The 72,089-nt window shown below is 40.6% G+C and overlaps 4 protein-coding genes across 8 annotated transcripts in view; 1 reads left to right on the top strand and 3 right to left on the bottom strand.

Annotated features, from left to right (window-relative positions):
- Positions 1-17,700: 17,700 nt before the first annotated feature.
- abce1 (ATP-binding cassette, sub-family E (OABP), member 1) lies at positions 17,701-30,218 on the bottom strand. The gene is made up of 19 exons (XM_061960778.1): positions 30,055-30,218; positions 28,283-28,424; positions 28,129-28,214; positions 27,953-28,050; positions 27,762-27,879; positions 27,554-27,691; positions 27,405-27,474; positions 27,230-27,326; positions 27,052-27,141; positions 22,761-22,882; positions 19,427-19,551; positions 19,240-19,336; positions 19,108-19,167; positions 18,981-19,039; positions 18,770-18,880; positions 18,518-18,660; positions 18,324-18,446; positions 18,142-18,253; positions 17,701-17,962 (listed from the first exon to the last, which is right to left on the bottom strand). The coding sequence occupies exons 2-19, from the start codon at positions 28,383-28,385 to the stop codon at positions 17,915-17,917; spliced, it is 1,800 nt and encodes a 599-aa protein (XP_061816762.1). The 5' UTR covers positions 28,386-28,424; positions 30,055-30,218; the 3' UTR covers positions 17,701-17,914.
- anapc10 (anaphase promoting complex subunit 10) lies at positions 30,182-31,760 on the top strand. 2 transcript variants are annotated; one of them, XM_061960785.2, is made up of 6 exons: positions 30,182-30,344; positions 30,629-30,843; positions 30,912-31,002; positions 31,075-31,195; positions 31,275-31,328; positions 31,399-31,760. In XM_061960785.2, the coding sequence occupies exons 2-6, from the start codon at positions 30,729-30,731 to the stop codon at positions 31,573-31,575; spliced, it is 558 nt and encodes a 185-aa protein (XP_061816769.1). In that variant the 5' UTR covers positions 30,182-30,344; positions 30,629-30,728; the 3' UTR covers positions 31,576-31,760. The 2 variants fall into 2 exon arrangements, with proteins under 2 accessions (XP_061816769.1, XP_061816768.1); XM_061960784.1 differs by having other exon boundaries at positions 30,184-30,344; positions 31,396-31,760.
- A 1,037-nt stretch (positions 31,761-32,797) lies between these two features.
- Positions 32,798-53,255, bottom strand: LOC133606639 (F-box/WD repeat-containing protein 7-like). Of its 4 annotated transcripts, XM_061960781.1 has the most exons (13): positions 53,162-53,255; positions 52,853-52,967; positions 38,644-38,726; positions 38,436-38,571; positions 38,022-38,156; positions 37,814-37,937; positions 37,603-37,727; positions 37,040-37,156; positions 36,625-36,806; positions 34,316-34,608; positions 34,103-34,246; positions 33,876-34,025; positions 32,798-33,804 (listed from the first exon to the last, which is right to left on the bottom strand). In XM_061960781.1, the coding sequence occupies exons 2-13, from the start codon at positions 52,862-52,864 to the stop codon at positions 33,623-33,625; spliced, it is 1,683 nt and encodes a 560-aa protein (XP_061816765.1). In that variant the 5' UTR covers positions 52,865-52,967; positions 53,162-53,255; the 3' UTR covers positions 32,798-33,622. The 4 variants fall into 4 exon arrangements, with proteins under 4 accessions (XP_061816765.1, XP_061816766.1, XP_061816763.1 ...); XM_061960782.1 differs by lacking the exons at positions 52,853-52,967; positions 53,162-53,255 and adding an exon at positions 46,906-46,950 and having other exon boundaries at positions 32,799-33,804; XM_061960779.2 differs by lacking the exons at positions 52,853-52,967; positions 53,162-53,255 and adding an exon at positions 41,493-41,786 and having other exon boundaries at positions 32,799-33,804.
- A 16,333-nt stretch (positions 53,256-69,588) lies between these two features.
- Positions 69,589-72,089, bottom strand: part of LOC133606641 (uncharacterized) — a 43,287-nt gene continuing 40,786 nt past the window's right edge. The window contains exon 14 of the mRNA XM_061960786.1: positions 69,589-72,089. This exon is cut by the window's right edge and continues 78 nt beyond it. Within this exon, the coding sequence (XP_061816770.1) occupies positions 70,449-72,089 (1,641 nt within the window). The 3' untranslated portion in view covers positions 69,589-70,448.

Here is a 72,089-nt window from a genome sequence, read left to right as displayed (position 1 = left end):
CTGTGCAACATTGACATTGAGTCGTGTGAAGTGTCAGAACATTGTAAGAAGAGGCTGGCTCATCTTGTTTTGCAGTATGAAGATGTCTTTTCACGCCACCAACTGGACTGTGGGGAGGCAAAGGATTTTGTGCATCGCATTCATCTGTCTGACAGCAGGCCATTCAGGCTCCCATACAGGAGAGTGCCTCCTAGCCAGTATCAGAAGTTGCGTCAAGTACTGAGTGAGATGGAACAAAGAGAAATCATCAGAAAGTCAACCAGCGAGTACGCATCACCACTGGTGCTGGTGTGGGAAAAAAATGGAGACCTCTGCATTTGCACAGACTTTCGCTGGTTGAATAAGAGGACCCTGAAGGATGCTCATCCCCTTCCCCACCAAGCGGATTGTTTGGCCGCTCTGGGAGGCAACTGTCTTTTCAGTACCATGGATTTGACTTCAGGTTTTTATAACATGCCACTACATGAAGATGATAGAAAGTATTCTGCCTTTACTACTCCCATGGGTCTATATGAATACAATCGTCTTCCCCAGGGTCTCTGCAACAGTCCTGGTAGTTTCATGCGCATGATGACCAGTATTTTTGGGGACCAAAATTATCTAAGTCTGTTGTGCTATTTGGATGAATTGTTGGTGTTTGCACCTGATGAGGACATTGCTTTGCAGCACCTAGAAATGGTTTTTGACAGGCTGCGTAGTCATAACTTAAATCAAATCAAATAAACTTTATTTATAAAGCACATTTAAAATTTACCACAGGGGTAGCCAAAGTGCTGTACAATGAACAGGTTAAAAGATAAAACGAGTACCGAGCAAACACAACACAACACAAACAGAACACGATAAAAAATAAACAATTAAAATAGAATAAATAAAAACATAAAAACAGGTTCACAGCAGGTGTATTATGGGGCGCCATTGCAGGATGGATATCACTCAGTGTTAAAAGCCATGGAATAAAAGTATGTTTTTAAGAGAGATTTAAAAACAGGAAGAGAGGAGGCTTGTCTAACACTCAGGGGTAGGTCGTTCCAGAGCTTGGGAGCAGCAACGGCGAAAGCTCTGTCACCTCTAAGCTTCAGCCTTGTGTCAGGGACCGTCAACAGCAGCTGATCGGCTGATCTTAAGGATCGGGTGGGGCAGTAAGCTGTAGAGAGGAGACCTGCATAGGTTAAAGTTGGCACCTAAGAAGTGCTTTCTCCTCAAAAAGTCTGTCAAGTTTCTAGGCCACATAATAGATGAGGAAGGTGTTTCAACAGACCCGAGCAAAGTTGAGAGTATTGTAAACATGACAAGTGCTGACTTAATGGAACTCGATGGTGTGACCCCATCCCAGAAGCGGATAAGATCATTCTTGGGGATGGTAAATTACTATCAACATTTTGTGCCAGGATATTCTGCCATTGCGAAGCCACTCTTTAACCTGCTAAAGGGTGTGAAAATGAAGGCATTGAAACATAAAACCAAAATGTCATGCAGGAAGCTGCACTCTTCTAACTGGACAGTGGAACAGGAACGAGCGTTTGAGAAACTGAAATCCTCGTTGATTCACAGTGTGGTCCTAGCCCACCCTGACTTCACACGCCCCTTCCTGTTGTCAACTGATGCATCCCTGGATGGCATAGGCGCTGTGTTGTCACAGATTCAAGAGGGTGAAGCGCGTGCCAGACCGATAGCTTTCGCCAGTAAGTCATTGTCTCAGTCCCAGAAAAATTATCCAGCTCATCGTTTAGAGTTTCTAGCTTTGAAATGGTCGGTCTGTGACAAGTTCAGTCACTGGTTGAAGGGCCACAAATTCACAGTTTGGACAGACAATAACCCGTTGACTCACATACTAACAAAGCCGAAGCTAGACTGCTGTGAGCAACGGTGGGTTGCTAAATTGGCGAGTTACGACTTTGGTATTAAATATGTACCAGGCCACCAGAACAACGTTGCTGACGCCTTCAGTCGTGTGCCGTTTGTTAAAGAGAGTGTTGGCTGCAGGCTACTTGCTGAACCCTATGCAGGTCTCCTCTCTACAGCTGTAGATATGTCGAATGTGTTGGTTCAGGACGCCTTCAGGTCATCTAGTGGTCATGTGAAACCCTCCCCACCAAGCGAAATTGGCCGGTCCCCATGCGGTCCGTTTGCCATGCAGACTCAGTGTATCGCGTCAGAGGATACAGGGGCGGCATGGCGTAGTGGGTAGAGCAACCGTGCCAGAAACCTGAGGGTTGCAGGTTCGCTCCCCGCCTCTTACCATCCAAAAATCGCTGCCGTTGTGTCCTTGGGCGGGACACTTCACCCTTTGCCCCCGGTGCCACTCACACCGGTGAATTGAATGATGAATGATAGGTGGTGGTCGGAGGGGCCGTTGGCGCAAAGTGCAGCCACGCTTCCGTCAGTCTACCCCAGGGCAGCTGTGGCTATGAAAGTAGCTTACCACCACCAGGTGTGAATAAATGATGGGTTCTACATGTAAAGCGACTTTGGGTACTTAGAAAAGCGCTATATAAATCCCAGGTATTATTATTATTAGAGGATGTGTCTGCTATATTGCAGTCTCACATTGAGTGGGATGCTGGCTCAAGGGCCCGTGCTGTGGATGTCTTGCAGTTCTTGCCGCAGATGATTCCGCCTGGCCTAGACACCTTACCTGCTTACACTGAAAAAGAGCTTGGTGATAAACAGTTGGAGGACAGGACCCTTTCTCGTGTATTGGTCTATGTTGAGAGGCGCAGGAGACCTTCTAGGAGAGAGAGGTTTAATGAGTCTGTCCCTGTTATAAGATATTTGAAACAATGGGATAGGTTTACTGTGATTAATGGCGTGTTGTATAGAATTTCAAAAGACCTGAAAACTAGGGGAAAGCGCTTTCAATATGTTGTCCCTGATGCACTTAAGCCTGAGGTTCTGCAAGGTGTTCATGACGGTGCTGGACACCAGGGTCAGTTCAGGAACCTCAGCTTAACAAGACAGAGGTTTTTCTGGCTGTCCCTAGATAGAGATGTGAGAGATTATGTACGTCACTGTCAGCGATGCATTGTCAGCAAGACAGCTGAACCTGAAGGAAGGGCTCCTCTAGAGAGCATAACGTCGACCAGACCAATGGAGCTAGTTTGTATAGATTTCTGGTCAGCCGAAGACTTCAGAAATAGATCTATTGACGTTTTGGTGGTTACTGACCACTTTACCCGAATGGCTCAGGCATTTCCATGCAAAAACCAGACAGCTAGGCAGGTGGCAAGGGTTCTCTGGGACCGGTACTTTTGTGTTTTTGGGTTCCCAGAAAGAATCCATAGCGACCAAGGTACTAACTTTGAGAGTCACCTGATAAGTGAGCTCCTCAAGGTCTCAGGTGTCAGGAAGTCTCACACGACCCCCTACCATCCGATGGGTAATGGGAGCGTGGAACGGTTTAACCGGACATTGGGTGGTATGATACGCGCGTTATCTCCTGAAGAAAAAGCTGACTGGCCTAGGCGACTGCAGACGCTGACATTCATGTATAACTGTGCGGTTCATGAGACAACAGGCTTCCCTCCTTTTTACCTGATGTTTGGTCGTGTCCCTCGCCTTCCTGTTGATGTTCTGTTCCGCTCTGTCCTCCATGACTCAGTTGTGACAGGTTATGATAAGTATGTGGCATCTCTCACTGACGATTTGAAAGAAGCGATGGTGATAGCTCAAGACCATGCAAAAAAAGAACAGGGCAGACACACTCAACTATACAACAGGAGAGTGAAGGGGTCCACCATTGAGATTGGCGACAGGGTACTTCTGGCCAACAAAAAGGAGAGGGGTAAAAAGAAGCTTGCCGACCGATGGGAGTCAAAAATCTACACTGTGGTGGATGTGAACTCAGAGACGCACACATACAGGATTTGTGACACTGTCTGGACAAGAGAGGGTAGTTCACAGGAACCTGCTGATGCTGGCCAATTTCCTCCCTGTGATTGAAGCAAGTGAAATGTTCAGCGTCGCTTCATCTATTCCTGAGTCTCTCTGTGAGACTGAGTCATGCCTTGATGCTGGAAATGATGCTACCTCACCTGTGGATGAAGACAATGCGACGTTATCTAATCCAGAACCTGTGGACTCAAGAATGAGAACCGTGGAGTGGGTCACACAGTTGTCTGATTCACCTTTATCGGGGATGCACATCACTGACTTGACTATTGTGACCCCTGACCTCCACGCGGCTTCAGTCTCACCTGATAGCGATGTGTCTGATCAGTTTGTGCCTGGTGACTCTAGGTTTTCAAAGGTTGCAGGTATTGCCCCTCATGTGAGCCACCCAGACTGTACTACTGGCAAGGTGACACAGACAGATGCTTGCCTCACATCTGATCGAACCTTACCCACTTGCTCTGTCCTCTCTGACGCACACAATCACGTCAGGTCAAGATTTGGTCGTCTGGTTAAGCCTGTGAACAGACTGATACAGACCATGTCTAGGCAAGATGTGACACAGGAGGAGTTGAATGTTAGAGCTACGTGTCGACCCATATTCCAGACATTTACTGACTAAGACTTAACTCAGGTAGCCTTTACTGGCATTTTTGTGCTTCGGTGGGGGGGGGGGTTCAAAACAAACTATTTGCTGGAAATATTACAACATAAAAATGACAATACATAAAACAATACAATAACAAAACGTGAGGGAATTTTGGTGGAATGCATACAATATACCTTATATACCTGCTACAATAGCATGCTAACAGTTAGCATGGACTAAGTACCGAGTTATGACTCTGAGGTGTACAGCTACAAAATTAATGCTAATGTAAGCACGTTGACATGCATGTGTCAAGTGCCAAGTTATATGAATCTGAAGCATATGGCTATATAGTCCTTAACCAATAAGTTAGCACGTTAACAGTTAGCATTTGTTACGTACCAAGGTTATATGACTAAGTCTGTGAAATTCGCTAAAAAGTGTTAAATTAACTAGAGAATTAGCATGCTAGCAGTTGACTAATTAACAAAGAGCATTATGACTTTGGAACCGTTAGAATCGGTTGAGAAATGTGGGAATTGTTGAACTTGGGGGAAAGAAAATCACATTTCAGTGGGAATTTCCTGGAAATTTGGGAATATCGGAAAAACCAACATTTTTATTCAAGTTAAAACACTTACTAAGAATGAGCTTAATAGGTTGTTAGAATTTTTTGAATCGGTTGAGAACTGTGGAAGTAGTAATTTTTAATACAGAATAGGGATTACAGAAAACCAGAGTTTTTTCTGGTTGGAAAAAAAACAACTTAGTCTTAATGTCCTGATTATGAGGAAGGTTTTGACGTTTGAATTTGGTAGAACATTTGGGAGGAGTGGTACTTAAAAGTGGGGATTTTTGACTTAGACCTCGACTTACACAAACTTTAATGATCCACAAGGAAAATTGATTTTGTGAAAGCTAGGAATTTTTTAAAGCTGGAATTGTTGGTTTGAATGTCTCATGATGAGTGGAATGTGTGGATGGTGGAATGGTTTGAGTCTGTTAAGAGATGTTGGAATTATGTTTGAAAAAAGTCCCGGAAAACCTTGAATTCTGGTAAATTTTGAAAAATTAAAGGGACACCTGTGTGTCGTGAATGGGCTGAACATTTTGAAGTTGGAATTGGATGATTCAGGTGCAAAATGTGGAAGTTAAAGGAGGATAAAAAACAGTTGGTGAAAAAATATAACTAAATTATAAACTGTTTACAACATATGAATGCCCCAAGGCAATAAAATTACTATAGAGCAAAAATTTAAGAAAAAGCTGAATTAGTCGCCCCTCGTTTATCGCGGTAAATTGGGTCGGGACACGACACAGAAATTCAGCAAAGTATGACTATTGAATATTTTCATGACCTTCTTAAAAATGTGTTTTAGCGTAATTACAGCCCTCTAAATATGAAATAACAACCATATCAGAACCAGATTTATTGGCCATGTATGTTTAACACACAAGGAATTTGACTTGGTAGACTGTGCTCTTTGTTCAATGCAAGAAATCAAGAAAAATGCAACGTTGAGAGAGCACAGTACCTAGCCAGCCATCTGCGGCATCATCTAGGGATAAGAAACCACAGGGAAACATTAAAGACAACATAGGGCATAAAAAGACATTCAAGGAGAACAGAGCTGATGCAGCCAGCTGCCACTTCATAGGTGCTATTTCTACATACAGCTATAAAGTAAAACACAATAAAAAAACAAAAACATCCTGCGTTGTCATTTAATTCCTCAAAGATGTGTTATTTATGTCGAAGATGAAGTACGTTTTGAATCAGAAGAGTTCATCTCTACCTGGTCCGGACTTGTTGATAGCTGATAGCAGTCTATTAGCCTGTAGTGCTGTGCCCAATGTCCATTGCTACATCCTGCCATCATCAGTTGTCATTGCTTGCCAATGTGGAGAGGTGTTATTGATGAGGCAGGAGTTGAAGATGAAGTCCATCAAAAAGTTATTCTGCTAAAATTTGGTCAATTCGAGATTGTCACGGTGAAAATACACTGACGCCAAGATTAGCCGCTTGTTGTTAGCAGTGTTCATTTTTTTCTTTTTCTTTTTCAAAATGTGTTTATTGGATTTTTTACATATACAGTCCAGAAATGCACATTTTAAACACGTCAGATGTTCTTTTTCCGACCCAAACAAGTAACCCACAAAAAATAAAAATAATAAGCTGGGGGGGAACAAAAACATCCATCAGTCAAGTAAATACAGGCAAATATTGACATGAAGCCACAGACAATTGCAATCCTGAATGTCCCCAACATGGTGCAGTAATACACAAAAGCAGACAAAGGGCTCATCAATTATCTACCTTTCAATTACTTTTCAAACAGGGTTAAATTTGAGATCAGTCTTTCCCCATACTTCCTGAAACTTCACAGAACAACTGTTCAATGTCAGCCTAATTTTCTCCAGTTTGAAAAAATAGAGAACGTCTTTCTAATAGCGGGTGTGCAAGGAGGCGCTGTTGCCTTCCAATTTAACACAATGAGTCTTCTTGCAGACGTCACTCTTAACCCGGAAACAGAAGTCACGCTTGGTGAACATCTTTACCGATCACCACAATATAATACAGTAATAAAAAATAATAAGACAAATACTGCAATGTAATACATAAATACAACTTCATTTAACACTTAATTTAGGCCAGAAGCAAGTAGCAAATGCTTGATCACACCTCCCCCGTCCCCCACCCCAAAGTTTTATTTAAAAAGATCCCCAATTTGATGAAGACGCGATATTTATGTAGGAAGAGATGACTGTTATGTCAAAAAGATTTCAGTATTTTTCCGGTTAACGCGCCTTATTTTTTTTTAATGCTGTTCAACCTATTTAAATGCCTGTAACTGCTTTGGACTGACTTTTGTGTAATTAATGAAGAAAAAGTTGAAATTAAAATGGCACCCTGTATTCTTCCACTTTTGGTTGTTTGTGATGGAAAAAGTCTGGACATGCCTGATTTAGGAAGTAAAAGACAAATAAGGCAAATTAGGTTGCATTGGGTAAGCAGCAAATGTATTATTTTTCTGTTAAAAACATGTCCTCATCCTGCCAGCAAAGATGAATGACCTCATGTTTTGACAAGGGGCTGACTCCTGTCCCCTGCTGGTCCCCACTCACACTGCATTTTATGTACCATCGCCTCATTAGACAAACACTGCATAACAGTAATGTTCTTGTTGCCTTCTGTTTTCTTTAAGGTATAACAGCAGTACACCTGCAGCTTTAAGGGTGGCAAGCAATGGAGCCTCAGTTGCGTCCATTAGCTCCGCCTCCAGTCCAAGTGATGGCTACCGAGGAGAGAAAAAAGACAAATGAGAAGACAGGCGCAGGAAGACAGAGAAGAAGTGAGACAAGAACAAAACATGTAACAGAAGGAACAAATGATAGTATGAACCCTTTAAAACAGGGATTCTCTAAATAATAAACTGGCCACAAATATCAGTTTAGTGCCACTTGAGGGCAAAAAAAAAAATCTGATTTAGTGTGCAGTGTAAACAGGGCCTTAAAGTCTGTGAGCCATAGGGTTTAGGGTCCAAACATTTTAAAAATGTTTTACAATAAGTTAAAGACGTTATGGCACATTGTTAAAAAGTGCATAACTATGAATAGGAACCACTAACATTAGAGTTAATAATATTTAAAGGGGTCATATTAGGATTTTTTTCTCTGTTTAAAACACTTCCTTGTGTTTTAAATAATGTAATGGTGGTTCTTTGGTCAAAATGTTGCATAGATTTTGTTTTAAAGACCATCTTCAAGCCACTTTCTAACCATCTCTTCAGAATGCGCCGTTTTGTGGGCGGTCTTCTTTTAATGTGCCTCCATTTCGACTCTCTTCTCCTTGTCAGCCATGTTGTAATTTTTTAGCGCTTCTATATCGAGTCTACTGACGGGTATAAGTTAGAACTATGCGCTACTTTGTATTAGAAATGGCAACAGCGGAGGATGCATGTGCATGTACGAGCCAGTCTGCCCCACAACAAAAGGATAGAGGGAAAAAAGGAACTTACTGACTACAACTGGATAAAGATGGCGGACTCTTGCAAAGCTCTTTGGGTAAATCTCTACCATATATGGAAATATCCGCTGATGTTACAAAGGCAAAATACATCACTGAAGTCCTAAATTCCAAACAGATCGTTTGGAGCAAATTTGGAAAAAGGCAATATTTGTTTTATAAATATCCCCGCCATGTCACCATTGTTTGATATCAAATTTTCATGAGTGATGGGGATCCCAAATACACAACAGCAGGTAAGAAGTATTGTTTTTGCATAATAGGGTGCCTTTAATTACTGTGACACAGCAGGTAAATTGCTTACTTTGCTAAGGACACAGTAAGGGCCCTATTCTCCCATGTGCTGAGGTGAAAAAGGTGGGCAAATGTTCTGGCTGCACAACATTGTCCCCCGCAACTGAAACATTATATTGCACTTGAAGTTTGGCTGCAGTGTACAACACACATAGTAACATGATCAAATAAACTTACAGAAAACTACCAAATCTTTTTTGGTCGCTTTAATTGAGACACTTGGAAACATCCATTGAGATGAGAATAAAAGGAACATAATGCAAGTATTAACCATTAAAAATCCAAATACACATGGTTTACCTGCTGTGTCTAAGTAAGTGGAGGGAGGGTAAGTGAGGCGACCGCTTATCGGCAGTGTTCGATCATCATGGTACAAAGAGACGTTTAATACATATGATTTTATCTCAAATCAGGATCATTAAAATGTGACTATTAAATGGAAAACAAATATATAATATAGCGTCTATCAAAAGATTTGATTGATTCTTTGACAGCTCTGTGCTAAAATGTTCTCTTTTTCATGGATTTTAATGACATTCACAAGTGTTAGTCAAACTCCATGTTTCACAAATTTCAAACAGCCCCCCCCAAAAAAAGTCATCAGGGCAGTGTCCGTCTCATTACTAATGAGCTTGGCTTTAGTCTAGATTTAAGCACTTTTGCCTAACTTAAAAGGGAACTGCACTTTTTTTCTCCCTTCATTTTCCTATCGTTCACAAACATTATGGAAGACATGACGACGGATGTGATATATTTTTTAATGCATTCTAACTCGTAAATAATCGTTAAAAAAAAAGTCTAATAAAACCTAATAAAAAAAAAAATACAAAAAGCGCCAACAATACTCATTTACATTTTGTGACTTGTATATTAACCAAGTATTAGTGATGTTGTTGTTATTCGCGCTAATGCAGACTAACTATTTATAGCGGGGCTGTGATCACGAGCTTGTGTGCCAATGTTGACATAATCGACTGATTAGCTGTTTCCTTGTTTACTTGCTCGTCAAACTTTATTCTAGATCATAAATCTTGCCTCTCACCTGGATAGTACAAGAACAAAGATGTATTGCGACGAGTTGGTACACTTTGACAGCCAATTTAGAACGACACAAAAAGACACTTGCTTCCACCCTCTTCTTCGTGAGAATTACGAGTCATTCATCTACCGTATTTTTCGGAGTATAAGTCGCACCGGAGTATAAGTTGCACCTGCCGAAAATGCATAATTAAGAAGGGGAAAAAACATATATAAGTTGCACTGGAGTATAAGTCGCATTTTTTGGGGAAATTTATTTGATAAAACCCAACACCAATAATAGACATTTGAAAGGCAATTTAAAATAAATAAAGAATAGTGAACAACAGGCTGAATAAGTGTACGTTATATGAGGCATAAATAACCAACTGAGAACGTGCCTGGTATGTTAACGCAACATATTATGGTAAGAGTCATTCAAATAACTATAACATATAGAACATGCTATACGTTTACAATCTGTCACTCCTAATCACTAAATCCCATGAAATCTTATACGTCTAGTCTCTTACGTGAATGAGCTAAATAATATTATTTGATATTTTACGGTAATGTGTTAATAATTTCACACATAAGTCGCTCCTGAGTATAAGTCGCACCCCCGGCCAAACTATGAAAAAAACTGCGACTTATAGTCCGAAAAATACGGTAAATGCAAATATGGCGTGGCGCAGTGGAAGAGTGGCCGTGCGCGACCCGAGGGTCCCTGGTTCAATCCCCACCTAGTACCAACCTCGTCATGTCTGTTGTGTCCTGAGCAAGACACTTCACCCTTGCTCCTGATGGGTGCTGGTAGCGCCTTGCATGGCAGCTCCCTCCATCAGTGTGTGAATGTGTGTGTGAATGGGTAAATGTGGAAGTAGTGTCAAAGCGCTTTGAGTACCTTGAAGGTAGAAAAGCGCTATACAAGTACAACCCATTTATTTATTTATTTATATCAACATCCTGGCAGCAGGCATCCTAATGACAGCAGACATTGTACAGTAAGTGATGTCTGTTGGCTCTCATAAAGTCTGCGGTAAGTAATAATCAGTGATGAAGAAAAAATAAAAAGCTAACGTGATGGGTTTTTGAAATTAATGCATTGCGTATTCATAAATATGAAATATTATAAATGTGCCTGTTACTACATTACTTATATACTTACGTCATGTATATAAAACCTTAATGGAGGTGTTTGGATGTTTTTGTTGAGGGCTTTATAGGCAGAGTAGAGTGGCTCCAATGTGAGCAGACTTTTGATCGCATTTATTTCATATTTAGAATGCACTAAAACAAATTCATCCATCATGTCTTTCATAATGATTGTGAACGATAGGCAAAATTCCCCCCAAAAAGTGCAGTTCCCACACAGGCGTACCTGAGCTGAAGCCAAGGGGCCCCCACCCAATCAGAGGCCCCCAGTTTTGACGGCAGAATGCAATGATTGGTGGTCATTTCTGCTAGCTTATCTCGGCTGCGTTGATTTTTCCTACTACTCCGAGTGGGGCGCGAACCCAGGTCGGCGGTGTGAGAGGCCAGCGTGCTGACTACTCAAGTTAAAAGCACAGGCAATCTCTCTGATCGCTAGAATTATTCCTGAAGTAATTTTTTTAAATGGCTGTTATTTTTGTATTGTTGCTGCTCTGTTGAGTAAAATAGTTAATTTGTTTTTCAAACTGTGTTCTTGTGGGAGGTGGTGTTGAGGTTTGGGGAGGGTGCCCCCAAAAGCTCCTCAACCCGCGGGCCTCCCACACCTTAAATTAAATCGGCCCTGCGTACGTGGGCAGGATGGGAGAATAGGGATAAGAAAAATGTGCATAATAACTTCAAGCGTGTAAAAAAAACAAAAAAACAGCCAAGTACAAACAGCACAGTGGGGCTCAAAGTGCACAACTCCTGCTGCTGATCTAAATAAATCACTAGACAAATATTTAAGTCCATCCACTTTATTGGATGGACTTTAATGACATATGAGCACAGTTATATGAAGTTTGGTTTTATTAAGAACAATGAAGGAAGTTCAGAATAAGTCCTGTGTCTTCAGGTAACTGCTAATGAATCTGTGAAACTAAGACCTACTGTAGTGTACAGACTATAAGCCACACCCACTACATTTTATTAGAAACAAATATTTTGTCATGTATTAGCCACACTGGACTATAAGCCGCAGATATGTACCGGTACGTTGTGAAATTAGATATTCACACAGAAACATTTTGTAAATGTTTGTTTACATACTTTTAATTGTTTCCAAACGGTGCCTGTAACATGGCAGTAAAACGGCTGATCAAACAAAACATAAAAGTAATTGATATTGTTATTCATCATAAAATGTTCTCCTTTTTTCATAAGGTTCAAGATGTTTATCTGGATTCTTCTTCCTTGTACTTTGTAAACACTTTGAGTTTGAACGGTTTCTTAAAGTGGATCATTTTAGGACATTGATGGTTTCTTTGCTTATTCCATTCCATAATTTAACCATTAGCAAAAAAAAAAGCCATAGATTAGCTGCACCTTTGTATAAGCCGCAGGGTTCAAAGCTTGAAGGGGAAAAAGTAGTTAAAGTTAAAGTACCAATGATAGTCACACACACACTAGGTGTGGTGAAATTTATCCTCTGCATTTGACCCATCCCCTTGTTCACCCCCTGGGAGGTGAGGGGAGCAGTGAGCAGCAGCAGTGCCGCGCCCGGGAATAATTGTTTTGGTGATTTAACCCCCAATTCCAACCCTTGATGCTGAGTGCCAAGCAGGGAGGTAATGGGTCCCATTTTTATAGTCTTTGGTATGACTCGGCCGGGGTTTGAACTCACAACCTACCGATCTCAGGGCGGACACTCTAACCACTAGGCCACTGAGTAGGTTTTAGTGTTTTATAGTCCGGAAAACATGGTCATTAATTTTAATAAAATGCAGTTAGCCATAAAGTTATGTTAAGTAGAACCTACTAATCTTTTAAGAATGCTTTGAAAAAATATCGTTAATATTTGTTTATTACAAGCTTTTAGATTATTTTCTTGAATTTATTTTCTAGTATACCGGTAAATGGCAAAAAAAGAGTTCTCTGCGTGAGAATTATACAAATTATACTTTTTGGAAATGTTCTCTCCTGTAAGATGTCCATGGTCCCAAAAGGTTTGAGAGCCCCTGCCTTCCAGGACTTGACTTTTCACCCTTCGGCATTAAACACAAATAGTGTTTTTATGGGAAACATGATAATAATCCTTGGCCAGGCTTCAACGTGGTGGCTAAATATTATCTTTGGCATCGGGACCAATCGTCGTGATTCCAAAAATCTTCAAAATTCCACCGGTCCAAAAACGACCTCACTTTGCAGACATGTCACATGTTGTATACCATAACAAGCTGCCAGGTCATGTGACGGTGTCAGGTCATGTGACGGCGCTTTTGTTTGGGCAGACAAGGCGGGTGTCAGCGAGACAAACGTATGCGGTGTTTATTTGAAGTAGTCACTGGATGGAGGAAACACAGGCCTCCTTGTGCGGCCCAATGAGGGGAAACAGGCAGCATAATATTTAGACAAGGCCTCGCTATATCGGCCCTCCTCTTCTCAACATTTGACACGTTATGACTCATTAATGCGCTTCAAGCCTGAAGGCGTCGCCACTCAACACACTCTTCTTGCTTGGCTGCTGTGACAGACGTGCAAAGTATGTTCTCAACTGGCTTTCCTAATTAAAAACAGCGCCTAAACATCTGACATGGTCGACATTTTCCTACTGTACTGTAGAAAATATGTCGAATCTGGGAATAAAATGCTCATAAAAATGTACACTGCAAATTATTTGCCACTTGCCAAGATTTAACATTTTATTTCTTGAATGTTCCCTAGTTTTAAGAGCTATAGACTTATTTTTAACCATTGTCTAAGAATAGTTGTAGCCTGAATAAATATTTTTTCTATTCAAGTTTTAAAATGTTAAAATTGAGAAAATAACTATTCAAATAAGATATTTTGGTTTTTCCTTTGGCTACAGTCTGGCACATTAACAGTTTATGTCTATTAATGTGCATTGTCTCATGTACTATATAACAAAGTAGTTGTAATATACATCTATTAACAAACTTATTGGTGTGTTTAGTGGGACAGGCCAAAGTTAAGTCGGAGAAAATGTGGTTTAGTGAGACCGGTTCTCAAGCTGAGTGGTTAAAGCAGCTACCTCCCAATCAAAAGGGTACAGGGTTCAAATTCCAGTCAGGTCCATTGGTAACTATGACAGCTCCAGCGGCAAAAGTAAACGTTTTATATCATAGTTTACTGAGACAGGTTCGCAATTAAATATGTCTTTGGGGCCCGAAATCTGGCCCTAAGAACACCAAGAATAGCTGAATGGTTAAACAGCTAGTTCCCAAATCAAAGGGTCCTGGGTTCAACCCCAGTCAGGGTTGATGGGTTTGCCAAGCCAAAGTATGCAGGAGTGGCTACGCTGGACAATGTGGGGGTGTTTCACCTCCCCCACACAGAGTAAAGCTAAGTGGTAGCTGTTAATTAACTTATAGTTAAAAAGGTAAGTATGGGTAATAATAACAAATAGTCTATAGTCCAAAAGTCAAGGGTAACCTCAGAGGTTAGCTCCTCCTGTGTGCCGAGGCTAAAGTTGGTAAGTGTACCATCAGTAATTCCTCGGCTGGGATGGGTGGGATTAGGAACATAAATAATTAATCATTGTGGGCATTGACCAATCAGCTCCAATAGGTTGATTGGCAACACTAAATTGGCCCTAGTGTGTGAATGTGAGTGTGAATGTTGTCTATGTGTTGGCCCTGTTATGAGGTGGCGACTTGTCCAGGGTTTACCCCGCCTTCCGCCCAAATGCAGCTGAGATAGGCTCCAGCACCCCCCGCAACCGCAAAAGGGACAAGCGGTAGAAGATGGATGGATACATTTAAAAAATGTCCACAGAGGTCACTGCTTGTCAGAAAGTAAAAGTTGAAATACACTAGGTGAACATTATTGTTTTAAACTTATCACACACAATGTTTACTTTGTCACTTTAAACACACCCAATCCTAAATTATTATTTATATACCGGTAATTGCTCGAACCAGTGGATAATACCGTAAAATTCTTTGCACTTAAAAATAAATGTTAGTATAGTAATAAATATGATTAGAACATTATGTTTGTGTTCAATTGCAGTAAGTGTGTTCATCAACATTCCTGCCAACTAATTGTACACACTATGGCATGTTTACCAAGCTTTTTGGAGATATACCACCATAATAACATCATGTTTTCCTACAAATCAAACTTTTTCTGGTGGCATTTTTGTGTACTCACGTGCAAGTGCTGCTCCCAATTCCATTTGTCGGAGGGACATTTTTCCATTTGCTCTCTTTCATGATATTTTCTTGGCCACATCGTCAACAAATGTGTGACAGCCTACAGGATGTTCCAGGTAATCTACTTGATGTGATGTCCCCCTATGGAAGACATGGCACAAATCTGGGGAGGATGAAACAGGCCCTAACCAATCATTTGGATTGTCAATCTGAGAGTCCCAGCCACAACTGGTCCACATTCTTTGGGGGTGTGACTTTTATACAGATCTGGCGCAGTATGAACTACTATCTGGGGAGGGTCACGGCCAGCAGATTTGTGTTCATGATTACTAGATTAATCAAACAAATTGATAATTACTTGATTGCAAGTTTCGATCCTGCAACCAACAGCTGGAAAAACGTTTTTTCAGTGATAATTTTGTTAAACAAATATTACCGGTAAGTGACAATTTGGATTATCCTAACTTTTTTGCAGATAGTAAATTATTTCCCAATATCGCCAACAATATTTCAGATATTGTAGTTTGTAACGCTAGAGAATAGTAAAGAGTATAGAGATTTTTAGTCAAGAATGTTTTTGCTTTAAATTGTATTGAAGTGTTTCTTACCACTTTGTGTATTTAATGTGAGCTCATGACTCCTAAATGTTTTCATTCACCCTGTCAAAGCACATTATTTTAGTTTTGCTTAGGGTCAAAGTCTGTTTTTAAGCAAACTATGTTTTTCATTTAGACTGCAATTGTTTTCATTAGCGGTTGTCATCCTCAAATAACACTGACAAGGTCTTACACGACTTTATCAATGTCATTTATTCACTAAATAGAAGTACAGTATTTGGCAAAATACATATTTCAATTAGATTACTTGACCCATTCTTTCAGGTTAAAATCCATTCTTCTGTCAGCATCAATCCATGTTTCTGAACTTGGAATTACTTAGAAAGGTGTGTTGAATAGTTGTAAATATTACTTGATGTTGTTGAAGTTAGCATATGCCTACATGTTTAGGCTGTTGAATGGATAATTGATTATTTAATGAGTTTTAATGTTTTGTTCCTCTGTGTAGTAAAAGCAGTTGTTGCTAATACATAATGTCAACCTTTCATTTTGTCAGATGTTAGTCATGTTTGTTCCCTTCAGCTGCCATTTTGTGTTTGTGTATCCAAGTCACCAATACATTGTGTGCTTCATTGCACCATCTGATCCAGTGCTGTCGTACAGAGAGAAAGGTGACGACAATTCTAAGGGCTCACACTGCCACACACACAATGAATGGTGTGGTGGGGCCCACACCTTATTCTTTCAGGGCCCCAGAATTCCTAGCAACTGCCCTGAATTTATGTATTCTACACTTCATCGCTTCTATCATAAGTTGCTTCATTTCATTGCCTAACCTTGTAGTGTTTTTTTCTTCCGTTTCTTCTTCTCTCTTGGTTAGTTGTCTCCGAGCAGTTTTGTACTGTATAGCTGGCTAAACATGAATGTTTATGTGTCTGAAAAGTGCCACATGATTACAATCTATGTAGCTGATATTGTAGAGTAGAGATGTCCGATAATGGCTTTTTTACCGACATTGTCCATCTCTTAATTACTGATACTGATATATACATTACACATTATTATGCCTAATTTTGTTGTGATGCCCCGCTGGATGCATTAAATAATGTAACAAGGTTTTCCAAAATAAATCAGCTCTAGTTATGGAAATAAATGCCAACATGGCACTGCCATATTTATTATTGAAGTCACAAAGTGCATTATTTTTTTTAACATGCCTCAAAACAGCAGCTTGGAATTTGGGACATGCTCTCCTTGAGAGAGACTATGAGGAGGTTGAGGTGGGCGGGGTTGGGGGGTGTATATTGTAGCGTCCCGGAAGAGTTAGTGCTGCAAGGGATTCTGGGTATTTGTTCTGTTGTGTTTATGTTGTGTTGCGGTGCGAATGTTCTCTCGAAATGTGTTTGTCATTCTTGTTTGGTGTGGGTTCACAGTGTGGCGCATATTTGTAACAGTGTTAAAGTTGTTTATACGGCCACCCTCAGTGTGACCTGTATGGCTATTGACCAAGTATGCTTTGCATTCACCTGTGTGTGTGAAAAGCCGTAGATATTATGTGACTGGGCCAGTACGCAAAGGAAGTGCCTTTAAGGTTTATTGGCGCTCTGAACTTCTCCCTACGTCCGTGTACACAGCAGCGTTTTAAAAAGTCATAAATTTTACTTTTTGAAACCGATACCGATAATTATGAAACCGATACCGATAATTTCCGATATTACATTTTAAAGCATTTATCGGTTGATGTTATCGGACATCCCTATTGTAGAGTGAATCCAAACAATACAATGTAGCTCATGGAGGTTGTCATGTAATGTTTTTTTTCCTCTATCCAACTTGACACATTCCTTCAGGACACAACTTTCCAATGTACTGGCATTTGGTGTTTACATTTCATAAGTAGCAAATGTTTCCTTTCTGTAATATATTCATATGTTGTCACAATCCAGTATATGCATGTGCTTGCCTATTTACATTTACCTGGCACTGTTAGCCTTCTATATGTAATACTCACACTAGTCCTTGTTTGGCAACAGTTTATTTAATGTTGTTGGTTGTTTGAGCACCATAACTTGGATATGACACAGTGACTATGTGTGCCAACTGTGCATATTTTACAACAGCGCTGGATGGTGAATGTTGCCAGGACGCATGTCACATGATGGTACTTGGATTAGTTTTTGTTAACTCTCTAGCCAATCTTCTTCTGGAAGTCACGCTTGACCACACAATCTCCTCAGTCATCCAGGAAGAAATAGTTCCCACTTTTCTTTTGTTCCGTATCCTGAAGCATATAAAGCAGCACTTTGTTATGCTATTTTTACAAATACAATACTGAGCAACCGTGGTTGCCACAACAGTTATGCAACATTAAGTAAATATTGTTACATAATTCATTTGTTGATTGTTGACAGGTCATGTGATCAATGTGTTCTACTTTTTACCTTTGCTTTAAAAACATACCTTGATGGAATTAAGCTTGTTGATGCGCGGCCGGAAGTTGTTGGGATCTCGTCTGAACGTGATCTCCAGCAGTGACAGGAAGCGGTTCATACCGGCGAGAAGGCCCTGCGGACTGAGAGAGATGCTAAAGTCACAAAGCCATCGCCACCACCGTGGCGTGCTCATGCAGCGACACCGCTTACGTGTTGGCCGCCGTCTCCTTGGAGGGAATCCCATCGAAGACAATGACACGGTCCGCCAGGTAGGTGGCCATGATGAAGTCGTGCTCCACCACAAAGGCCGTTTTCTTGGCGTGGAGGATGTATCTGCAACAAACATCCAAAATGATCATACATGAAGATAAAAAAACACAGGACAACAGAGCATAGACACTGACCTCTTAATGACCCGGGCAGCCATTAACCTCTGCTCAGAGTCCAGGTAAGCGGATGGCTCGTCGATCAGGTAGACGTCGGCCGGTTTGCCCAAACACAATGTGAGCGCCACTCTTTGCAGCTCACCACCAGACAGGTTCTGAACCTGCACGCACACGCGACACCAACTATTCATTAAGGCCAATAGATAACATTTGTTTCCTATGTTGTGTAACCTGATTGTGCATCATCGGCTATTCTTCTCAGTGTCTTACGTCCTGGTCGATAATGCTCTCTATCTGCATGGGCTTCATGACGTCTGTGATGAACTGCGGGTGTGTGTAGGCGTCTCTTATCTTATCGTGCAGAAGAGCTCGCACGCTGCCCTGAAGACAACCACAACAAAATGTATTCAGTAGCAAAACTGCTAATCAGCTTTCATGACATCACCTGCTAGATTCATGAAGAACAAGTTTGTGGACTGACCTTAAACTTTGGACTGATGGTCTGAGGCTTGTAGCTGACGTTGAGGATTGGCACGTCACCTTTCAAAAACATGTTAGACTTCACATTCACACTTTCTTCAAATTTTGGTCAAACACAATTGTCTCACCTCCTCCATCTGGTTTAAGTCCCCCAGCCAACATTCTGATGAAGGTGGTCTTCCCTGTGCCTGCACACGCACAAACACACATTAAGAACACAAACACGCTGCACATTAATTAGTGTTATTGCTGTTTTGTACCGTTCTCTCCCAACATGACCATGATCTCAGAGTCTGTGAACTCTCCTTCCTTGATCTCCAGCGTGAAATCCCCCAGGGTCTTCGCCATGTTTGGATACTGACCACATGTCACACATATTGTTAGCATTATGAAGACGAGGAAGGATTTAGAGGACAGGCCGCACTCACCTGGTAGTGCCGCACTCACCTGGTAGTGCCGCAGCCGCTTCACTTCTTCTTCGTTGGCTGTCTCGGCCACTTTGAAAACCAGTGATGTCTCGCGGAAACGCAGGTTTTCTGTGGGAACGTAACCGTCCAGGAAGATGTTGATGCCTAAAAGGGACAAACACCACACAGCTCTCCTTTCAATTAAAGATTACCTATTGCGCTAAAGTGACCTTTTAATGATGTTCTAACAGCAGTATGTATTCCTTAAGACTGTTTATGAGCACCACATGTGAAACTACCATCATCTCCCTCACTTGTCTGCTCCAATTTTGAGAGAAGAGGCAATCAAACGCTTGCTTTTGCGCGTCTGGATATCGCAAGATTAAAATAAAAACAAATAATTTAAAGAAAAGCTGTCTTACAGGCAGAACTTTGTTTTTGTTTTTTTTATATAAATAATCAGAACCATATCGGTTTGGCTGTGCGCGAGGGTAGAGCCAGCAAACACTGCTAGCCCCGTGTGTTTCTTGAATTCCTTCATTTGAGTTTCACAACCAACACGCAGTGGCTGTGCAAGTAGAAGTAGGCTAAGTGTCCAACATGGGCACAAAGATGCAACAGAAAAGCAACCCGTACACACTGGATTGTTTCTCCCCGAGCTGCAAGACGTCACTGCAACAGCCCAGAGATCAAATCTGTTGTACACATGACAGCTGCGATATAACAGATACATTAGACCCCACCAAGCTCCTAAAATATATTTAATTATATTTATTTTAACATTAATATATTTTCATTTTATTCTTTTTGTAGAAACAAGTTCAACCATTAAAAGCTTATGCATGCAAAGTTAGAAAAGACCTCAAAGTGCACCCGCAATGTTCTCTGAATGTAAAAAAAAATGCTTCCTTGTCCAGTAATATGTACCTTGTCATTGTAGTTTTCTTAAAGGCAGGGGCGCTGTCATGAATTCTGAGACCAATGACACCGCCAATGTCCCCCAATCAACCAGTGAGGAGCCCTTACACGGCGGCCCTGCATGTTAAAATCCTGTCTCATTATGAGATATATTGTCATAATCCTACCGTGTGAAAATTTAAGACAACACTGTATAAAGACATGCACCTGGGGATAGGTTGATTGTCAACACTAAATGGTCCCTAGTGTTAAAGTTAAAGTGCCAATGATTGTCACACACACACATTAGGTGTGGCAAAATTATTCTCTGCATTTGACACATCACCCTTGATCACCCTCTAAGAGGTGAGGGGAGCAGTGAGCAGCAGCGGTGGCCAGGGAGGTGTGTGAATGTTGTCTATCTGTGTTGGCCCTGTGATGAGGTGGCGACTTGTCCAGGGTGTACCCCGCCTTCCACCAGAATGCAGCTGAGATAGGCTCCAGCACCCCCGTGACCCCAAACGGGACAAGCGGTAGAAAATGGATGGATGAATGTATAAAAAGCCAATTAAAGTACACAATAGCACTTCTTGGAGACACACACTCTGTCAGATGACAGGCGTGGACAAAAAACACAGCTCCTTATCATTAAAGCTCCAGACAAACTGTTGCATTCCCAGTAGGGCGAACTAACAGCACTTTTGAACGGTCTAAATTACAGCATCATGGCTACATTTCAGACAACTAGGGATGTATATGGAGTACCGGTATTTCACGGAAATTTGCTAAGATGCTGTGATAGAGAAGAAAAGGGGAAATAGTTACTTGATAAACAGTCGCCTCCATTGACTGTTGTTCACAGGCAGCCCTGCCTCCTCCTCGGGCCATCTCTGTGCCTGCATCGTTGACAAGCGGCCACCTTCAACTACCAAACTTACTTCAAAATACAGAGCTGAACAGTTTCTAAATAACTTATTTGTGTCAGGTTTTGTTTCTTTCGCAAATTTGATTACTACGTGTCGTGCAAAAGCTGTGTTAAAAACACCAACTGCCATTGATAGGAGGTTGTGTACGTGATCACTGACCTTCATTTGTAAGTTAATAACTTGACAGCTTCTAATACTATAGTTGGACCAACAGTGTTGAAATAATAACTGATGCATCTTTGTGTGTGCTTGCTTTTACTTGAAAACATGTAAACTCAAATGTATTGGTATATTATTATGTTAGTGTGCTTTTTCTTGTTTAGTTTACTTTATTTACTTAAAATGTAAATAAAATGTTGAACTACTCCCTAGTTTTTGTTATTTTAGTACATATGATTTAAAACTGGCAGGTCAAAAACAATATCAAAATGTTTGATATTAATCAAGATTTTTTCGCCATACCACCCAGCTCTAGGATCTGATCATCAGTTTTGGAATTATCAAAAATAAGGGAGCAATAATAATAATAAAGTCAATAAAAATGTTTTTTTTTCTCCACATCTTTAAACCATTTACGTATAGTACCAATAACTACCGCTGTCGATGAGGAATATCAATATCGGTATCGATAAAATCCCAACAATATACATACCTACAGACGACACATCTCTAACACAATATTGTGACACAATTGGTGAAAAATACTGTAATATCCGAATTTCTCCTTAATGTGACTGAAAATGGCGCACTGCCACAGCATTTTCATTGCCGCTAAGTCATGCACCAAAACTTGGCCACCGAAAAAAAACTTTGATCACCGAAAACAGTGCTGCCAAAACGGGATATAAGCAAGACGCACGCTATTCTTTCAGCATGCCTGCAATAGGGACATAACTTTATTGTATAACAGATATACCCGCGCACAGCGATTTACAAAATGTGCAAATATTACGCGGACAGTGGCAGCTTTTAAGGAGAGAAAGTCCAACTGAAGCAAAGCAAGTGTGACTTCATCCTCATTGCAGCTTTCTCTTTGTCGAAGACATCAAGAGACACAAGTAGAGTTCTAAACACAAGTACATTTTATAACACCAGAAAAAGATTCTAGATTTGTTGCAAGTCGTTTTTAATAGTCATTAAAAGACTCTAGACACTTGAAAAATTCTCAAAGTACATCGTACAATAAGCAGCAACAATTGAAAATATTGTAAATGATATAAAAATATATGTTCATACCAATAAATATTATCATACTTGTTTTAAATTTTTGTACACATTTGAGCTTTTTAAAGAAAATCACATAGCAGATTATGCGATGACGCCATGGTGACCACGCCCCCACAGGTATCTTGGCAGTTTGGGGGAAACCCTGTAAAATGCACTATAATATGGACCCTTTTACAGTACATAAATATTTGTACAAGACAGATTATGACAATTTACACCATAACATTTAAAAAATAACCAATAGGCAGACTACCTACCAAAGTTCGGTATCAACTCAGTGTGTGTCTGTGTGTACGCATGCATGTGTAGGCGTCTGCATGTTACCTTCTCGCACGCTGAAGGGCATGGTGACAACTCCATAGGCACTCGGGACACCATACAGGCAGCAGATGAAGTCAGACAAGTAATCCAATACGCTCAAGTCGTGTTCCACCACAATAACATATCTTAAAACACACACACAGAACAAATGGATAAAGTAACACTAATGTGATCCTACTTTAAAGGGGAACTGCACTTTTTGGGGAATTGTGCCTATTATTCACAATCCTTTTGCAAGTCAAGATCACATATGTTTCTCCATTAAGGTTTTATATAGATGGTGTTAGTATATATGTATTGTGACAGGCACATTTATAATAACATTTAATATTTACATATTTTGATCATTGTAAGCATACACAGTGCAATAATTTCAGAAACGCATCACAACGTTCGCTTTTTTCTTTCCACTACATCAGTGATTACTGCTCATTGCGGACTTTGAGAGCCAACAAACATTTTTGGAATTTTGCCTATAAATAATACTTAAGAGAGACAAGAACACGTTTTTTTTAATGCATTCTAACTCGGAAATAATTGGAAATAAAACTCAGCTTACAATGAAGCCTATGGGAGCCATGAAGTCATACATCATCATGTTTATTCAGACCATAAAACCCATTAAATTAAACATCCAATAAGCGGCAACAATACTGCGTTTACATTTTGTGACCTGAATATCAACTATGTATTAGCGATATTGTTAATATAAGCACTGTTAAAGACCTATTATACTGCTGTATTGACATCACGAGCTGGTGAGCTACTTTCTCATGAAAGTTAATTCTAGATTATAAATCATGCCTCTCATCTTGATAGTTAAATGAAGTAAACAAACTGAGAAGTTGGTAAACTTTAATAGCCAACAGAGACCCAGAGATGGCGAAAAAGATGCTTTGTTCCACCCACTTTTTTTCTTTGCGAATCATTCTTCATCTTAACAGGAATACATCAACATCCTATTAGTCAGCATACTGACTGACGTACACTAAGTGATGTTTTATTATGCTTGATGGTTATCATGAAGTGTGCCATGATTAGTAGTAGTTGTTAATTGTTGAAAAGAAAAGCGAACATTGTGATGCATTTGTGAAATGAATGCGCCGCCGTATGCTTAAAATAATAAAAAAGGTTACATGTGCCTTAGAATACGAAGGTCCTGAGTTCAATCCCGGGCTCGGGATCTTTGTGTGTGGAGTTTGCATGTTCTAAGTACCCTCCGGGTACTCCGGCTTCCTCCTACCTCCAAAGACATGCACCTCGGGATAGGTTGATTGGCAACACTAAATTGGCCCTAGTGTGTGAATTAAGGCTGCAGCTAACGATTATTTTTCTATCGGTTAATCTATAGATTATTTTTTTCGATTAATCTATAGATTATTTTTCCTTTTACCGATTATTTTTTTTATTTAAAATGAAGATGAAAAAATAAATGTAGGCCAGTTTTTTTCAAAAGGCATGGCTTTTATTTACAAAAAAAAAAAAGTATGGCCACTCAGTCAACATTGACAACAACATGACAAAATATTCTGTAACAATGTAAACATTTAACAAAATTAAAAGTAGCTTATTTGCTTTTAATGTGCAAATATAAAAGTAAACATCCAGTGCAAATCTTAATATTCTGCAATAGTATAAGCATTTCAAAAGTAAAAGTATTGCTTATTTTGCTTTAAAATGTGCAAAAATAAAGATAAACATCCAATTCAAAAAAGTGCAAAACGGAAATATTCTGTAACAACAGTGTAAACATTTCAACAAAAGTAAAAGTATTGCTTATTTGCTAAAATGTGCAAAAATAAAGATAAACATCCAATACAAAAAAGTGCAAAACGAAATATTCTGTAACAACAGTGTAAACATTTCAACAAAAGTAAAACTTTTGCTTATTTTGCTTAATAACACAACAATGATAGTATGATTAAAGTGAAAGTTAATTGTTCGTTTGTACATAGTATACGTAATTGTTAATGTTGTAAAAGGTATTTGCACAACTAATTAACGTTAGCGTTAAAGAGGAGCGCGTCTTTGTAAACACTGAACAGGCACGCCAAACGCTCCTCTCAGAGCGAAACGGTGCTTTAGTTTATGAATTTACAACGCAGATACAAATGACACATTCATGTTTTTGTGTAATGATGACAACGTATACTCACGCGGACGATTGACTAGTTGATGGTGATGGCAAGAACGCTGCCGTTGTGTTGCTATGATAGGCCATTTCCGCTCGACACAGTGTGCATACAACAACATTATTAGCAGAGGTGGGTAGAGTAGCCAGAAATTGTACTCAAGTAAGAGTACTGTTACTTTAGAGATTTATTACTCAAGTAAAAGTAAGGAGTAGTCACCAAAATATTTACTTGAGTAAAAGTAAAAAGTATGTTGTGAAAAAACTACTCAAGTACTGAGTAACATACACACACATATCATATATATATATATATATATATATATATATATATATGTATATATATATATATATATATATATATATGTGTATATATATACACACACACACACACACACACACACACACACACACACACACACACACACACACACACATATATATACATACATTGATATATACAGTATATAATTTATATTTATTTATTTTGCCGTTTTTGTTTACATGTTAAAGGTGTTTTAATGAATATACATGCATGTTTAACATATAGATTCCTTTCTTTCATGAAGACAAGAATATAAGTTGTTGTATTACCTGATTCTGATGACTTGCATTGATTGTAATCAGGAAGTAGTGCTGGTAACGTCCACGTTTTCAAATGGAGGAGAAAAAAAGTTCCTCCTTTCTGTCTAATACCACATGAAAGTGGTTGTTATTTGGCATCTTATTTGTCCACCTTCCATATTCGTTTTTATACCCTTTACAAGAAATACATTGGCGGCAAACTCCGTAGCTTGCTAGCTTGTTTGCGCTGGCTTTCGGAGACTCTTATTTTGAAAGCGCAGGCGCGATGGAGCGGGACTTTTATTGTGAAGACAGGAACTGTGCAGTCAGTCTTTACGGTTGAAATAAAAAAAAGGGTCTTTTTTCCTTCACACTTTTGATTGATTGATTGGAACTTTTATTAGTAGATTGCACAGTACAGTGCATATTCCGTACAATTGACCACTAAATGGTAACACCCTAAGTTAGCTCGGAGCCAGTCAGGTCATGTGACCCCTGGCTCTGTTTGATTGGTCCAACGTCACCAGTGACTGCATCTGATTGGTGGAACGAAGTGAAACGTCACCAGTAAGGCAGGCACTATGAAGGTCTGTCTGACAGACCAAAACAAACAAAGCGTGCATTAACAGATCGATAAAAATTAGTAGCGAGTAGCGAGCTGAATGTAGATAAAAGTAGCGGAGTAAAAGTAGCGTTTCTTCTTAGGCCGTTTATTGAAATACTCCCACACTTTTGACGTGCTTTTTTCCCCTCGCTCGCACCGCTCGCATCGTCTGCTTTGCGCTCCGCCATGACGGTAGTGTGACATCAATATGCGACGCGTCGACGAACAAAAACGTCCTCGACGTATTTACGTAACCGATGACGTCGACTACGTCGACGCGTCGTTTCAGCCCTAGTGTGAATGTTGTCTGTCTATCTGTGTTGGCCCTGCGATGAGCTGGCTACTTCTCCAGGGTGTACTCCGCCTTCCGCCCGAATGCAGCTGAGATATGCTCCAGCACCCACCGCGACCCCAAAAGGGACAAGCGGTAGAAAATGGATGGGCTGGATGGATACTTGTGTAGCGCTTTTCTACCTTCAAGGTACTCAAAGCGCTCTGACACTATTTCCACAGTCACCCATACATTCACACACTGATGGCAGGAGCTGCCATGCAAGGCCCTAACCATGATCCATCATGAGCAAGGGTGACATGTCTTGCTCAAGGACACAACGGAAGCCGGGGATTGAACCAGGAACCCTCTATGTTGCTGGCACAGCCACTCTACCAACCAAGCCCCGGCAGCCACTCTACCAACCGAGCCCCGGCGTCCCCATATTACATGTTATTATGAATGTGCCTGTTACTACATTACATATATACTCACGGTGTGTATATGAAACCTTGATGGAGGTGTTTGGATGTTTTTTCAGTGCTTTATAGGCAGAATAGAGCAACTCCCATAGGCTCCACCGTAAGCAGACTTTTGCTAACATTTATTTGTTAGAGTGCATAAAAAAATAAAAACGTGTGCTTGTTTTACATAAGGACGGAATGATAAGCAACATTTTTTTTTAAATAGGTGCAGTTCCCATTTAAGGCTTATACAAACTCACCTGTCCGGCGTGATGAGTGAGCGGATGGTAATGGCGGCCTTCAGCCTCTGTTTCACATCTAAGTAGCTGGACGGCTCGTCAAACATGAAACTGCAGCAGGTAAATAAAAAGGTGTCAGTTTATGAGGCGCCAATCAACTTGAAGAAACTGTAGCGGCGTCAGCGGTGGGCTTTCTTACATGTCAGCTCTCTGAATGCAGACGACGGCGCAGGCGAACCTCTGAAGCTCCCCTCCAGACAAGTCCTCCACATTCCTCTCACGCAGGTGAGTCAGATCTTTCCGGCAACAGGACAACTGATCACAACACTTTTTCCAGCTAATAATAACAGGGTGCTTTTGTTTTTAGGTCTTACCAAGCTGTTTGCAAACCACATTTTGCGTGTCTGTGTCATCTTTTCTACTCAGGATGGCGCCTACTGACCCCTATAGGCACAAATGAACTATTAGAGCCACAAAAAACAGAACAAACACCCAAAGGGACCCGAGCGTCTATAACGGTTACCTTGACAGTTTTTGGGATCTGGTCCACATACTGCGGCTTAACAATGGCCCGCAGATCGTCCTCCAGTATTTTGGTGAAATAGTTCTGCAGCTCCGAACCTCGAAAGTAGGTCAATATCTCCTGCCAGTCTGGAGGGTTCTGGTATGTGAAGGCACAACAAAATGACTTACAGCCTCTTTTGTTTGTAAGTGTGCGCGCAACAACTCACATCGAACTTTCCGAGGTTAGGTTTCTGTTTTCCAGCCAGGATTTTCAGCGCTGTGGACTTGCCAATACCATTGGTCCCAACCAGCCCCAGAACCTCCCCCGGTCTCGGAATGGGCAATCTGCAGGGACGCGATCGTCAAAGCCTGACAGTTCATTGCATGACTTAAAGTTTTAGATGAATAATTGTAGTACCGGTGCAATTTGAAGGAATTGGCGCAGTATCTGTGTGTGGTCTCTTTCTCCAGGTTACTGGGCAGGTTGACTATGGACAGTGCTCCAAAAGGACATTTCTGAAAAGACAAAATGACGTCGCATGAAGCCGGATGTGGTCTTTACCGCCGTATCGTCTCGGCTAAAGAGGGTAGTACCTTGATGCAAATTCCGCAACCGATACAAAGCGACTCCGAGATCCAAACAATCTTACTCTGGGGGGTTACTTCGATGCACAGCTTCCCTGTCGACATCAACATTTGTTAGCCTCTTCAACTACAGCGGGACCATACTCCCTCACCACAGACTCACCCATGCGGACCACCGGGCAGCTCTTCTTGCACTCCTGTCGACACTTTTTGGGTTTGCATTTGTCATGGTTGACTATGGCAATCCTGGTGTTTTTGTCTGCCATGATGGGCCGCTGCTACAATGGACACCGGGACCCGCGGAGCTGAAAGCAAATTGGATAGGTTTAGCTCGAGGGTTCAAAATGAATAATTAGTTTGCCCACTTAAATTGTACTATGCCGTTCGTTTAGAGTGAGTGCCATTATTGTGTGACATCACACTATTGCATTTGGGGGCCATTGGACCATACTACTATGTGATGCACCTGTATCAAACTCGAGGCCCATTTTATGCAGCCTGCGAAAGCCTGGAAATTATAAGTGTCGCGAATGAGTGTAGTACATTTTTCTTACAAAATGTATTCGTTCTTTCAATTTTGGCAGAAAAAAATACATGTACTGCATGCAATTGCTTATTTTATACTTTTATATGATCTATTAATGCAACAAATATTACATCATACATTCCAGACATCCATCAATCCATTTTCTACCGCTTATCCCGTTCGGGGTTGCGGGGGGTGCTGGAGCCTATCTCAGCTGCATTTGGGCGGTAGGCGGGGTACACTCTGGACAAGTCGCCACCTCATCGCAGGGCCAAAACAGATAGACAGACAACATTCACACACCAGGGCCAATTTCATGTTGCCAATCAACCTAGATAGGTTGATTGGCAACACGAAATTGGCCCTCCGGCTTCCTCCCACCTCCAAAAAGGTGGGAGGAAGCCGGAGAACCCGGAGGGAACCCACGCAGAGAACATGCAAACTACACACAGAAAGATCTAAAGCTCAGGATCGAACCCAGGACCTTCATATTGTGAGGTACAGGCACTAACCCCTGGTCCACCGTGCTACCCACATTCTTCTTGTAAAAATAAAAAAGAATACTTAAATATCTGCTTGCTTGAGCCATAACTGCGATATGACCCACCATGAAAATGAGTTTGACATCCCTGCCCTCATGGAATCCACTGAATCATGCCACACACTACGCAATTACAACACAACTACTTAACTAATGAGTGATTTAAGTGTTTCTGCTGTCTAACCACCAGTCTTGCTAGTCACGCCACTCCATTCAGTGTATTGGCCTTTTGTGGCTGCTTCGCATAAGCTCTCAATACAATCGAGGCCTACTAATTCTAGCTGGTACGTTCATTTTTATTTGATTTCCATTGTTTTCATTTCATAACCTATCATGCCATCGACAAGAACAGAATAAAGAAAATCAACAATACTGGGTGACAATTAATTTACTGTAACTCTATACACAGATCTGTGTGAAAGGGAAATGGCAGCAGTAATTTCTTATCTGTCCCCAGCAATGTTTTATAGATATGCCATCTCAACGTGTACCCGTCATATATTTAAACATATTGAACTCTAATATCAGCGAGGGACGAAAATGTTAAATTTGAGGTAAAATATGTTAAGTTTGGAGCGGTTCTCCTCCCAACGCACGACACACATTTGACATTCTTTAATAAAGTATAACAATAATCGCAAAAACAGCTAAACGTGCAGAACATGTTGGTATATTTTAACCATGCGGTTTAAATGAATACGACAGCAACCACGTAAGACGCGTTATTAGCGCTATTGCTAACAGCTAGCTTAGCTTTAGCACGGTGCTTATTAGCGACAGGCGGCCTACACAGCTGTTCGCCATCTAATTAAGTCGCTTCCGAGGTAGTTCTCACAGAAAAGCAGACACATCAGACATGTCCACTTACCCCACCTCGGGCCCAGTTGTCAGGAATAGGATGGACAGAAGAATATGGTTGATGACAAAAAAATAAATCCACCGCAAAACTTCTCACAAGCAACGTGTTCCACTACAGGATGCCGGCCGGAAAGATGGCGGACACTGCGAAGAAAGGGCGCGACCACACAGCTGGTGACGTCAGCAAAATGCGACAAGTAGCCCAGACAAGTCTTTCCAAGCTGCTTCTTTTTCAACACATTTGGGCGAATTGGTTGCTACAAATCATTTGATGTATTCGCCCTGTCCCAGTCACACGCGGTAAGTTTAACATATTTTAGACATCAATTCCTGTTTGTTTCTGCAATTGGCAGTGGGGACACATTGGCTGCTGCCTATCGTAAACTTCGCTTAAATTGGTATGTTTATCTCATGTCTTAAAACATATATATTTGAATATAAATAGTGTACACTTAGTCACAATGAATTAAGTGAACTTTTAGTTGCTCTTTTGCATTCAAAATTATCTGAGCCTATGTAGCAATGAAGTAGTATGAGATGCAGTAGCTTGAGAAAAATAAAGAAAAACATATGTGTTTTTACAGTGAGAGGGGGTAAAAGCCACACAATTAGTGTTCCTTGAGTACTTAATTATCTGAGTGGAGACTTCCTCTGCCACACTTGAGAAAACCCTTGTTTAAGAGGATGGCTACGCCGAGCAAAACGCCTCCTGGACCCGATCCCAAGCAGCTTGAGCGGACTGGTACTGTGCGGGAGATTGGGTCCCAGGCAGTGTGGTCACTGTCCTCCTGCAAGCCTAGTGAGTCTCAACACAGCAGCGTAACATCTTAAGTTTGTCTGCTGAGAAGCTGCTCCTCGCTCTTGCAGGCTTCGGCGTGGACCAGCTGAGAGACGACAACCTGGAGACGTACTGGCAGTCAGACGGGTCCCAGCCTCACCTGGTGAACATCCAGTTTAGGTATTGCCGGGACTTTGCGTGCCATCTTTCTTTGTCTTTCTGTGCTTGACATTCGCTTGCTGCTGCGCCAAGGAGGAGGACAAGGGTGAAGATGCTGTGTATTTACGCCGACTACAAATCCGATGAGAGCTACACTCCCAGTAAGATCTCCGTCAGAGTGGGCAACAACTTTCACAACCTTCAAGAAGTCAGGGTGAGCGCTTGGGAGATTCTTTAAAAAAAAAAAAGTGTGAGTGTGCCTGACGTCTTTGCCGTTCTCTTCTTCCATGCAGCAGCTGGAGATGGTGGAGCCCAGCGGATGGATTCACATCTCGCTCCTCAACCAGGTTTGCATGCAACATGTAGAAACAAGGCAGGTCAATCAACAAGTCATATACCAACTTCTCTTTTTAGCAGACAAACGAGCCCATCAGTACCTTTATGATCCAGATTGCAGTGCTGGCCAACCACCAGAATGGCAGAGACACGCACATGCGCCAGATCAAAGTCTACACGCCGGTGGAGGAGAGCTCCATCGGCATGTTTCCGCGATGCACCACTGTGGACTTTATGATGTACCGCACCATCAGGTGACCTGCACTGCCATTGGGGCAACTTTGGATTTGTTTTCACAACGGACTGTCAGGTGTTGGCTCATGCCACGCCATCTGAACCACTGCCGTGCCTCCTTACTATTTTGAATTAAATGTTTTACACACCAAGCATCATGCAAAGAATACATATGACTAAACATGTACATAAAAACCAACATATTACAAGACTGTCCAAATTACTTTAACTTTTGTTAATTTCCTATATGTTCAGTACACACTACAGTACTCACAAAAAGCTGGAGACAAAACCAAAGCGCACGACCACCTCTGTAGTCGGACCCAACCTGAGCCTCCCTAACTCTAGAAATAATATTATTACTGGACTGTTGCAGATGAAAATTTCTTAAATTACTTTGTAGAAATAAAGGTTAAATGTTTTTAATATATAATTATCAGAAATGACCTGCAATAAAATGCTAAAATCCTGCCAGTACCAATTGAGAATTGTAGTTTACCAATGCAGTATGAGGGGAAACAAATGCCATATGTCTTAAAAATGTAATAATCGTTCGTTGCAGTTCACTGTGGCACCTTGAGAGGGAGACTAATACCATTATAATAGTAAATACCTAAGGTTCACGTTTTTAAGAAAGACTGGTAATAAGTTATTTGCTAAAATAAAGTTATTTCTATATATATATATATATATATATACATATGCTACAACCCAATCAGTATCAATTGTGGCAGTTCCCCGTTACCACTAGATATAGCCATTGACCCCATATTGTTTTAACCTAATAAAGTTAGTGTACGAGTAAAGTTACACTGACGCAGAAAGTGGCCGTCAGTTGCCATGGTCACAGACTGAGCCTCGGCCAACTACAGTCACTTAGTTAATTTACATTGATCAGTTGTATCTCTCCAAATTACCTTAAGTGCTTTTGAAAAAAGCTTTATCAGGCATTTTAAATCAGACCGAATCAAACTGCCATCTCGATATAGGTTGCAGCATTTTTAACAGGATATCTTTCTGGTTCAAGTGCACATGACAATAGTCGAGCTTGTTTTAGTACCAAAACCATACAATTAATAGTGGGAAAAACCTTACCGGCTGCCTTAACAGGAAGATGTTGGCTCACCTGTCAAGCTATTTTCACAAGTTGCTATGATTTAAACATACATATTGTCAGTCTTGTTAATGGACAGTGCAAGAGAACAAATGCAATGTTAGCCTTCCTTCTAAAGCATCGATGTGAAGAATCTACTGTAAGTGACTCTTCACCACCCTTATCAGTGAGTCAGCATTTTACAAAAGTTCTCTTTATTGACACTTCTCTGCTCCTCATTCCTCCTTTAGTTTTTTTTTCCAAATAGAAAAAACAGAATATGTACACCCTTTTGCTTTGCAATTTACATTATCTTACACGATCACACACAACCCAACATCCAGAGATGAAAACGTGCACAGATAGCACCTGTTGCTAGGGCAAACTTCACCAAACATCCACCAACTGGTTGTAGGTGTTGCTTGGCAACACATCCCATCAGCTTCATACCTGGTAGAGAGGAATTGTTTTTAATTATCGATCCTATTCTCTCCTTAAAACTTCAGTATTGTATTTGTGGATTATTTGGTGTTCATTGTTCAGATAATTAAGCCCCAAATCATAATTTTCAGTGGTCATCTAAAACCAGTCATCAGTAATTATTGGGATAGAAAAGAAATTAGTTAGCACTGGATGAAAAACATATTTTGCTGTTTGGCCATGTATGTGCAAATAGTTGATTGATGACAGACCTAATGAGGGAAATTATCCCCAATGATCTCGTCCACCAACTTGTTTAACTTCCACACACGCCAAAATACACTGAACAACACTGATGCAAAATGAGGTCTGTTGCTATGGCAACACTGATGCGATCAGTGTTAAGCGCCTCATTGGCTAGCAGCAATAAGTACTGCCTCCTCTCGCTACATTCATCCCCTCGACATTCACTTGTTGTCATGGAAATGTTTAGCTTTATCAAACGGCCACCTTCAAGTTCGCTGCCGCCCCAGACTTTGGTTAAAGACTGGTCAGTTCTTAGTAAATAATATCCTCTTTTCCGTCGTCCTTGTCCGACTCGGTCTGTTTGTTTGGGTCTGTCTGTCTGTCATCCAAGTCGAAGTCCAGCACCAGCAGTTTGGTCCCTTCTGTCCCGTTCCTGCTGCCAGCAGCACATACCAATCGAGTGTCCGAGGCTTTGATGCGCCACACCACTCCACCTGTTGGGAAAATTTCCACGTCATAATGGCTTCATTGAAAAAGGACAAAAAGTAGAACAGTGGACACTCACCAGATTGCCGACTCTGCAGTGCCACCACATCCCGCAGCCAGGCACCGGTCCGGAGATCCCACAATTTGACCGTTCCATCATCCGAGCTGGACAGGACCAGATCTCTGCAGAACTGCAAGCACGTCACCGCCGACTGGTGCTTGTTGGGACCTGATGGAAACACCGTCGCACTGGGACCTTAAACTTTTGACAAGACACGTTTTTGTGAGCTTTTCATGACGACTTACCTTGCAGCGTGTGCAGACACTGTCCAGTCCGGATATCCCACACTCGCACAGTGGAGTCAGCATTCCCAGACACCAGGATGTGGTCACGCAGCTCCATCCCACTGGTCAGTGACTGGTGGCCTGTCAGTGTGTGGACACACCCACCTGGAGGAAGACACGCCAACTTCAACAATACTTTCACCGTGCTCTTCTGCACAATGGTAAATGTCCCACCTGTCTCTACATCCCACACTCGGATGGAAGTGTCCAACGAGCCGCTCACCACAAAGGCGCCATCGAACTGCAGTGAATAAACTCTGTTGGTGTGCCCCTGCAGAGTGTGCAGGCATGCCTCCGACTCAGGGTCCCACACTTTCACCATGTAGTCGTATCCTCCCGACACCACGCGGCGACCGTCGTACTGGACGCAGCGAACCGCCGCCACGTGACCAGTCAGCACATGCTCGCAGCGGCCCGTCGTGACATCCCACACGCGCAGTGTTGTGTCCCGGGAGCCTGACACCACCCTGAAAAAGGTCACGGTTGGCACTTTTTAATCCGTTCACCCACTTTGCAGTAAAAAAATTAAACCCAATGATGTAAGTCTTCTATTTCTGAACAGCTGCACACAAAAGGGAAACGCGCACCAGAATGTTTTCTGTGCAGTTACTTTTCTGGTAGCTACACCACAAAGTGGCAATTCTGTGGAGCCTCCATGGTCAATGCGGGCACAGCATGATGACACCAAAACAGACATTCTGTTTCAACACCAATGATGTTGTCATTCTGTTGTCACAATTATTGCTTTATTGATGTGCTTTTGGTGCAGGGCAACATGACAGGGAAACCGCTAAATCCTACCCTGGACCCTAATGGGTTAAACCCCAAAGTGTGATTGACTGGAAATTTCTCACAAAGCTCAATGTGTTTAGATGTGACAATTTCCCACACATTTGGCACACACCTTTAGGGGACTGACGAGCACATGCCTGTAAAATTGTTTTTGGTTTTGGTTTGCGGTCATTGTTTTTATATACTATTTAGGCAACAGGATCACTATCTATTGCATTTTTTATTATATATATAATTTACTTCTATTAACCTATGCTATTTATAACCTACTGTATTTAAATTCTTATGTACATATATGAGGTGTAACAATTTGTTTTAACGATTCAATCTTTTTGTTTGCTGATACGATTCAGGGGCGATCTTTTAAAAAAAAAAAAATTATAACTATAAGATCCAAAACGTGCAGCATGGTGAAACAGAGGTTAGTGCGTGTAACTCACAATATGAAGGTTCTGGGTTTGTGCCCCGCTTGGGGTCTTTCTGTGTGAAGTTTGCATGTTCTCCCTGTGACTGTGTGGGTTCCCTCTGGGTACTCCGGCTTCCTCCCACCTCCAAAGACATACACCTGGGGATAGGTTGATTGGCAACACTAAATTGGCCCTAGTGTGTGAATGTTGTCTGTGTTGGCCCTGCGATGAGATGGCGACTTGTCCAGTGTGTACCCTGCCTTCCGCCCGAATGCAGCTGAGAGGCTCCAGCGACCCCAAGAACGACAAGTGGTAGAAAATGGATGGAAGATCCGAAACGATTCAATGAGGTGAAATCTATTCAGTTACTTTTTAGCAAAAAAAAAATCAAGTGTGAATAGTCAATAGTGGTTACTGGACACTGCAGGTAAGGTTTCCTATATTCCTGTTACACAGGGAATTCTGTATTAATGACTTATGGATACAAACAAGCAAGTAAACAATTAATGGCCAATGCTTTTACATCTTATTTGAATAAAGTGCAAGCAGAAACCTTTTTTGCTCACATTTTCAACATTCAAGCAAGTTTCAATAAAAGTACAGTACACACAGACACAGACACAGACACAGACACACACACACACACACACACACACACTACACTTACTGTTTTGCGCCGTTTGCGTTTATGACTTTACTCGACGACCGTAATTATCCACCATTTTTGTTTTGCGGACGCCACAGACGGGGAAAAAAAAGACTTAACCTTTTAAAATCTTTTACAATCAAATCAGATTACAAATGCTAAACTTTATATGAAGTCTGCCGTTCTTAAATCCACTGTTTCTGTTTTTCTAGTATTTATAAAATCGATCAATTCCCTTTTAAAACCATCTTGGACCGATACCTATCTTTTGGAAGGCAAACTTGCCGAGCACAGATCGATAAACTTAAAATTTAGGAATATAAATCAATCTATTGATATATTGATCAGTCGTTACAACCCTAGTATATATTATTGTTCTTGTGGTACTGATTGGGCTAATTTTGGGACTTGGGGTACTAAATTTTGTGCTGTTGCATGTCTGCTGGTATGACAACGTTCCTTGAAAATCAGAGCAAGGTTGGTTAAAATATGGCTGCTATCATTTCTCTAATAATCATGTAACTTTGATGATGTCAGTATTACATGCTAGCATGTCTTCCAAAGCATTTTGACTACAACCCATTGGGGGGCACCACAAATTCTTGTTGCCATGCAGATGTGCTGGAAAAGTGTCTCACCGGTTGCCGTGCAGATGCATGCAGCGCACGGTGGACGTGTGTCCATAGAGCGTGTGGACGCAGTCCCCGCTCTCAGCGTTCCACACCCGCAGTGTCCGGTCTGTGGAGCCGCTGATCATTGTAGCACCTGCCATCTGACTGCACCACACCCCGCCTGTGTGACCCGTCAAGGTCCGCAAACACTGTGTGTAAATGAAGGAAAAAAGATGAATTTGTGACCTTGAAGTGTTGTCATGGCAGTTGCCGTGGTGACCACAGAAAAACTACATCTTGCCTTCTGATGCAGAGAAAGTGCGTGCTTATGTATTTTAAGTGTGTCTGCCTTGAGGCTACAGGCGTGACCGCTTCCAAGAATTGCCAACCGAAACTCAGTCGCTTGTGTTTTCAGTCAGTTGACAAGACACGCATGTCTTACCTTGCCGGTGACGGCCGACCACACTTTGAGCGTGTTGTCATCAGAGCCGCTGACAATGAGGTCGCCGCTGAACTGCAGACAGGTTATTACGTGGTCGTCGTGACCTTTCAACTCCTGCTGGCAGAAGCGCACACGCTCAGTTTGCATGTCAAATAGAGGCGCAGCCTGTGTGTGTACAGTAGATCCCTGTTTATTCACGGTTTGGTTATTGCGGCCACAAAATTAGCACATTTAATTTCTGTGCTATAAATTATATTTTCTTTTGACAGCGTAAACAAAAAGTGGTTTGAAGACGATATAAATTGCGGCAGCTAATAATCCAACTGAAACGTGGAAGCTTTGACAAGACATGACATGCAACTGCACATTTTGTAAGTACAATATTATACATTACGCCAGTAATTGTTTAATGTGTCAAACTGAATTTAAAATGGGTTTAATAACTGTGAGAGAAATTGTATTTTCAGGACGTTGTATAAATGCGTTTATTATTGGCAGTTTTTTGCCATTCTTGTGGAATGTAACTCCCACGAATAGCGGGGATCTACTTCATACCAAAATACCTTCGCCTTCCGCGTGTCCCCCTTCTTCCAGTTGTTCTCGATGCGGTGTTGTCGGATGTAGGTCGACTTCCAAACGCTAACCACCTCGCACTTTCTGCGTCGAGGGGGCGAGCGCTCTGATATACCTGCATGGGGGAGATATTGTGTTATTGGCGTGATGCGTGAAACAGCGCCTATGCATCAATAGCATAGGCGCTGAGTGCTGGCGTACCTTCTTCATGGCACTTCTCCCTCCACAGCAGGTTGTCCTCAGCCAAGGTCCTCCAGTACCTGCAGGTCTGGGCGGCCTGCAGCAGGTCTCTGGGAGCCAGGAAGGTCAGCACGTACAAGGCCAGCTACAATTGAACACATGCACGCCATCGTGTTTATATACACACCAAACAGACTCGCGGCTGAGCGTTAAAGGCGGGTGTTCGCACCTCTTTGGGCAGCAGCGATATGAAGTCTCTCTGGAACTGAGGCTCAATAACCTGCATCATGTGCTTCACTTGGCCTGTTTCACACCTGTCAATCAACTCATCCAGAGCCAGCAGCCTCTCTGGACCGCTCCAAGCCTGCAAAGGAAACAATGAATTTGTTTTATTTCTATGTACTTGCATCTGTTTTGAGTGCATTTCTGACAATGTTCCCCATCCATTTAGCATTTCCATCCGAGCGACAGATGCTCATTGAACGAATGCTTTACGTAAGAGCAGCTTAGAGGCAGCATTAAGACAGCCGAGACACTTTGCGTGCACTCTGTGTCTTTATGTGGACATTTTAATGCAGCCTGAGCCTCGAACATCAGTGCTAACGCTAAATGCAGGCTAACATGGACAAATCTGCACACTTGCCTGAAACGTGTGAAGCCAGTCCTGTAGACCAGAGGGCGGAGGGCCAGAGGTGACGCGCCGCCGCTGGGCCGAATGTCCATTGGCCAGGCGGAGGTCCCCGAATGTGGTGGGCGTGGCTTGAACCAGACTGGAAGGACTGGAGAGGAGAGAGGGAAAGTGTTAGCGGACAGCTGATTTTTTCCCTGAGTGCTGGAATGTCTGATCATACCTTAAGTGGCCTTTGCCTTTGCAATGTTTCTTCCCAGAGGAGAAGGTTCGGCCGTCGGGGCCGTGATCCAACTTCCTCTTCATCTGAATAAAGACAAGGTGTTCTTTATTTACGCTCTTCAGTAGTGATAACTGTAAACTGTTCTGTTTGCAGGGAAAACATCTTAAGGGAAAACGTTTTGTTAGCTGGGCACACAGTCTTGGTTGCAAACAACACCGACACACGCAGGTGCACAGCGTAACTGACTGTAATGTAACCGCACCACGGCGGTTATATTTGGTATCCACCTACTTTCACCATATTAAACAGTAGAATGACTTCACAAAATAATCCATAAACTCTAAATAAAGATTTGTTATTTAATCAACACAATCAAGACACAGAGGATAAATTGTAAGCACGTGACAAAGGAAGACAATCCTATCTTTTAGGGCCCAACCAGGAATGCAGAACATGACAGGAATGTTGCCAGTGCAGCGCTGCTCCAAAATAGAGCAGCACACCAGGAGATGCAGCAGTGGTCAGCATGTGGGCGTGAACATCGTTCAGATGTGACCCACACTGCAGTGCTATACTTACACCACAATACCCCCCCACGCACACGCACACACGCATCTGGCTCCTCCAAACGCATTCTGGGTCAAAATCTTATTTTTATTTGCTCAAGGTTAACCACTGTAATTAAATACACTAGATGAACGAGCATCACATATCAGAAATAATCTGATCTACTTCAAAGCAGCAAATTACATGGCAGTGTTTTCCACCAGCTTATGGCTATGAGGTGATGGTGTGAGGTTATCATGCATGGCAGACGAACACTGACACATGCACAGAGTGGCCGATTGTATTGCAATTGCTTGTCAGTGGTTACATGGCACATTACAGTAACGTTGAAGTACCTCATAGTAATATTACACCCACTTAGGCAGCTGCACGCTACCAAGCAAGATAAGAACAGAACAAATCAAGATAACGTCTCGCCACCATGCAAAAACTGTAAACTGCATTTATTTTCAGCAGCGCACGGACTGTTTTTTAGACTAATCGCATCAAGGAGGAAAAAAGTGTTTCTGGTCGAAGTTATAAGGAAGAAAAAGAAAGGGAACGCATGTTTAGAGGACATCAGAGAGGCACATTTCAAATAATGTTTTTCAGACTTATGTGATGCTGTTTATCCACGGACAAATAATAAATCATTAAATATACTAACTGAACACTTCATTACACCAATAACAGCAGCATGGTAAAATGTTCTCCCTTCATTTTTTGTAATACGTGTTTGGAACTACCTGTATATTTAAGCCTAGAAAAAAGCAGACAATTGTCTATTTTTAACTGAAAAATGTATCAACCTTCATAATTTTAGGTCCTCTCATATCGAATTAAAAAAAAATCCATAAAGGTTGGGCCCTGGATACCTTTGACAACCACCACCTTTCACAATAGAAAGACGCCACAAAATAATAAAAATAATCAACAAAGTCGAAATAAAAATGTGTCATTAAATGAATTCAACACTAATGCATAGAGCTGAGGATAACTTGAAAAGGCGTGTGGATATAGAAATGTTATCATATACAAGGACTGCGCGCACACACACAAAAAAATTATATCTTGAGTCACACTAATATTCTTGTATAAACAAATGTTACCTTACAAGCTGCATCAAAAACTAACTCTGGTATTTTACTGAAGAATTCACACTGCTCTATCATTTTGTCCCCAGATAGCCAGTTTGCTTCACTCCCCTGGCCAACGAGGCTTGCTGGCTGTCAATAATTAGCCTCCCGGAGAAGCGATTCCATGAATTAACTGGCTTTTCGGTTGACTTTGGTCCTTACAACGAACATTTACACGGTATAGCTCGGTTGGTAGAGTGGCCGTGCCAGCAACTTGAGGGTTGCAGGTTCGATCCCCGCTTCCGCCATCCTAGTCACTGCCGTTGTGTCCTTGGGCAAGGCACTTTACCCACCTGCTCCCAGTGCCACCCACACTGGTTTAAATGTAACTTAGATATTGGGTTTCACAATGTAAAGCGCTTTGAGTCACTAGAGAAAAAGCGCTATATAAATACAGTATAATTCACTTCACTTCACACCAATTTTTTGGACATGATAGATTTTTTTCAGTCTGCCTTAACTGTCCTTCTTCCCATAAAAGGACGGCAGAAAGACGATTAGAAGTTTTTAGCACAAGGGTTAAAGCAGAAGAGATGGACTCTTATCCTAATGAGACTAATCATAAACAATGGTGTTATATCTTTGAATATGAGCACAGAAAATATAAGATAGTGTGTTTGAGTGAAAAGAAACGTCCAAGAGAATAGCAATCTCAGGAGAATCCTACATGACCATAAAATGATCAAAATAAAATACACTTAAATTAACTTTACATTCAGTAGAGGTAAGCAATGCAATGCATCTGGTTTTGCTCTAATAAAAAACAAGCATCCCAAATCGTGCATGTTAGGTTAAGACTCTAAAATTGTCCATAGGTGTGAATGTTTGTTTGTATGTTGTGATTGACAGTCCATCTATGATGGACCCCGCCTCTCATCCCTAAAGTCAGCTGGTATAGACTCCAGATCTCCCTAATGAGCTATAGAATATAAGTGTAGAATATGGATGGACGGGAAAAGAAGCAACGCTACGATGCACCTCACAGCCGCAAAGGTGAGCATTGATCCGAAGATGAAGTGATGCAATCAATCAATACTCAAGCCAACATCCAAGCCGCAGTGAGCCACGCGCACGCGCAGGGAAAAACGCCGTGTCATCCCGTTCCACGCGCGTGACACCCTTCAATACCATTAATAATATTAGTAATCTATCTAAAAGCCTGCTTACCTTGAAGAAGATGAGCTTCAAGGTGCCGTAAAATCCCATGGTCACCCCCCTCTACGGTGGCTGCCACCGCAGTCCTCCAAATACGACGACGCAGCGGAGGCAGAAGAGGGTCTTCTGTGACGTCGACAGACCACCCGCGTGTCCCCCTTGCCGCCACTAAAAGTCGATCAATGTAAACCGCGAAAGCATTCAAAATCCACGCAGGGAAGGACAGCGACGGTATGCGGAGCTTCCGGCGGGGACATGCAGCGACATGCTTTGCTGAGAGCCCGCCGTGGGAGGGAGGGAATGCGGCGAGTGAGAGGAGGCGGGGTCGGCGGACGCGGACTCCACCGGAGTGCGGAAGCCAGTTTGATTGGAACTTTATTGACGTCACAGCAAATAACGTCATATTTGGTATCGATTCAAGACCAAGTAAATTACCAAAATTGCCAACACTGATAGTGATACCGACACGTGTCACTCAAAACATGTTGAAACTATTTAATTTTCCAAATAATGTATGTATGTTATTAGACTTAGACATTAGACCAGGGGTCCCCAAACTTTTTGCCTCGGGGGCCGCATTGGGTTAACACAATTTGGCCAGGAACCGGGCTGTATATACATATATATAAATAAATGTATACATATATATACACATATGTATATATATAAGTATATATGTATACATATATATAAATATATACATACATATGTATAAGTATATATACATATAAATATACATACATATACATGTATATACACACACACACACACACACACATATATATATATATATATATATATACATACACACATATATATACACATACATTATATATATATACAGTATATATATATATATATATATATGTATATATACTGTTCTATATACATATACACATACACACACACACACATATATATATATATATATATATATATATATATATATATATATATATATATATATATATATATACCAATTTTTAGACCATATGATTTGCCTGGGCGGCTAAGAGACACCGAGAGTAACAAACGGTAGAAAATGGATTAGGAAGAACAGATTTAAAAAAATATTAATAAAAAACTTAAAAAAATAAAAAATAAAAATAAAATATTTTTTTTAAACTTTGGACTTCCCGCAGGCTGGATTTTGGGTGCTGGTGGGCCGGATCCGGCCCGCGGGCCGTAGTTTGGGGACGCCTGCATTAGACAGACAAATTTTATTGACCCACAAGGGAAATTATTCCACACAGTAGCTCAGTTTGAAAGGATGGAAAGGATAATGCAGGTATTAAGTAGATTAAAAATGTACCATAGTAGCAATATAAAATATAACATATGTAATTACATGTTATATATACAGTATATAATACATACTGATATATTATATAATATTTGTATATAATATATACAATATATAACAAACCCCAATTACCATGTACAATATTACAGTATATGTAACAGCTGCAGCAAAAAAAAAAAAAGGGCAGCATAAAATAGAGAGTAGATCCAGCAGAAAATATACATTATAAACAAAGACAGGTAGCTAACATAGAAGCGGTTAGGTAATAGACAGATATAATCTACTGCTGTATGGCGAGTGATTATACAGCTGGATGGAGTGCAGAATGAAGGAGTTCTTGAATCACATTATGCATGCGATTTCATCCATCCATCCATTTTCTACCGCTTGTTCCGTTCGAGGTCGCGGGGGGTGTTGGAACCTTGGTGTTGCATTCGGGCGGAAGGTGGTGTACACCCTGGACAAGTCGCCACCTCATCGCAGGGCCAACACAGAGAGACAGACAACATTCATACTCACATTCGCGCACTACATTACAAAAAATATTGCATTAATCATGTAAAAACAGATCAATCACACAATTTATTTTTACTGCACAAACACCTGAAATGCGTTGCGGGTTGTCGGTGTTCTGAGCTACTCAACTACAGAGCACGCGCACACATGCGCATTAACGCTAAAGTTTTCCTTGAACAAATTAAGAATCACGATTAACTACATTGTGTATACTTTGTCACTTGCGCTACAATGAATTATTTTAAATTATATTAATTTTATTGTGTCTTCTGGTGACCAGTAAGCCTTTAGAAACTTACAGCGTGAGTAAGTTCACATTGTATATTACCGGACAGTATGCAAAGTATGTAGCTGAGTGATTCTCAAACTGTGGTATGTGTACCACTAGTCAGAGCTGTGTGTAGAGAGAGTATGGCCAACCCAAATGTAAATTTGGTAGCGAACATGGCACCCTGTATTCACGTGATGGGCTTTTGAGAAATCAGAGAGAGTATGGCCAGAGTATCTCTTAAATGATTGGTCAAAAGCTCCTCACTTGACTATGGGGCGCCATGTTTGCTACAAACTTTTAAACTGATTTGGCCATACTCTCTCTAATCACGTCTCTGACACTATTGTCAGAGTTGCATATGAAGAGAGTATGGACTCTTCAATGATTGGTCAAAAGGCACTCATGTAGCTACAGGGCGCCATGTTATGCACCAGTTTGAAGCCGCAGCTAAGCGACACCACACTTCTTCATTGCACTTTTTTTTTTTTTTTATTAAAAAGAGTGTTTGTCGTGTAAACATGCCCTGTTGTGCGGCATGGGGATGTGCCACTTGCCACAAACGCTGGAAGCAATTGCATATGTTTCTTGTAACCCAAACAAGAGAAAAACACCGGAAGTGAAGGTTTGCCAGGAAGGCTGGAGAGCAAATAAAAACAGTTTCTTGTGTGAGGTAAGCAAGCATACATACATGGGAAACGTGGTATATCGCTATCTCAGTAACAGTGAATTAATAAACTTTGCACGATAGAACTTTGAATTAAAATTGCACCTTTTCTGCGTGTGTCAACAATATTCCAAACTAAACTAATACAGATTGCAGTAAAAAGCAGCATTAGTTCAGTATTCAAGTTAAAATGGTGATAATAAAATCAGGGAGCCATGACTCGCCACAGCAAAACCTTTGAAAAATAACAAAAGTAAAAGCGCAGTGATTACAAACAATACATTGGAGGCAGACACCACAGTTGACATACTTGACACAAAAGTAATAATTTCTCCATAATTGTTGGTCCAAAGGTAATGAGGATTTTGGCAAAATGAGGGTAATACGTTTATTTTTGGTTGTTGTATTTTTTCCGACGGTAGCGTGTTAGAGAGCCGCTGGTCACTAAACACTGCCTGCATGTAGCAGTGGGGTGCATCAAAAACGACGCAAAATTGCTCAAAAATGATTATTATATATACTACTTTGACAAAAGAAAAGCATATATTATTGTACGTTTATGAACTGGAGTATAATTAAAACTATATTTAGACTTATTCTTTACATTAATTTCGTCAGGAAAAGTAACGTCAGAACGACTCTATTGCATGCTTCTGAGGTACCAAACACAGCCCCTCTCGTTTAGTTGTCCATATTCTGCCTATACACCCTCTGCCACTAGAAGTAGGCAGTCTGCATCTAGTGGTACACTAAAGAATGACTCGATTTAAGTACAGGGTTTCCTATATTCCAACACAGTGTTACTATTCAAACTGTGTGTAATGTTACAGAGGCCAAACATATTAAATGTACATGTTAAAATAAAGCCTCTGCCTGTTTTTTAAAGTGGAAATGCACAAGACATTGATACAAGGTAAATTATACATATATGTCCTTTATAACTGACTTTGAAACAACGTTGCAAAATAGTTGTATTAGTAAATTGAGACAACGTTGATGTCTAATGTTGGATCCACGTTGTTGGTTGGGAAATTACATAATTTCAATGGTCAAATCAATGTCACAACCTGACATTGAATAAAAGTCAAAAAGCATGTTGTGTGAATGTTGTATTTGTGCTGTAAAATATTGTTTGGAAAATTACCAAAATTCAATGGTCAAATCAACATCAGAACCCAACATTTATTAAACATTGTCAAAAAGCATGGTGTTTCAACTTAATTAAACAAGTTCTCAATGTTTTTTTAATGTCTTGTGCCTACTGGGATGAGTCCAAATTCACAACTTTTGTTGTAGATGATGCTACATACTGTATGTACAGAATAAACCATATGATGTTAGTACATCAGTTAAGGAAAATTAGTAAATTACATTAATAACATCCTGTAATTTGATATTGATATTATTCATTTTATCTTCTGGTAGATTAACAATTAATACCAATAGGAGCCTTTTAAAACTCTGCCAGACTAAATTCCACATATTTGTTTGATGAACAGCATAACATATTTTATTCAGAAAGTGCAAATATCTAAATTAAATACGTATTCCGACAAGTTGGTACACTTTGACAGCCAATTTAGACCTGTGAATGGCGAGAACGACACGAAAAGATGCTTAGTTCCATCCCCATTTTTTTGCGACGATAAGTAATTATTAATCTAAATGGCAATATAACAAGATTCTATCAGTCTGCATCCTAATGACAACTGACATTGTACAGTAAGTGATGTTTTGTTATGTTTGTTGGCTCTCATAAAGTCTGCTGTGAGCAGTAATCGGTGATGATGTTGAAGAAACAAGCAAATGTGATGCGTTTTTGAAATGAATGTGTTGTGTATGCTTAAAATCCATCCATCCATTTTTTACCGCTTGTCCCTTTCGGGGTCGCAAATATTAAATGTTATTATAAAAGTGCCTGTTACTACATTACATATATACTTAGAGTGTGTTTATAAAACCTCCATGGAGGTGTTTGGATGTTTTTAAAGGGCTTTATAGGCAGAATAGAGCGACTCACAAAGGCTTTATTGTGAGCAAACCTTTGATCAAATTTATTTACAATTTACAATACATAAAAAAAAAAAAAGATGTATGTGTTCTTGTCTTCCATAAGGATTGTGAATGATAGGAAAAATTCCCAAAAAAGTGCAGTTCCCCTTTAATGAATACTTAGTTCTACTATGCAAGGTTGAAAAACCATCTCTGAACAGAGGAGGTGGTCTGCGACACCAACTGTCTCCCACATACAACACTGTACTTTCAACCATTCCTAAAAGACACTGCAATTTAGCCTCCAACAAATAACAGGAGTTAGGAACATTCTGGTCACAGAAGGTGACCAGAATGCCATTTGTTTACAACTGAATGGAATACTAATGTGGGTGTTTCCAACTATTTTGGACTGGTAGTAGTCGATCCACAGCAATCGTTCTGCCACACAATACCTAAATTCTAATGAGGGGAAATTACACTGTTGTTGGCTTTGACAGTTAGAATTGCTAGTTTGCATCAAAACAGTTGTTTTTCTCACTACGATAGGGCAAAACCATCCTTGCCCAGGCACACCCTCCTGGTTTTGGAGTATAAATATTTGGGTTTTTGGCACCAGCAGCTAAACTAGATCTGACCAATCTAAGTCTATGAGGACAAACTGATGAAGCCTACTCACATGAGAGGCGAAACGTCTTCAAAGACAAACCAAACAGTCCGGTTGTGATCGATTGAATGCCTTCAGATTACAATGACCTGGATGAACGAGAACATTCATAGACATGTGATTAGTCTAATTTAGAAAATGAATCGTTTGACAGCCCTAATATAAATACAAAAATATAAACCAATGTATCAATATGAATAAAATGATAGTTATTACTGATATTACATATAATGATTTCACTAAAATAAAGTCAATATTGCAAAATAAGTAAACAAAACCAAAAACTACTATTGGTTCTAATTAAACTCATTATTATGATTCTAATCTAAATTTAACACACTTCCTTTTGGTCTACATAACCTGTAAAAGTGCTGCTTTGGTAAAAAATTTGAATAAACTTTGATTTACAGACTCTTCAAACTCCTTTTTGAATGTCTCCTTAAAACAGGTCATTTAGGCGGCTGTCATTTTAGATGCAAATTATCCCCTCAACGCCTCGCCCCCTCCAGTTGAACGAAACTGCTTCTCCAACCTGTCAGACATGTTTGTACTTTTATAGGTATGCTTCATGTGAGGTACAGAAAAATATCCACCCGTCCATTGTCTACTGCTTTTCCCTCTCGGGGTTGTGGGGGGTGCTGGAGCCTCTCCCAGCTGCACTCGAGCGAAAGGCGGGGTACACCCTCGACAAGTCACCACCTCATTGCACGGCCAACACTGATAGACAGACCACATTCACACTCACATTCAGGTCAAACCCTCAGCAGGGGTTATTGGAGGTCACTGCTTTCTCAAAGCTGATTGACCAAAGGTCGTCACACATGTTATTAGACGGTCTCAGGAGGTCAAAGTTCAACACCTCTGCAGGCATCACCTGCTTTTATGTTGTCCCCTGCAGACTTCTTTTGCAGACAGTCTGGACAAAAACAGTACAGGCTATCCATCCATCCATTTTCTATTGCTTATTCCCTTCGGGGCCCGGGGGGCGCTGGAGCTTATCTCAGCTGCATTCGCAGCAGTACAGGCTAGATAAATAATTTTCCCTTTACCCGTAAAAGCACATTTAAAATACAGACACAAACATAAATATATTTTACTGGGATTTTCAGTGAAAAACCAACACAAAGTGGTAAACAATTGTAAAGAACAAAGAAAATTGTACATGATTTTCCAAATTTTACAATAAAAAGTATGACATGCAAAAGTATTTAGCCCCCAAAAGTCAATCATTTTTGTGGAACCCCCTTTCGCTGCAATTACAGCCACAAGTCATTGTTGAGTATCGATATTCACTTCGACCTGCTTTGCACTTTCTTCTTTGCAAAACAGCTCAAGCTGAGTCATGTTGTCAACAGCTGTTTGCATATATTGCCACAGAGTCTCTATTGGAATCCATTCTGACACATGGATATGTTTTGTTTTAAACTATTCCGTTGTAGCTCCGGCTTTATGTTTAGGGACGATAAACCGCTGCCCCAGTTTCAAGTCTTTTGCAGACTCCAACAAATCAATTTCTTTCATCCATCTTCCTATCAAGTCTGACCATCTTCGTTGTCCCCGCTGAAGAAAAGCACTTTACAGCATGTCGCTGTCACCACCGTGTTTGACAGTGTGAATGGTGTGTGTTTACAGTCATGTTTCCGGCACACATAGCGTTTTGCATTTAGGCCTAAAAGTTTCATTTTGGTCTCGTCGGACAAGAGACAACCTTTGAAGGCAATTGGTTGTACCTCAAAGTAAAAGTTTCTCTGCTTTAAATTGTAAATATATCTAATGGTAACTTAAGTTGAGAGTGGTTTGATGGCGCTATCTGCAGTGGAAAAAGAGTGCTGCACGTATGAATCTACCATATGGGCGCTGCCTCACGAGTTAATTCACTCAAAACTTTCATAAGGGAAGACGCTTTGATGAGAGGTGATGTGATGTGTAACTGCACGTTTTTTTAGGTACATTACTGTATGCTTGTAATTGTTTCTCGTGTGTAAAACTGAATTTATAAAATGTGTTTAATAACCATTACACTAACGGTTAGAGACATATTGTAGGATTTTGTTTTTTTTATGGGTGTGTCCATTATATGCTCTTTTTTGCCACTGTGTCCCTTAAACGGCACCTCTAATGCTGACAACAATGCCCTTTTCCACTAAACGTTTTGGTTCCTGGAACCTCTGATTCCTGGATCTATAGGTTCTTGTACAAGTATGTGGTTTGTGTTTCCACCGCATTTCACAGTTCAGGGTAGTTTATACAAATCCGGCTAATGACGTATGTAGGAGTGGTTTACTATATTTCTATACTGATACCATGTAAATAAACAGAAAATAATAGGTCACAGTTCTTTTACTAAAAAGTAAGTAATTGAAATACAAAGCAATCATATGCAAAACAATGTTGACCACCAGATTTTGGTAAATAAACTGGAAAACTATGGCATAAGGGGAGTGGCAGGGAAATGGCTGAAGAGCTACTTGAATGAGAGACAGCAGATTGTTCAGATCGACCAACATCAATCTACACTCATGAACATAACCTGTGGAGTCCCCCAGGGGTCGATACTGGGACCCACACTATTTATAATGTATATTAACGAAATATGTAAAAGTATCAACACCAGTGTTGGGACTAACGCGTTACAAAGTAACGCGTTACTGTAACGCCGTTAGTTTCGGCGGTAACTAGTAATCTAACGCGTTATTTTTTATTTTCAGTAACTCAGTTACCGTTACTACATGATGCGTTACTGCGTTATTTTACGTTACTTTTTATGTAGTATAAAGTGTGTTTTATCGGAGCGCTGCTCTGTCATCGTTCTGATTCTTCTTGTGTCAAGCTGGAGAAGAGAGAGAGACATGCGCTCTGTGTGGGTGTGTGTGCGTGTGAGTGTGGAGAGTGAGTGTGGAGAGGGGGGGGGGGGGGATCAATCAATGTTCCCTCTAATTGTTCATGTGTGTGAGCAAACGCAAAAAGTCCCTGAGCATTGAGTGGAGCCCATGTGAGCAACTTTAGACGTGCACACTGTGGCTACACCAGCAGCACACCTGTCCCAAACCTGACTAAATAACAAGTTCAATCTCCATCCATCCATCCATTTTCTACCGCTTGTCCCTTTCGGGGTCGCTGGAGCCTATCTCAGCTGCATTCGGGCGGAAGGCAGGGTACACCCTGGACAAAGTCCCCACCTCATCACAGGGCCAACACAGATAGACAGACAACATTCTCTTATTATTATAATCAAATAACAGCAGTCATTTCCATTTCTAATATAAGTGTTTAGGCCCACTTACAATGACAATAACAACAAATATTGTTTTTCATGAACTGTGTACTTGTATTGTTTGTCTGGGTGGAGGTCCTGCTTTGGAAATAATTTGTACCCCTTTCAGACGTTGCATTTAGTTCCCATTAAAACATTCACATGTTGCACAATGAGATGTAAGCAGGGGATCATGTGTACATTCCTGCAACTTCCTGTTTGTAAAAAATATATTTTTATTAGTATTTATTTAATATACTAACAGCATTTAATGATTAATATTTATAAATTAAGACTCCTAATAAATGACACTAGAATAAGCACACATTTAATTGGTAAATCATAGTGTAACGACCTGGAATTACACTTTATGTGTGGTGTTGGAGTTGTCCAACTTTTTGTGTGGCTGTAAACGCATCACTGGCTCAGTGCCATATGTGCAAGTGTTGGCGCACGTGAGAAAGAGCGAGCGGCAGCTGTTGATAAAACAAAGTTACTTTTGGTCTGGTTTGTACTGCAGAAAATGACCACTTTTGCTAGATATCATTTTTTTTACTAATGTTTTGGTGATGTGTTTATGGCCGACAATAAAGAGTTTTGCTCAGTAAAGTGATGGATGGAATTCATGTCCTCAAAGCGTCTCGACAGACGTTACAATATTTGAACAATGATGACGAAAACGGTTTTCTCTGTCGTGTCCGTGTCGTGTCGAAAATTGTTATGCGCTTATTTTTTTATTTGATTTTGTGCGTGGCATTGATTTGCCGTGCGCAGAGGACGCTTGAGCAGTGCACAATTGCACAGGCGCGCTCCTGAGAGGGAACGTTGCTGTCAATTCTCTTATATACTCTTTCATTCTAGACTTCTAGAGTGTTTGATTATCACATCACTCTAAATGTATAGACTATAAAGTTCACAAACATAAAGAGGGATCCTAGTGGGCCAGGCCAATTTTTCCTTATCTCTAAACTAAAACTGGGGAAATGTGGAGAGTCTTCTGGGCTTCAGACATGATTTTGTATCAGAATTACTTGAGGAAGAAAATGCCTGGTTAGGCTTTGTGTATGTAGTGTGTGCCTTTCTTGGTTTACATCTATGCTGTTATTATGCTGTTTGTTACTTATGTACATTATGTTGCAGCTATTTAAAATAGTTTTGTCAATTTGTTCTGGCCAGAAACAAATTGGTCTTTGTAACATATCTTTGTCTTTGTGTGTTGTATGTAGACCACGTTGCTTAGCAGAGTTCAGTGATGCAAATGCATGTCAAGTTGATCAACAGATTGTATTATTCTCCAGTGCAATAACAGTACTGAAATGAAGGCTAAAAGGGCATTAATGGGAGCTTTAAAAAAAAAAAAAAAGACAAAAAGAAGTAACTAAATAGTTACTTTTCATAGTAACGCATTACTTTTTGGTGTAAGTAACTGAGTTAGTAACTGAGTTACTTTTGAAATGAAGTAACTAGTAACTAGTTACTGCTTTTCAGTAACTAACCCAACACTGATCAACACTGCTGAAGTTCATCCTCTTTGCTGACGATACAACCATTACATGTGCAGGTGACGACATGAAGCAACTTCTGGCCTCTGTAACTGAGAAGATGATCAAGTTAAAAACTTGGTTTAATACCAACAAATTGTCTCTGAATTTAAAGAAGACCAAAATCATGCTCTTTAGCAATCGCAAAAGTGAAATACCCATCAGGATTGTTATTGATGATACACCAATAGAATATGTCCAACACAATTCATTTTTAGGAGTGGTAATAGATGAAAATATATCATGGAAGCCTCATATAAGTTACCTGAGGACAAAAGTTGCTGAATGTGTTGGAATGATGAGGAGATCATGTCATTTATTAAACACCAATGCTCTGCTGTTATTGTATAATTCATTTATTATGTCATATTTAAACTATTGTGTTGAAGTCTGGGGAAATTGTTATAAATCCCATCTACAGCCTTTAGTCACTCTGCAGAAAAAGGCCATTAGGATTGTGTCCAATGTTCACTACAGACATCATTCAAATCCACTATTCATGGAGTTAAAGCAACTTAAACTGCACGATGTAATCAATGTTTAGGGCATCCCAAAACTCTCTACCATCCAATATACAGAACCTATTCCAGGATAGAGATGCTCACCATAGTTACAGTCTAAGAGGAAACAACAAATTATATTTGCCTACATTTAGAACAACTTTAAAATCAATGTGCATTTCAGTGCGTGAAGTCACTCTGTGGAACAGCTTAGGGGAAGAGTTAAAAACCTGTTCTAACATGATTCACTTTAAAAGACTGTTTAAAAAAGAAGTACTGAAGAAGTACGAGGAGGAAAGAGAGTGATGCCCTCAGCACAGAGCGATGAGAGAGAGGTGTATGGTCAGAGAGTGTTTGGGCCTGTGTGTGTATGTGTGTGTGTGTGTGTTTTGTCTCGTCTTGTCTTGTCGCATAGTAACAGTGGTACTATTGTATTGTTAGTGTATAGGAGTTTTTCTTGTTTTTGCTTGTATAGTATTGTTCTTGTATTATATTGTTTATGTTAAATATGGAGTGAGTGAGAGGGGTTGGGATATTATAAGCAATTGCTTCATCCAACCCCTTTTCAAGCCTTGCATAAATGTCTCTGCCAAAATGTAAAAAAAAAAGTGTGTTGTTGTATTGTGCAGGTTTGAAATAAATACTTAAAAAAAAATGAAGTATACCGAATTGTTCATAAAACGTCAGGCTTTTGTCCGCAATGTCCAACAGTCAAAAAGTCATCCTTTCGGTAAATACCGACTTCATGAGGGTCAAGCGATTCCTTTTGGTCCATTTCAGCTGTAAATAATAATTAGAATAAATGTCAGGGTTTATCTCAGGCCGACAACACGAAAACAATGGCTTTAGCGTTAGCTTGTTAGCATTAGCATTCTGTTCACTCGAGTCGAGGCAAATAACTACACAAATCGAATGTCACTGACTACTTTTACAACATGTAATAAAGTAAATAGTTAATAATGTATGTTATTTACCTTCGTTCCACTTGTGAGGTGCCTCCTTTTTCCCCCACATTTATCCAATGAAGTCACAGTAGTAAGCACCTGAGGTCGTTACTTCGAGTCCAGTTTCAAGAAAAGTCTCCATTCCAATTCAGAGTACATATTTTGGTGTTTATTTGATATTATTGTTTAGTTGTTTGATTTGTTTCCAGTGTCTTCAACATTGCAAGTTCAAAGAAATGTTAAAAAGCCAGACAGAGGGCATGTTTCTAGTTTGTGTTTATTATAATAGAAAAAAATAACTGAACATTTTTTTCTCCGCCATTGGGTTTTTTGTGAAAAGTTGTACATTAAGTAAAAAAAAAAGTATGCAGGTATATATATATATATATATATATATATATATATATATATATATATATATATATATATATATATATATATATATATATATATATATATATAAGTGTTGAAAAAAAAAGTATGCAGGTATATATATATATATATATATATATATATATATATATATATATATATATATATATATATATATATATATATATATATATAAGTGTTGAATCTGTAGCAAGCTACTACAATTATTTGGGGATAGCTTACCCTTTAGCTTAGCTACATTTAATCAAGGGTAACTAGTAGATTAGTTTACTACATTTTGCAGGTAGTTTGCCCATCACTGTGTGGTATGTGTATTAGTAGCATCTTCACGCATCTTCACTCTGAATCATGTTTTCCTAGCATAATTTGAATGATTTATTAAATGTGTCTACTTGGTGCATTGTTGAAGGTTGTAGCAATACAACAAAATAATAAGTCAACCTGCATAAATGATGGAAATATGAGGAGAGTATAGACTGCTCCAGTTAAATTGACTCGTGGAAAATGGGACGGATCAGGCTAGAGGAGTGTAATTTGCTGTGATCATTTTAATAATTCTGAATACGAAGAAGAAGGGTTTTGGTCTGAGTTTGGATGGAAAACATTATTTAAGATTCAAGGAAAGTGCAATCCCAAAAATCAGGACCATCCTTAACAGGAGAAAGACTGAGTCAGAACCTGTTGAAAAACAGAGAAAGAAGAGCAGACACGGCGCTTCAAACTGAGATACAAAAAAGGTAAGTAGCTCGTATTCTATTTTGTGTCCTCTTCTACTGAAGCTTTCCTCAGAATGCTTGAAAAAATGCTAAAAGAGCATGAGGAAACACAGGCTATGGTGTTTATGGAAGAAGAGAAGGAAGAGCAGGGAAGTCTGGAAATGGTGATTATTTTACATTTATTTTTTCTCATAATGTTAACCATATCAGTTTTGAAGTAATCATGGACCAGGGCGACAAAAACGTACAATTAAGTAAACAAAATAATAGTTTTACATGCCTTTATCCACGCTGTCTATGCGGAGAAATGGGCTCCAGTGCTGTAGATGACGTCACGGTATTTTACATGTGAATAATATAAATACAGTCTATTATACAGCATTATTCACATGTGAATAACATAAATACCGTCTATTATACAGCATTATTCACATGTGAATAATATAAATACGGCCTATTATACATTTAAGTACAGTCAAAAAGGAACATATGCATTATACGGTCTGATGGCTGTCGGTATGAAGGACTTCCTGTGTCATTCCGTGTTGCATTTTGGGAGTCTGAGCCTTCCACTGAACATGCTCATTCTCTCCGCCAGGCCCGAGTGTAGTGGGTGGGAGGTGTTGTCCATAATGGCTAGGAGCTTTGCTAGAGTCGCTACAAGTCCTTAAATAATGGAGGCATGCGGTGTGTACATACTTCGCGATCATCTATATTTGATGATTTGTGTGCGTGTGTGATCTCAGGGGAGAAATCAAGACTGTGCAGAAGAGTGAAAGTCAAACCACAACTACCTCAACAGTACACGGACAAACAACCAAGGCTTTTACTGACAAGCTGTTGACAACTCAGTGCACTGATGCGGCGAGATGCTGTCCTGTGCAGGAATGTGTGCAGCCAGCTTCATGACACACACACACTTTTTAAGATGAAGGTGTCTTCTGAGTCGAATTGACCAAATTAACAACACTACCGATCAGTGCAGTGCTTTGGCTAACAATATAGACAGACACAACTAGCAAGTGTGGCTCCTACAATGTGTTGACTTCAGAAGGGCCTGACGTCACAATTATTGTCACAAGTTTAAAATTTGCACAGGAAACGAGTTATGACAGCTTTCTTCACATAACGATTTAGCCTCTAAATAAACCCCCTGAATTACTTAAAGTATAGTAATCTAGAACAAACAAATCTTGTGAATGACCGCCTGGTCGCCAAATTAGTGACCCACTTTTTCCTTTGGTGCCTCATTCACACAGGCAAGGCAACACAATTTCATTTATAGGGTACAATTCGTACACAAGACAATTCAAAGTGCTTTACAGAGAATTAAAAGAAGGAAAATAATTCAAATTAAAATCAGAAAATACAATCATCATAGATGTGAGACAGGCCTCAAAGTTGACAATCATCACATTGCCAAATTTGAGGCCTGTCTCACATCTTCAGGAAGACTATTCCAGACTTTAAATGGTGAAACTCGGTTTCACCATATTTAGTTCCTGACTCTAGGCACCAGTGGGGGATCACTCTCTTAAGTTGTCGGACCTCGAAATGGTTCATATGGATCTAACATGTCAAAGACGTAATTTGGCACAAGACCATGAAAAGACTTGTACACAAAGAGAGCTGTTTTAAAGTATATTCTCTGAGCAACAGGAAGCCAGTGAAGAGACCTAAGCACTGGACTAATACAGTTGTTTTTCCTGAGTCTAGTCAAGACTCGAGCAGCAGCATTCAAATGTACTGCAGCTACTTTACAGCTCATTTAGAGCCAAGTGAGAAGGTTACTACAGTAGTCTAACCTGCTGGAGACAAAGGCATGGATTAGTCTTTCGAAATATGATTTAGACACTATTCCTCTGACTTTGTCAATGTTTTCAGGTGGTAAAAAGCTGCTGCTTGTGGATCAATAGTTTGTCTATGCCCAAGTCTAATAATAGTTTATATTTGCTTCTGTGGGCCAAAGACAATGATTACAGTTTTGTTTGAGTTTAGCTGAAGAAAATAGTTTTGCATTTACACACTGATCTGTTTGATGCAGCGACAAAGTGAATCAACAGTTCACCTGTCGTCAGTGACACGTAGCTCTGAGTGTCATCTGCATAGTTGTGGTAGGACACATTGTAGCTGTGTATTAGCTGACCTAGTGGCAGCATGTACAATTTGTACAACAGGGATCCAAAAATGTAACCCCGAGGAAGCCCACAGGTCATAGCCATTTGGTGAGAGAGACAGTTACCAATTCCAACAAAGCGTGTCCTGTGATCAAGAACGGACTTGAACCAGTTAGAACATAACAAGATATTCCCACCCAGCTTTCTAACCTCTGTATTAAAAAAGTATAGTCAGCTGTGTCAAAGGCAGTGCTCAGGTCCGGCAAAACCAAGACTGATACCTTTCCTGCATCTGTGTTCAGGCAGATATCATTTATCACCGCGATCAGCGCTGTTTCAGTGCTCTGGTTAACTTTTTCATAAAAGAATATTGCAAACTCGTTGCACTTTGATGTGGAAATGAGTTCTATTGGAAGTGAAATTGGGGTTTTTACACGGTTTACTGTTGCAAACAGGACACGAGAGTTGTTACTACAGTTTGTTAGGATTTCTGAAAATGTTTATTTTTTTTTCTATCCAAGGTCTGGTTGAACACATTTAACTTTTCTTTGTAAATAACATAATGAGCTTAAAGCTTTGATTTGCGGCATTTCCAATCAGCTCTGCGGCCCTTCGTTTTCTGTGCTCAGACTTAGTCTTCATTTCTCCACGGCACCTTTTGCCATACTTGCCAACCCTCCCGGATTTTCCGGGAGACTCCCGAAATTCAGCGCCTCTCCCGAAAACCTCCCGGGACAAATTTTCTCCCGAAAATCTCCCGAAATTCAGGCGGACTCAGGTCCTCCACAATATAAAAAAGCATACCTGCCCAATCAAGTTATAACTATAGAATGATGGAGGGCGAGTTCTTGGTTTCTTATGTGGGTTTATTGTTAGGCAGTTTCATTAACGTCCTCCCAGCGTGGCAACAACCCACAACAACAGCAGTCACTTTTTTGTATACGTAAAGCAGTTCGTCTGCCGTAAACAGCAATGTTGTGACACTCTTAAACAGGACAATACTGCCATCTAGTGCATATATGTGTGTATATATGTAAATAAATGAACACTGAAATTCAAGTATTTATTTTATATATATATATATATATATATATATATATATATAATATATATATATATATATATATATATATATATATATATACACATAAAATATATATATAGCTAGAATTCACTGAACGTCAAGTATTTCTTATATATATATATATATATATATATATATATATATATATATATATATATATATATATATATATATATATATATATATATATATATATATATATATAGGATGCGGTGGAAAGCACATTTTTTCCTCCACCCTGAAACAAAAGGAATGCAAAAGGAAACTTACGGATTCAAATCTACCAAGAACCCACCCACAGTTGAGGAACTAAAGGATTTTGAGAACGACATGCTCAAAATGATACAATCAGTCAAATTCAAGCCAATCCGCAACCCACTCCTCACCAAGCTGAAAAATGACAAGGAGCGCATCAAGAAAGTAAACAACCTCATCATAGCTGCCGATAAAACCACAAACTTCTACAGAATGGACATACCAGAACACCACACCTTACTGGACAAAAGCATCACCAAATCATACAAAAAAGCGCAACCCAATACCTTACAGAACATCCACCTGGAAAATAAAAGGATCGCGGCTGAACTGGACATTGAGGACAGGGTGGACGCCACAGCCAACAAGGAAGCCTTCATCACATTGAAGGATCACAAACCCAACTTCGCAAATAACCCAACATGCCGACTAATAAACCCAACTAAATCTGAAATAGGAAAAATCAGCAAAATAATCCTGGACAGAGTCAACACAAAAATCAAGGACAAAACACCACTCAACCAATGGAGAAATACAGCAGCAGTAATCAAATGGTTCAACAACATCCAAGACAAACAACAGCACAACTTTATCTCCTTTGATATCGAGGAATTTTACCCTTCCATCACGCAAGACCTACTGACTCAAGCACTAGACTTCGCCTCAGACTACGACTCAATCACAGGCAACGAAAGAAACATCATCATCCACGCAAAAAACTCCATTCTCATCCACAACAGTACACCATGGCAAAAAAAGAACAATGCAACATTTGACGTCACTATGGGAAGTTTTGACGGAGCAGAAACGTGTGAACTCGTTGGGAGTTTCCTCCTCTCCCAGCTCGCTAGCCTCAATCTGAACCTTGGTATTTACCGTGATGACGGACTGGCAGTGTGTCGCGCCTCGCCAAGGAGCAGCGAGAATACCAAGAAGCGCATATGCCAAATTTTCAAAGAGAACGGCCTACGGATCACGATTGAAACCAACAAGCAAACCGTCAACTTCCTTGACGTCACTTTCAACCTGAGAAATAACAGCTACCAACCATTCACGAAACCCAACACAACACTCCAATACGTGCACCATGACAGCAACCATCCACCCACCACCACGAAAAGAATACCTACCGGAATCAATAAAAGGCTATCGATGCTGTCATCTAGCAAAGCTGAATTTGACCAAGCAACCCCCCCGTACCAAAAAGCCCTTGATGAAAGCGGATACAATTTCACCCTCACCTATGAACCCACGCCAGGAAACCAGCCAAAAAAGAACAGAAAACGAAACGGCATCATCTGGTACAACCCCCCATACAGCAAAAACGTCTCAACGAACATTGGACACAAATTCCTCAACCTGATTGACAAACACTTTCCCAAAGACAACAACCTAAGAAAAGTATTCAACAAGAACAACATCAAATTGAGCTACAGCTGCATGAACAATATACGACAAATCATCTCAAACCACAACAAAACAATTGCAAATGAGCCGTCGACCCCCAGTCAGAACGACTCCAAAACCAACAAAGCATGTAACTGTCGAAAGAAACCTGATTGCCCCCTCAACGGGGGATGCTTACAAACATCAGTTGTCTACCAATCTAAGGTAATACGCAAGGACATTAACACATCCGACACATATGTAGGATTAACCGAGGGTGAATTCAAAACCAGATGGAACAACCACAAGGCTTCTTTCAGGAACAAAAACCTGCGAAATACCACAGAACTCAGCAAACACATTTGGGACCTCAAAGACAATAATGTTGAATATTCAATAACATGGCAAATTCTTGCATCCAGCACACCTTACAATAGTGGTAATAAAAGATGCAACCTATGCTTGAAAGAGAAACTGTTTATTATCTACCGTCCAGACCTGTCATCCCTCAACAAGCGCAGCGAAATTGTAACAACATGCCGCCATAGACGGAAACACCTCCTAGGTAACACATGAACCAATCACCACGCCCCTAGGCCAGCCTGTACCCACCCACTCTGTGCCCTATATAAACCATGGTATGCGAATGCTCCCATTAAAATCTCCTGACGATTGAGGGTACCCCCCTCATGAAACAGGCCTGTAGAGATGAAATAGTCTTGTGATTTTTTTTTTCCCCACACATACATATATTGCGCTCTACTACGGTATCGAGCACTATTTTTTGGATAACCTTATTAAGACATATATATATATATATATATATATATATATATATGAAATACTTGACTTGGTGAATTGGAGCTGTAAATATACTCCTCCCCTTTTAGCCACGCCCCCAACCACGCCCCCGTCCCACCCCGACCATGCCCACGCCCACCCCCTCCCCCCACCTCCCGAAATCGGAGGTCTCAAGGTTGGCAAGTATGCCTTTTGCCTACTTTTAACCATTCTAACCCTGACAGGAGCAATTGCGTCCAAAACAATTTACAACACGTGATGTAATTGAGTTCAACAAATTATCAACATTAAGCATATGGGGTGTTTTCAAACCTCATCATTTCCACACAATGTGTCCGTATGCTATCATTAATGAGTGTGGCCTCTGCTGTGGGTGGGCTCGTTTACATGCTGAGTTAGACCAAACATTTCAAGGACAGCAATGACTTATTTAGCATGCCTGTCATTGGCTACATCTACATGAACATTTAAGTCTCCTGTGACGATCAAACAATTAAAGTCAGTGCATACATCCATCCATCCATTTTCTACCGCTTGTCCCATTCGGGTTTGCGGGGTTGCTGGAGCCTATCTCAGCTGCATTCGGGTGGAAGGCGGTGTACACCCTGGACAAGTCGGCACCTCATCGCATACAACTAAATGTATTTCCATTAAATCATCAATAAATGAATTAGAATTATGTGGTGGTTTGTAGATAGTGGTATAAAGTATGGATGGTTGTTTTATCTCCATTTTGAATGACACATACTCAAATGATGCAAAACCCCAAATGACAACTTGTGGGTGCGTATAATTTCCCTGAATATGGCAAACACCCCCACCTTTCTGGTTTTGTCGTGTCTCAAATAAATAGTTATACTGAGTGAGGTGGGATAATTTCAATCAGAAACTGCATTTCCTGTGTTTATGTGGAGCCATCTCTCAGTTAAAAACATATTATCAATATTGTAAGAGGAAATACAATTATTAATTAAAAATGATTTGTTACTTTAAGATCTGACATCAAGTACTGCGTGTTTGAGATTAGCTAGAGTTGACAACGGGTTCTTTAAAGGAATGTTGATTACTATTCTCTGATCAGATAATCCGTCTGTCTATTAACTAATCTATGTGCTATGATAGTAGTTTTAGAAGAGAACACTTCCTTATTGGGCCTCTGGTTAATGTGATGTTTATCAGCACAGAGGCCATCAGCACTGACGCTGTTGGGAATAACAGCTACGTGCATCACTGGCGGGGGCCACGCTGGGGCAGCTTTGGTTAATTGAATAGGCTGAGAAAGAAAAGGTGCGCTATACTTTTTTGATGACGGAATCCTTGATCGCGCCATGTCCGGAGTAAGAGGAGTCATTTTAATCCATGATTCCACCAAGCTTTAAAGATGGTCAGGAAGTCTCATTGCTGATGGTAGAGAGGAGAAAGACAGTGAAGCATCTCTGGAGAGTGCAGATGCAGCAGGTGGGTTCCAGATTTGTGGTGAAGGCCGTGATGAAGGGGATGATGATGGAGGATCTGCTCCATCAGAATCCTGTATTGGGGATACTGGAGGTGCTGCTGTGGTTGCTGTGGCTGAGTCCGTTGCTGGGTTCCTCAGTGGCAGCGGAGGAGTTCTTCTTCCCCTCCCCTTCTCTCTCCTCCGTGACAGCACAGGATCCAGTCCAGGCTTATTCTGATGTCTCAGAGCATGAAGGAGGTTATCCGTCAGTCATCTCACTCCAACTCTGTTCACCTTTTCCTTTAAACATCCTCACTTTGCCAGAAGAGATTGAAGTTGTCAATAAAATGCAGTCCTCTGGACTCACAGACCTTGGACAGCCATGTATTCAGCTGAAGCAGCCGTGTGAAATTGTTTACCCTCCGGTCGATGTTTGGGAGAGGTCCAGTGATAAGTGTAGATATTTCCACTTTATCAACATTCGCAAATAAGTTTATTAAAGCCTTTTTCTTCAGGATTTAAAACTGGTGGTTTCTGATGTTCACAGCACCCACATGCACAATCAGCTGTTTGCTCCTTTGATGTTTAGCTAAGACCTTAGGTAGCTGCTTTGTGATGTCTGAGACGGTGGCACTTGTATAACTGCATGTAACCATTATGCTTATGTATATGTTAGATTTGGCCTTGTCTCTAAGCAGAAGTGTATCTTTGATCTTGCACACAATGTTGTCATAATAACAAAACAGTGCTCTCAACGGCAGACACAAACACAGAGTGGTACTCTGTAACTTAAACACTTAAGACTTTTTAGTTTTGTTCTAACAGTAACTGAGCCTTTAGGCACCGAAAGTGACAAAAATGTATCAAACGCTCATTTTTGAAGTTGCCGGTTAACCTGGAAAGTTTTTACCATACAAATGTGAGTGTAATGTTAGTAATGTAGAAAACATAGCTATGTCAGAGTCGTGTAAAAATAAAGTATGGAAAAATAAACACCAGGCGCCATGTTTGCAACCAAGGACGTGTGCGTCTGCTAACGAAAAAAAACTAAATAGTATGTCTAAATATAGTTCTAAACATACTCCAGCACATAAACTTACAATAACGCATGCTTTTATTTCGTCAAAGTATAATTTTGCAGCCGTAATTAATGCACTCTGCTGCTACATTCATGCAGTGTTTAGTGACCAGCAAGTTCTGTAACACGCTCTCCACGGGGCAAAAGACAGAAAATAGAAAATACACAGAACGACCAAAAAAATAACTTATTACCCTCATTTTGCTTTGTACATAATTTTAACAGTTTGAAAATGCACCAGATCATTGAATTACAGTCATTTAGATTCAATAAATAAAGGGTTTCAATTGGCAACACTAAATGGTCCCAAGTGTGTGAATGTGAGTGTGAATGTTGTCTGTCTATCTGTGTTGGCCTTGTGATGAGATGGCGACTTGTCCAGGGTGTACCGCGCCTTCCGCCCGAATGCAGCTGAGATAGGCTCCAGCACCCCCCGCGACCCCAAAAGGGACAAGCGGTAGAAAATGGATGGATGGATGTTCTTGATAGCCAACACTATTAGTATTATTCTAATCAATCTTTCTTTTTTGTTACAAGGTAAGTGAAGAAGAATACTTTTGTAGTTACGGTATTTCCTGATATTTATGCAAAATAACTCAGAAATGGTAACACTGGCGAGCGGTAAAAAAATATAGAGTGATTTTTGGACCAGAACATGTTTTGCTTTATTAATTTTTGAAGTATTTCTTGCCACTTTATGTTGTATATTTTTATATGAGATTTCCAGTTCATTGTATCATCTATTATTACACCCAAAATGTAGTTTATTTTGCTCTGTCAATGTCTCCTACTTCTATTTCTATTTGTGTTTGACTTTCTCTTCTACTGTTACTCAATTGCATTATTTAGTTTTAGTGAGATTCAAGGACAGTGTGTTTTTGTTAAACATCTCCTAAATGTATTATTTTCTTATATTATTTGTATTAGCTTCTGTGTGTTCTCTCCTGAACAAAACGCAGACGTTGTGTCGTGTGTTTACCTGGCACAGGACATTGTAGTTGGTGGCTTTCCCGTGTTGACGGCAAACCTTCACTTCCCATACTTGTCTTCTTTCTGGGTTTTGGGGAAAAAAGCTTTCCACAATTCACACGGGTGGAGCAGCCCCATGCTGCACAACAGGGCAGTTTTACACGTTGAAAAAGTAATGAGAAAGGTCAGCAAACACATAACATTAGCTCAAAGTTGTAGCAGGCATGGTCCCATGTACTCACGTGAGTGCCTTTTGACCAATCATTGAGGAGATCGCCTGAAATCGAGTTGGCCATACTCTCTTAATACATGACTCTGAGCTATGCTCGTGTTGCATGATGTTATTCCACCATCAAGGCTAGACTAAAAAGCAGAATATTTGACCTTTGCATGAAATTAAATATTTCAAAATAAATATTATGACTGTATTTTTGTGTTTATATAAGTGTGTGTGTGTGTGTATGTGTGTGTGTGTGTGTGTGTGAGTGTGTACTGTGTGTGTGATAGACTTCCCACTGGAGCAGCTAAGTTATTAGAGGAATGTGAGGAATGTCAACGGCTGCACATTCCTAAAACACACTTACTGTGCGCATTCGTATGTGTGTATGTGTGCACGTGTGTGTGTATGTCTTTGGCAACAAAGGTGGATGCTTCAGGAACGTCAATGCAAGTGCCGTCATGTTTACTGCTGGAAAACCTTGATCACAAAGACAAATTGACAAGCTGATCTTCTTCCCACAAAGATGATTAATATTCAAACACTATTGGTCACTTTAACAAGTGACAACAAAGAATTTTCAGCATGAAAGTATAAAAGGATTACCCACCCTATAAACTGTTTAGACAGTAATAAACACTATAAAGTTCATCAACACACGCTCACAGCTGTGTGTTTACATAGACACAATGGAACCTAAAAAACATGCACACATATGCATAGTCAATCCATCATAATAAGCAAACAGAGTTCATACATTAGTTACATTTATCCATCCATCAATCCATTTTCTACCGCTTGTCCCTCTTGGGGTCGCAGGGGTGGCTGGAGCCCATCCCAGCTGCATTCGGGTAGAGGGCAAGTCACCACCTCATCGCAAAGCCAACACAGAGAGACAAACACACTCAAGGGCCAATTTAGTATTTCCAATCAGCCTATGGTGCATGTCTTTGGAGGTAGGAGGAAGCCGGAGTAGCCGGAGGGAACCCACACAGTCACGGGGAGAACATGCAAACTCCACACAGAAAGACCCCGAGCCTTATTGCGAGGCACCAGTACTAACCCCTTTGCACCAGTACTAACCCCTTTCCACCGTGCTGCCTACATTAGTTACATCAACTTGAAAATAAAATGAGAAGAAAATGTCATTTATAAGTGAAATAAATTAAGAAATATTTGAAAATATATTGTGAATACACGTCAGTGAATACAAGTTTTATCTTCTTTCTTAACACATTTCAAACGCTTTCTTTATTGAATCAAAAATATCACAATTCCACAACATTGTGAATTTGCAAAACTGCCAAAATTATGCATAAAGTAAACTATAACCTGTTACCCAAGAATGTACAACAATTATTCTCAACAACAGGAGAAATATAATCTCAGAGAGAAATGTAACTTAAAGCATGTACGTACAACACTAAGTGTTACAAAGTACCAAGAAGAAGAAGAACCATGATAAACATTTTGAACGGCGTGGCGCAGTGGAAGAATGGCCGTGCGCGACCCGAGGGTCCCTGGTTCAATCCCCACCTAGTACCAACCTCGTCATGTCCGTTGTGTCCTGAGCAAGACACTTCACCCTTGCTCCTGATGGGTGCTGGTTAGCGCCTTGCATGGCAGCTCCCTCCATCAGTGTGTGAATGTGTGTGTGAATGGGTAAATGTGGAAGTAGTGTCAAAGCGCTTTGAGTACCTTGAAGGTAGAAAAGCGCTATACAAGTACAACCCATTTATCATTTATAACTAAATGCTAACCTAATTCATGTCATTAAATGAAATACAACTTACCTCACTATTAATTTTAATTTTAATTTTTTTTATTATTTATGAAGTATATTGCAAACCAATTGAAAAGAGGAAATGAACAAAAGTGTTAGCAATTGCTATGTAATGGAAAAAAGGTAGGATTAAATAAGCTCTGCTTCTCCCTACTCCTTTTCGAACATGTTGAAAAGAGAAACTGGAAATTATCATGTCATGTTGTAATTGTATGCGTGTTTGAAATAAACTCAAACTATATACCATATATTCATTGTTATGTTGTGGCTGTTATTTGTTGATTTTGATATCATTCCTTGATTTTGGAGTTGTAACTATTATTCTTATCATTATTATTCAAATACGTCAATGCAATCATGTGTGTGTCTGTGAAAACAAATGAACACTTTAATGATGTGTGACGTAATGACTAACATGTGATTTTCTAAGGCCACACAGAAGCACTGTGGGCTTATCTGCCAAATGGATACATACCCTTGGATGGTTATACGTTTGCAAGCACTTCTACAATACTACACACCAGAGGGCGCCAACAACACATGTTCAACTACTTTGACCCCCAAAAAGCAAACATTCTCAAAATGACAGAAGTATTATATTGGTTTTAAGGACCTACTGCAAAAACAATAGTCAAAGATCCTCTATATCACAGATGAATTTCAACTTCCATAAATAAAGTTAGCACAATGTTCAGAATAGTGTTGCCCCGATACCAATATTTTGGTACCGGTACCAACATTATTTCAATACTTTTTGGTACTTTTCTATTTTAACAAAAAATATTACGGTTCATTAAACATATGTTTCTTATTGCAAGTTTTCCCTTAAATAAAATAGTGAACATACAAGACAACTTGTCTTTTAGTAGTAAGTAAGCAAACAAAGGCTCCTTTTCAGAGGCGGTATAGTACCGATTATGATTCATTAGTATGGCGGTACTATACTAATACTAATACCAGTATACTGTACAACCCTAGTTCAGAATTATCGGCATTATGCACGTTTATGTGGTGACTCTCCTTTTGAAACCTTTTACACTAAAACTTTGGCCAACACTTTTGCCTTTTTTAAATGGATTCTTACAATGAGTAACTATCTAATGATATAGACGTCATTGCTGTTTTCTAACACTTAAGATACATTTTTATAGCAGTAATGTCCTCTAAATGTGTGATGTTTTATAGATGTTCCAATATCATTATAATCTATATTTGGTAAATAGCAACTGCTAAAAGAATTAGCTATTATGGCTAACCTGCACATACTGATTTAAGACTTGAGTTGAATTGACACATATTGTGTATAAAGAAGTGTATGTGCAGCCATTGTTTATATTATTATTCAGTTTGTATGCGTATAAACTCTTCTCATTCGGGGGCTGGAGAAATTTGTATTTGTTCTAAATGATTACGTGTCCAAGGCCAACTATGCAAATTAGTGTTGACTAAAGTTACAGTATGTGTTAAACACTGATATGACAGTTGAACTGCACTAGAAAGCAAAAGCTGAAGGCCCTACCTGGTTCTCTTGGTAAAGCGATGGTGATGTCACCTCCCCTGCTCACTCTTTACAGCCTTACTCATCCTCATCCAGGGCTCTGAGGGACAAGACTCGATCATCCTCAGGGGTAAAGATAGCGACCTAGGTCTCCTCTTTCTCCTTGGCTGCTTCTCCTCCTCCTCCATGTAACAGAAAGGAGAGGTGATGAGCTGATGGGTGTGTGTCCATTCATCACACCAGCCTCCTCTTCCTCCCATCTCCTCCATGAAGTCTTCAGGTGCCATCCTATGCGGAAGTTCTCCCTCCATCTTTCTTCAAGTGCTTCACATGAGGGCCAACGAAGCATTCTGACAAGACGAAATTTAGTTTAGCTCACTTAAGCTAAAAAAAATACGGATTACTGCGCTGAAACATGTCAAACTAGCAAATAAGTATTGATTTCCCCAAGTTGCTGCTGTGTGTCATCCTTCATAATTAAATAATCTGGCCGCAGTTTCACACATGACGCCGCAAAATTAATAATTTAAAAAACGTTTTGCAGACTTTTAAGGTGGATATACCTTTTTAGAGCGGTTCTCCATCTGGATTATGGACTTTAAAACACTTAAGAGTGTTGTGTTTTATAAAAATGTTTGTGAGAATAAGGTGCTCTTTTTACTTGTTGTAACCCAATTATTCCGGCCAAAGTTGGCAAAGAAAAACTTTCAACTGTGCACGGCTGTCGTTTTGTATTCTTTAATTATCTGTTTGCACATGCGTAATCGTCTCGACTTGATGACGTCACACGGAGCAATACACGCAATTACTTTTTTTCTTTTTAAAATGTTGATAGCAACTAACTACATTTTTATTGTACAAACGACAACAAGTCTAAACAAAGAAAAGCTCTTTCTTTTTCAGGACCCGCTCATTTACTAACGTACTTATTTGATTGATTGATTGAAACTTTTATTAGTACACAGTGCAATACATATTCGCCATAAAATGAAGAAGAAAAAGAAGAAGAAGAAGAACAAATGGATGGATGGATATGTACTTACTTATACTTTACTTACTTTATTTTGTTTTACTAAATCTTGTCGAAATTGTAAAATTGTTCACAAATAATTAAGTTTAGATTTTGTTGTTGTTGTTTGATTCTGATTATAATCATAAACAACAAAGTAAAGGCTAAAAAAAAAAAATCATTCAATGACCTTGAAAAATGCCCAAGTAAAAAGGTTTACTTGGTATCAGGTTGACACCAAGATGCGTGGTATCGCCCACCCACAGATGGGCAAGCTACTTGGAAAATGTAGTAAGCTAAGCCACAAGTTACTCTCGATTAAATGTAGCTAAGCTACAGGGGAAGCTATCCCTGGAGAATTGTAGCAAGCTACACTACAAGCTACACGGCGAAAGTAGCTGCGGCTACATCAAAGCTACATTTAACGGCATTTCTATCTATGGGCCCACATGTCAAGGTTAATGTCTGTCTATCTGTGTCGGCAATGCGATGAGGTGGCGACTTGTCCTTGGTGTACACCGCCTTCCGCCCAAATGCAGCTGGGATAGGCTCCAGCCCCACACACCCCAACCCCAAGAGGGACACACAGTAGAAAATAGATGGATGAATGTAACTGAGAGATGTACAAATTGACCCAATAAGGGTCCAGGGAAGTCTGGGCTTCCCTGCTTAGGCTGCTGCCCCCGCGACCCGACCTCGGATAAGCGGAAGAAGATGGATGGATGGATACTATTAACTATCTGTCATTTAGCTAGGGTCACCCTACAACTACCTCGAGGAGTTCCCACTCCCCACTGTATGTATTTATTTTAGTTAGCCTTTTCTTTGGCCCACACATATAATGTTATTCATTTTCTCTGCCTTACAGAAAAAACAAAAAACAATGACCTGTATATTGTTTGGGAACAGTTGGTGATAGTTATGTGCAGTAAAACTTTTCATGAACTCAACTCACCTTAATGCGTGTTCCTAAATTTGTGTTGGACATCTTAGATGAAGAGAGCACTTATGATTTTGGTTTACAGAGTAAACAACTAAAAACTAAGGTTTTGGGCATTTTTTTCTCTAAACGCATACATTTGTCTAAATATGGCCAAGGGCACACAATTTTGTGGGTTTCCTGCACGTCATCATCATCACTAAAGGCTAAAGGAAAAATCTAATCTGTGGGAGAGAATCCCTCTGCCATTTTCAAGTATGTTTCTTTTTTTTTTTGAGTGGTCAGCTTGAAGCGTCCCTCTGTCTCTGACTCCCTCATCGTCATGTGACATGAGTGCGTGACTTATGATTTTGCTCACTAGTCTGGATGACCCGTCTTATCTTGCCTATGCTTGGCAAGTCCATAATGTTTCGCCCTAATCTTAGTCAATTGTGACTCATCATACAAACACCAACCAAAATCATTATGGATTTTCTCCGTATGTGTGGATGTTCTCATTCATCCAGGTCATTGTATTTTCTCCATATTTTTTTTGGCCTGGATTCGCATTCCTTTTTCTTTTTTTGTAGCTTGTAGCTTTGATGTAAACTACCGAGTTTCATGGGTCTAAAAGTAGCTAAGCTACAGTGAAATGTATTTAAGCACTGATGTTGTAGGCCGGGAACGAGGAAAACATACAAAACACATGTGTCATGTGACTGAGGCTTTATTTCTACTTTTAACATCTATATACATATTGCAATCATTTAAATAGAAAACATACATAAACAGATAAAGATACGCACAGGTTGGCTACAATTTAGTGCAGGGGTGTCCAAAGTCCATTTTTGGCCCGCAACCTTTTTTTAAATTTGGCCCTCATTATATTTAAAATACAATAAATAAATTAATAATTATTTATACGATATTGTAGTATTATTTTTTACAATGCTTTTGTTAATACATATGACACTAATTTGCTTTGTCACTTTGTCAAAACAAAGCCAGGATGGCGATGGTTTTAGTATTTTTAACGTACAAAACATATCAAAGTGCTCCCTCCCTTTTAATTTTCATGCATGCAGTTTGGACACCCCTGATTTAATGGTTCAAGTCCATATTTATCATACAAATATGTAATAATGAACGATTAGGGATGTGAGTGTGAATGTTGTCTGTCTATCTGTGTTGGCCCTGCGATGAGGTGGCGACTTGTCCAGGGTGTACCCCGCCTTCCGCCCGATTGTAGCTGAGATAGGCTCCAGCACCCCCCGCGACCCCAAAAAAAAGGGAATAAGCGGTAGAAAATGGATGGATGGATGGATGGATAGGCATTATAGTACCTTTTTTTATAATTCAAACATGGCGATCCAGTAGTTCCCCTGAGACATTTATAACCAGACCTACATGATGTTCAGTGAAAGTTCCACTACTATAATATTTAAGAACATGTCGGTAAAGTCAGGTCAGACATCAGTCACTTAAAAAAAACAAGGCGCTTTCATGGTGTCACTTTTTAAATATAAACAAAGAATATTTTTTTTATTTTCCCAGAAGAGCCACATGAAAATATAGCAGCATTATATTTTTTTTAATTAAAGTTACACACAGATAGACTGTGCTCTATTTTAAATTCAGTCCAACAGAAGAAAATGTGCTACCTCCAGCCGGGCTTGCTGGGCTTTGCAGACTCCTTGATGGAGGAGCTGCTGCTGCTAATCCGCTTGTGGCCTTTAGGGGGCGAGAGAGAGTCTCGGGGTGCACTGCTGCTCTCAGTCTTCTTCAGCAGCGAGGAGGAGGAAGACGATGAGGAGGAGGAGGGGTCAGGGTGACCTGTAGGTCTGGAGGTGGTCTTGGTGACTCTGAGGGAAGTCGTTCTGGTGAAGGAGGTGGCGGGGCTAGACAAAGGGGCAGATTTGGGGACATTGGGTTGAGGAAGGGCGGCTTTTGTCCTCCTAATAGACGAAGAAGCTGTGCTTCGAGTGAAACTGGGGTTTGATGAAGGGGTGGTGCCTTTATGTAGAGGTGTGGCAGGAGCACTCAGACTGGCCCCGCTCCCGAGGGCCCGCAAAGTGGAGCGGCACATTTTTTCCTCCGACTTTCGGACCGGCGTCTTCCTCTGCAAGTCTTGATTCCGAGCACCTGGAAGTTTTTGTTCCTTTGACTCCTTTAAGAGGCTGGAGCGTCGGGATGAAGGTGCAGTGGAGGGCTTCTCTCCAGGGGGCTTTTGAGGGGCTGGCGTTCCTCTATTGGTCCTGGAGATAGGAACCACCCTCCTCATGTTCTGGGTCTCCGTGCTGTTGAGGGTGCGCACCTGTTTGGGTTTGACCCCAGTTTTGGAGGTAGTGATGAAGCTCTTAGTGGGCGCTGCTTCTTTGGTCACGTGACAAGACGCCGCCTTCTTGCGCTTGTCACCTGTCGACCGTGCAGCATTGTGATTGGTGGACCTTTGCGATGCTGCCTCTCGTCCAGCCGCTTCTTGCCGGGTAGCGAGATCGGACGTCGTGGGAGGAGTTACGGGGGCGACGGCGAGTGGTGAGGAAGGCACTGGTTGGCTCTTGATGGGTTCTGGCTTACTATTGGTTGAATGCTTTGGTTTAGAGGGTTTGTGATTGGCCAGGGCTGAGGAGGCGGACTTGACCATTTTTTCGCTTGCCGCCTTGCAGACGCCTGTCACGCACCACACGACAACCTTCTCGTCGCCATCCTCCTGCACATCTGTGATGGCGACGTCCTCCTGGTCGCCGTGGAGACCAGCGCTGCTGTGCGACACGTCTTCTGCCCAGCGGGCAGTCTTGGCGGCGACCTCGTTGAAGGCCTTCAGTTCAGGAACCAGCGAGCGCTTCTCTACAAGCACAGCCATGTTATTGTTAGCCGTGCTGACGTTGTCATCGCCAACCGCTGAAGACATTCGGCGCTCGCCAAGTTCCGAAAGTGACGCCTTGGCGGCAAAGGCCGAACTGAGGTCATTTTTCCCGTTATTGTTCAAGTCGGAGATGGCGTCCTCTTGGCTGACATGTGTCAGATGATTGTTGAGGTTTGCGGCATGCTTTGTTGTTGTACGGCGAGGAGGGTGGCTTTCTGTCAAGGGTGGCGTGTGAGGGGCGGAGTGTGAGCCCGTAGGCTCCTGGTGTTTTACGGTTGCCAATCCGAGTGTCGTCAATTCCCGGTCAATGGCAAGCGAGGGTGAGGTGGATGACGAGTGTCGGGATCGTCGCAAGCTCCCTGTGCGTGCCCGAGGGGAACACAAGCTGCTGGACAGTGAGCAGGACTTTGGCGAGAGGAGCTCCAAGAGCAT

The sequence above is a fragment of the Nerophis lumbriciformis genome, linkage group LG05, assembly GCF_033978685.3.
Source record: "Nerophis lumbriciformis linkage group LG05, RoL_Nlum_v2.1, whole genome shotgun sequence".
Lineage (NCBI taxonomy): Eukaryota > Metazoa > Chordata > Actinopteri > Syngnathiformes > Syngnathidae > Nerophis > Nerophis lumbriciformis.
Note: the sequence above shows the minus strand (reverse complement) of the source record. Positions and strands in the feature narration are given on the sequence as shown.

Bases quoted from the DNA above. Each gene is read 5' to 3' on its own strand.
- anapc10 (XM_061960784.1), top strand. From the start codon at position 30,729: ATGGCTACGCCGAGCAAAACGCCTCCTGGACCCGATCCCAAGCAGCTT. The intron at 30,844-30,911 runs GTGAGTCTCAAC...TCGCTCTTGCAG, and splicing joins ACTGTCCTCCTGCAAGCCTA to GCTTCGGCGTGGACCAGCTG. The intron at 31,003-31,074 runs GTATTGCCGGGA...TGCTGCGCCAAG, and splicing joins CTGGTGAACATCCAGTTTAG to GAGGAGGACAAGGGTGAAGA.
- LOC133606639 (XM_061960779.2), bottom strand. From the start codon at position 41,531: ATGGGATTTTACGGCACCTTGAAGCTCATCTTCTTCAAG. The intron at 34,609-36,624 runs GTGAGACACTTT...GACCTTTTTCAG, and splicing joins ATGCATCTGCACGGCAACCG to GGTGGTGTCAGGCTCCCGGG. The intron at 33,805-33,875 runs GTGAGTGTCCAC...TTTTCCCAACAG, and splicing joins ACTGCAGAGTCGGCAATCTG to GTGGAGTGGTGTGGCGCATC.
- abce1 (XM_061960778.1), bottom strand. From the start codon at position 28,385: ATGGCAGACAAAAACACCAGGATTGCCATAGTCAACCATGACAAATGC. The intron at 27,475-27,553 runs GTAACCGTTATA...TTGTGCCTATAG, and splicing joins AGATCCCAAAAACTGTCAAG to GGGTCAGTAGGCGCCATCCT. The intron at 19,552-22,760 runs GTAACATGCAGA...TGTCCCTTTTAG, and splicing joins GCCCTTCAGCGTGCGAGAAG to GCATCAACATCTTCCTGGAC.